The sequence below is a fragment of the Rhipicephalus sanguineus genome, chromosome 8 (assembly GCF_013339695.2).
Source record: "Rhipicephalus sanguineus isolate Rsan-2018 chromosome 8, BIME_Rsan_1.4, whole genome shotgun sequence".
NCBI lineage: Eukaryota > Metazoa > Arthropoda > Arachnida > Ixodida > Ixodidae > Rhipicephalus > Rhipicephalus sanguineus.
Window position 1 is genome coordinate 55,842,367 of NC_051183.1, and position 56,437 is coordinate 55,898,803.

Sequence of the window (56,437 nt, forward strand, 5' to 3'; positions counted from 1 at the left end):
AATTCCAGTGAAGGCACCCCAATACCATAAAGGCCTTTTCAAAAATTACAGTGAGTTGTCACGCCTTGTTGCCTGTCAGCCTTTAACGATGCACCTGTCGATTTGGGGACGCAAAGGAGCTACCGTAGTCCCGTACCGTACGTATTTGCGTCCCGTATTTCCGTAACTTGCTAAAACTCTAATTTCGTTTGATAACGACATCACGTGACGCCATGTAATGTGACGTCATACTAACGTCGTGATTACGTCTCAAATTTTGGCATCCGTGCGTCATAATGATCTAGTAGAACTCGTTGTTGGGCTAGCTGGTGCATTGCATCAAGGAAATATACCCAGCCGAAAACAGACGAACACAGGAAACGGTGAAGTAGCCGCTTTCCTGTCTCCTTCACCGTTTCCATTTGTTCGTAGCTGTTTTCGGCTGGGTATATTTCCTTGATGTCATAATATGATCTCTGATCAAGTAGTTTTTTGCGTCGTTTGCGTTGACGCCAAAGGCGTGCGCAGGTGTTCCCAATTTTCCCATCAGGGGGGGGGGGGCAAACTCATTGGCCCCTATTGGCCCCGCCCCGATTGGCCCTGTCCAAAAGACAACAGGCTTGTGAATGAAAAAACGAAAATGAAGTGATGGCGTGCTTCTCATAATGGCCTGCCTTTGGTCCTTGGCTTTCCGGGAGTATAATTGATGGGAAGTAAACAGCTCTTGGAATGCAACAGCAACTTCGGGTATGCTGCTCTGTGCTGGCGTCGAGAAATGTCAATCATAAATGTGCTGTGAGATGTGTGGTGTGGTGTTTATCTGTTTCTTTTCGTAAACTCTAAAGACACAGAAAAATCTATTTCGCCTGTCAGAATTAATCGGAGGCTCAACGCCAGTCCAGGGCGGCCAATAAGCTCCGCTGAAATTTCTTCAGCTAGACTTCACAGGCGTGCAACTGGCTTTAATTTTCTTTGCATTTTTCCCGCTTTATAGTGTTCCTGTCAGAATTTATCGTTAGAGACTGTGCCACTCCAAATGGCAGAGTAATTCAGAGTAAACCTAAAGAAAAAATGGAGCAGCTACGCACCAGTGGTGCGAAGTCTGAGGAAACGGCGGAGCTTCCCCTCTTCTTCAATTCCCTTTCCCAACCCTCCTCACATCACTCCTCCTGCCCCTTGCATCAGACCGTCTCACCTTCACTTCCCTTACCGTTGCTAAACTATACTATAGAATACTATGCTTTACCCTCTCCCCTTCTCTTGTCTTTCCTCCTCTCCTTCACATACACCACTCGATGGCGGAACTTCATTCGATTGCAACATGTCACGAGTAGTTTTCAGACCTTTACTGCAGCAGATATATGGCTCACCCTGTTACGAATATTTACTCCGATACCTTTCTGTTCTGCGACGCGTGATTGAACACTATCCATGGACATTTATCATGCTTTAACCGCTATTTACAAAACCGAAACCAGAACTGCGGCGTTACGCATCCTTCAGTTTCATGCGTTTACTTTCGGCAAACATTAACTTTTTCTGTGTCCTTTAAAGTTTTGACTAGATTAGACATAATTTTCACATACAGATGCACTTCGCACGCGCAAATGTATCGATTCAGTTGCATCGACGATAGCGTCAACCATAGCGGGGGTGAGCTAGACAACTGACAACTACAACAATGGCGGTGTCCACAAGGGTGGATTGTTCCTGTCACGGTGCGAGTTTGTCGTAAACTTTTCCGCAAACTCGTATTCAGAAGCAGCCGCGGCGAATGAGGCCAAGTGCGAACGCTTCCTCAGCCACGCCCACGAGCTCCTACACGCCAGACGTAAGATGCCAATCCGCGACTGCGTGAGAATTCGCTGGATGCTAGGCGCCGCGGTGCGACCGCACCACTGCGCGCTTCGCTTCTCGGCGACTTCGAGCACTTCCGCGTCGTCGCAACCAGCACTGGACGACGCTTTCGCACGTCCCAAGCTCCAGTCCTGCCTCGAGAGCATCAAGAAGCTCAAACTGGGCACCGTGCAACCGGCGAGGCCGGACTCCGAAATCCGGCGCTCCTCCATTCTCATCCCGCTGTGCACGAGCAAAGGAGGCAAGCCGTCCCTGCTGTTCACGCTGCGCTCGAACCGGCTGCCTCGCCACAGGGGTTACGTTTGCTTCCCGGGCGGCATGGAACACGCCGAAGACATCGACCCCGTGGACACGGCCCTGAGGGAGACGGAAGAAGAGCTGGGCGTGAGCAGGGGCAAGGTGGAGATCTTCGGCACCTTCCCGACGTTCTACAACCCTCGCGACAAACTGTCCATGACCGTCGTACTGGGAATGCTGGGCGAAACTGGTCGGGACATCGACCTCAAGGCCGACCTGAACGTTAACGACGCCGAGGTTCAGCTAGCGTTCGTGCGGACGCTTGAAGAGCTGTGCGACAAGTCGAACCTGCGCTACACGCAGTTCAGGAGTCGCCATGGTGGTGGAGATTATTCGATGCCCGTCTTTCTGGCGGGTCAGTTCAAGGTGTGGGGCCTTACGGCCATGGTGCTGAACGCTTTCCTCAGAACGCTTCTGCCGGACGCTTACCATCACGAAGTGAGGTGCTCGGTGCTCAAGAAAAGCTTGTACATCAAGAATTAATCCTGCGAAGCGTTGTCGTTTCGTGGGATGTTTCCTGTCCGCACAGAGAGGTGATGTGATATTTAGTTTTCAATATGACGTTTAGTTTCGTTTGATGTCATCTCAGAACACCGGTGACGAAGAGATACGCTTGATGCAGTACGTGTTGATGTTTGTAATCTGTTCTTTGTGGCCTTACCAATAAACGCTGCTACGCATTGTGTCTTTTGTCAAATACGGTTCATGAGTGTAGATAGATTTGAACTTTCGTCTTATGCATCTTCTTTTGCATGGTACGCGCTTTTTTCCTACTCAAAGAAGCGAATGTAGCCCGTAAGTTCTGGCATAGAAAAATACAAAATTGCGGTGCCTGAATCAGGTTTGTCGAGTGATTTTTGTTTTTCATGCATTTGGAAAGGACAGGACCGTTGGTTTGTAGAGATTTAGCATTACTGCATGTCTTGGTTTAAAGGACGACAGAAAGTCAATGATACACGATTCAACTCGCCACGACGAGGGAACCAATATGTTGCACTACACAACAATACACAGACACTGCTCGGCACTCTCGGTAGGTCACTCTACTCTCGGTGTGAACGCGCAGTGAATGGATGGATGGATGCTATGAGTGTCCCCTTTATAATGGGGCTGAGACGTGCACCACCAGGCTCGACAAAAAGAACAAAAAAATAACTTTTTTTAAGTTGGCCTAATGCCTTGACTACTTTGATGAATTCGATCTTACCATAGAGAAAAAACATGAATTCACAGCCTAGCATTCTGCCCCTTGTGGCAGAATGACCTTAATTTTCCCACTATATATTTTTGTCCTTTAGCGGTAGCTGCATTTTCGATGGAGGCGAGAATGCTTGAGGCCCGTGTACTTCGATTTAGGTGCACGTTAAAGAACCCCAGGTTGTCGAAATTTCCGGAGACCTCCACTACGGCGTCCCCCATAATCATACCGTGGTTTTGGGACGTTGAACCCCAAGAATTATTATTAATGTTTTTGTCTTTTGTCTCTACTTTTCTGCCACCAATACTCTAACCGTCTCTACTTATTTCTATCGTTGACATGTTCAGCTTTCCATTGTCCCGAAAACCCACAGCTTTACGTAGGCTCATGCCCATACGCACACCCGGGTGGATATCTCCACATTAAATCAGAACATGTTCCGTCGTTTCCTTAGCTTCCCCACAGCATGAAAATTTTTCTTCTTTACTGAATCTCACTTTATAATTGCGCGTTCCAAGGCAACCCGACCTCGCTTCAAGCGGTAAAGCGCTTTCCCTTCAATTATTATTAAATGCCTCCCTCCTTATTTCGTTTTTGCCCTTTCGGTAGTTACTCAGAGCTGGTGTTTTTTTCCATTTCTGCTAACCAATAAATCCTCTCTGCCTCTCTGACTTTTCGCTTAACACTCTTTGTTGCCTTATTGGTTACACTACAAGCCGTATATTTACTAGTGAGCCTCCTAGTTCTTTTTCTCCACTGTGTGTCGACGCTCTTCCTATACAAATAACGGAACACCTTCTCTGCCCATCTACTCTCTTTCATATTCCTTAGCCTCTCTTCGAACCTCATTTTGCTCTAAGTTTCCCCCACCTCAAAACTTGCCCATCCCATATCTCGCTTTACAGCCTCATCTGTCGTCTTCCCATGAGTGCCCATCGCAAGGCATCCCACTGTCCTTTGATTTACATCCATTCCTGATTGCACCTCTGCCCTCATGCACACCACTGAGTTCCCAAAAGTAAGCCCCGGAAACATTACACCTTTCCACAGACCTCAAAGCATCTCGTACCTATTGTATCCCCACAACACTCTGTGCTTCATTATTGCAACATTCCTTTATCCTTTTGCTGCCGAGGCTTTTTTTTGTATCCCCATGTATCTATCACTCTCATTCACCCACACTCCGAGGTGCCTGTATTCACTTACCATCGGTATTTCTTGGTCCTGTATTGACTCCGCCTGATCATTGGGATCATTGAATACCATCAATCCACACTTTGTTACACTAAATCCTAGTCCTAGAGCTTCACGTTCCCTTCCGCATATATCCGCCAGCCGCTGTATATCATCTGGGCTGTCCGCAAGTAAGACAATATTTTTAGCATAAAATAAACCTGGGAGCTGCTGCTCAATCATCACGCCGGCCTGTTTGTGTGACCGATTAAAACCAATGTTGCTACCTTCTAGCTCTTTTTCCATTCTCACAATGTACAGCATGAATAACAGCGGGTAGAGAGAACATCCCTGCCTCAGCTAATATCAATGTTCTCTTTGCTACTTATTCCTTCCCATTATATGCAAACTATTTCTCAGTACATTTCCCTCAAAAGCTGTAAACTTAAATGCAGCCAGCGCCTCTGACGGTGCCGTCATGAAAGACTCATCTTGAGGCCACACAAATGGTGCGAAAATGGCTTACAAAATGGTGTACGTTCAAATATGTACGCGCAAAAATGGCGTACGTTCGGTGAAGGTCATTCGCCAGCTTTGACCTTGGCTGAGCTTGAAGGTCAAACGCATGCACAAAGGCGTTTTCTCAGTTTCTAACTGCGGAAGTAGAGCTATCGCTCTAAAAAAAAAAGAAGGTGTACGTTTGTCACTTACCCGACAGTTGGGCAGGACACACGGCTTAGCTTATTTTTACGATAAATTGAACCTAAATTTTTTTTTTCGTTCGATGTCGGCAAGTGTGCGAACAGCACAAAATGTTATAATACGGGTGTCGCCAACTTTTTCAAACGAAGACGTCGTGTCGGGTATCAAACGGCGCGCTTTCAATCGCGATCAAGCACGATCTGTATCGAATTTCTCAATCGCTATTGGTTTATTCGCGCTACGCGCGGGAGAGAGCAAATCGTGGTCGAGAAAAGTCGATTCCCCATTGGTGGGTTCGATCGCGATCGAAACACCCCGTGACACCCATATTAGAAAACTGTCCGCTAGCGCCATCACGCGTCTCGACTACGATTAAGGAAGCCCCGCCATCAAACAGGCCTTAGCGAAAAGACCCAATAGACATCGACTCGTAGACGGCTGCAATGTGCTCTTACTTTACGTGGCATCGCACGAATCGTCGCGTTACCCGAGCCCCGCAGGTTTGAGCACCGAACTCCAGTGTTGGTACGACCCACAAAGAATCAAGTCGCGCATCAAATGGCGCGGTGCGAAGGTCCGGTATGATGCGCTCGGGCAGCTGGCGGCATCAGCGGACGACATCAGACCAAGCCCCCCCCTCCACACCTTGCGAGCTCACCACACAGCGAGCTCAAGTGAGAGGAATCGATCAGGTGAGAATTCTAGCGACAGTCGCTTTCGGTTTAGCCGATTTCGACGTCTTTCTGCGTCGTCGGCTATTAAGACAGTCAGTACCGCTGCCGCCGCGTTCTCTCGCACCTGTTTTACGCCCTGTTAAGAGAAGCGAAGTTTTGTGTGTCGCATCGACGTTCTGGTTTTTGCGCCCCTGCGTCACTACGAGGTCAAGAGGCCGGTTTGTAGTTTCTTATAGCGCTGATGTTTTAGAAGATGCGCCGATCGACCCGTCATCGAAGCGCGTTGTTTACTAAGAAACACGGGCCGGACAGTTTTGTTTACGTGACCGGCAAAGCGTCCGCACACCTAAAGCCACGTAGTTATTGAGTGACGTGTTGTTAGAGACCTTCGGTCGACCTGGAGCGCAGCTTTTCGTGTGTTTACAAAAGCCTTTTCGCTTGCGGCTCTGCTGCAAACACTTGGCATACACAACGTGAAACCTTCGGCGCATCCAAATCGGTGATGCAATAATCCATCATTCCTCCGAGACCAAAACCACGATTGTTTTGGCAGCGTTTAACCAGTTGTCGCGCTTTTGTTTTTATTTCCTAACCCAACTGTGTACTAACGTTGTCTTTGACGACGTAGCTCGCTTTGAAAAGAGGCCGGGACTGATGACTTTGGCTTGCCGGGAATATCAGAAGGGCGGTACTCCGCGACAGATTGGACGTGGTAGATAAAGTTGAGAAGATCCGAACGTTTCGTGCGTTGTTTCCGCGCTTTGCGGAGTAAATACGGATATTGCGACTTCGTGTCGGGCCTGATCACGTTCCGGCCTTCATCGTTTTAGCCGGATAGCGTGTGCCGAAACTTGCATGCCAGATCGTCCGGATTGAGACGGTGATTGCGTTTTAGCTTCCGTACCAAGCTTGTTTCTTTGTTGCCGTCTTATATCTTCCTTTTCATTGTTCAAGGGACGCTAAAGCAAATGCCATTTTATGTCAGAGTGAAAGGTCAATGCTTGAGAACATCTAAAACGTCAATATTTTACGCAACAGCACTTTAGTGATCGAGAAGTTAAGGTAGGATGCCCATTTGCACCACCAGTGGCACATTCTGTAACTCAAGCCCGATGATGTTGTAGAGTCTCAGTAAAATATTCAGGAGTGCTCAAACTAGACAAAAAAAAAAAAAAAAAAAACACTTCATTGCGTCACAAGACTGAATAAAATGCAACTAATGCACATAGGCGTGCGCAGGGGGGGGGGGGGGGGGGTGCAAAGTCAGCCCTATACATTGTAGGGGGGGCGAGAAGAGGGGCGCAAAGGCAGCCGCATACATTGACATAATAGGGAGGGGGGGGGCGCTGCGACGAACCTTCGCCCCCCCCTGAAGGGGAACCCTGCGCACGCTTATGCTAATGCATATCAGTCTGGTTCATGCAAAAAAGAACTCAATGTTACTCTTGAGAAGGACGCAAGTTCTGTTTTCGCTGGGCTCTGCTCCACTAAAACGCCTTGCTCTGCAACACTGGCTGTTGGGCAATGCGGGCATGATGAATGCTATATCATGAGGTCGTTCTCGGAGGCGGGGAGTTTTAATTGCGCTAACTGTATGTGAACCACTAAAACACTATTTTCTTTCAAACTAAGCATTTCCTCGGCATGAAACAAGCACCACGAGGATACTGGAAAACTATTTTATCAATCCACATCGACTTTAGTGTCCCATTAAAGGAAATGGCTTCTCACTTGGTGATACAATATGTGTCGATGTTCAAAGCATTTACCCGAGGATCTGTTGTCGTTGAGACAAATCTGGGGACCTGCCATGTTTGGGCACCACTAGACGTAACTGTCTTCTAGTTGCAAGCTCTAACATGAAATTAAATGCTGGAGTATTTATGTGCAAAAACCACGATATGATTATGTGGCAAGGCATGGTGAGGGACTCCGTGCTAATTTTGACCGTCCGGGGTTCTTGGAACTTCCAGCGAAAACTAAGTACACCGCTGTTCATGCATTTTGCCTCCATTAAAATGTGGCCGAGAAGCAAACCTGTGCCCTCTTCCTTAACAGTGGGACGCTACAGCTACTAAATCTCTATGCTGGAGGCTCTAGCTTGCCGTGCCTTGTACCTTTCATTGCATTGCTTTGACGTTGAAGCTCTTAACTGCTCATTATCGAAAAGATAAAGCACATAAAAGCGTGAAGAACACTTGAGCTTCCTGTCAAGAGTGGAACACGATAGCGTAATGGGGCCTTGTTTGTGCCGTTGTCTCTTTCGCTTGCCACGCTTCGCCTCCCGATGGACACCTCAACTGTGCCCCAAGGAAAAGAACATCTGTGCACGTAATGTTGGCTGTTTTAAACTATCCTGGAATGCCTACTGCAAGTACAGTTGTGAAGTGCCCACTACGACATATTTCATCATTTCGTGAATTAGCGAAGTACCCAATACATGTCTGCAAGGCATTTCGCGCACCTACGCAGCTGCACACTTTGTTGATGCTGTGGTTGATGATGATAATCAGTTATGCCCGAGTGCCTTGTAATGGGTGGGCCTTTAAACAACCCACTCGTGCGATTGACGTGGTGCGATGCCTGGCATGATTCTACGCTTCCTCCATGCAATATTGAATTTTTTTAATGTGGCTCCTCGCACTAATCCACGTCTGCTTTCAAAAGGCAGTTTCAAGCACTGGCGTGGGTCTGTGGTAGAACAGCTGACTGCCACGCTGAAGACTTGGTTCGATTCCAGCTTGGACCCCTGATTTTTATCATTTGCATCAATTGTAATTCTTCGCTCACAACTAACACTACCAATGCGGGAATTCCTGCAAAGTGAGCTCCTTAAAGGGGCACTAAAGAGGAAAATGGTTTTCCTCTTATTCGTCAATAAGTCTTTCACGATTCCAAAAACACCGAGCTTTCTGTGAGAGGACGATCAGTAAGCGAGAAAATGCACAAAAAGAAAACGGTGGAAATGCCACCTTGTGAAATTTCCACACTAGTCACCATGACGTCATAGATTTTGACGGTGTCTACGCTCTTAAGAAAAAAATCGAGTATTTTTGGAGTATTTCTGCCACACAACAATAATCATCATCTGGCTTGCTCGCGTTTCCTATCTTGAAAACCCAGCCCTCGTCACTTTCCTATCAAGAATCATACCTATGTCACGCTGATATCATGCGCCCCGTTCGTGACCGGGAAGTGCCGGCACCGCGATGATAACTCGAGGTGGATGATGATTATAGTTGTGTGGCAGAAGTACTCAAATACTTTATTTTTTTCTTAGAATTTACTAGGGCATACATAGGTGCCAATCGGCAAAACGACGTACATTGCCTCTTGAGGGAGCCGCAGACTTAACATGCCCAGTTTCAGGAAATTTCATTGAGCCAATATGGCCAAAATACAAAAGCATACTTTGAAGAGTTCGTGAACACGGGGTGTCGCAGGAGCTGACATTCAACAGGCGGACTTTCTTCTTCAAGGCTGCAGGTGTCAACGTCAAGTGGAACTTGAGGACAAACCTGCCTGTCAAAATGTCGGTTCCTGTGACAGCCCGTGTTCACGAATATTTTGTCCCTTCAAGGTTCCATCTTCCCCTGAACTTCTGCCCTTTTTTGAAAAACACACTTTGAAATTCATGTCGTCACCATCAGACATTTTGGCGGCAAATTTAGAAGTGAGACCTTCGACACTAATTTTCTCATCTATTAATAAACCTATGGTGGTGAAATTAACAACACTGGAGTTTTCAGAGTATAATTTGTCAGTCTAAACTAACTTATTGTTTCACTTTAGTGTCTCCCTTTGATGCTATTGTGTTAAAACGTGAAAGCAAGTTGGACAGAAGGTGCTGACTCACACGGCCATGTCATTGGTTACAATCGCAACAATATAAATTAAATGAATTCCCTTTGTTTGCACATATTACAAATGTCATTGCTTGACAGATTGTTGCTTCATGCTCCTTTTTTTTCTACGTACAACATCAGTCATTTCTTGGCTTATTCACCTGTAATCTTTACTCTGTTTTTATTTTCTTCCCTTTCACTTTGTGTGTGTGCCTTGATGCGTGTGTGACCTCTGATATGTTTTGCTTGACCGTATTTAGCCTATGTGTCTTGTATTTCTGCTACCACTCCTGCCCAAGGCCTCTAAAGTAGGCTGGCAGTATGTAACGAATAATTAAATGCATCATAAATATGGAAGCGGTTCATGCAAACATCACTATTGGCTCTCTTTTCGCACCACTTTCAGAGAGCCTTCAGATGAGGAATGTTTCTTCATGTAGGTCATACAGAAATGTGCTGAATATAACTCTTCTTCCGGATAGATAATGCCATTGATTGGCGAATTCATCTTCAGCTTCTTTATTGTGCTGTCACGGGCAACGCCTCCTTGGTCCAGTCAAGTTGCTTACGAGAGCTTTTAGCCCCTTGAAGACGCTTCTGGTGTTCACTAGAAGGATAAATAAAGCAGTGGAAGTTGATTGGTCGAATTATAAAAGGGGGGCCATCCAAGACTAATGAAGAAACGGCCAGCAGTACTTCAGATGCCGAGCATATTGCAAAGCTTTTTAAAGGTGCACAGTGCTTATAGGCGCGCTTACCCTTGCATTGGTCTGGTCTGAAAGAGAACAATCTTTGCAATGGATGCAAAGTTGAAAATGAGGCAATGACTTACTTCTCACAATATCCTGCCTTTGGTCCCCTGCTTTACGGGACTAAACGTGCAAAGTAAACAGATCTTGGAATGCAACATCAGGGGTTTTCGGCCGCCATTGTTGTAAGAAACCTGTGTGGCCATAACCCTGCACATTAAACAATGACAGGACAGGTCTGGCCGAGTAAAAGCAGGGCAGATGTCGTATCCCACTTGGATGATAGGAGGGGTGGCTGCCCCCCCCCCTCATTTATTTGAGTGAGGTGCCACACAGTGTGTTGTGCAGTGCAAGAATGCCTAAGGTTAATTGTATGTGAACATGCTTGTCTCAACTTCTGAAGTATTCTTTACTAGCTCTCCTGCTTTTTCGCACTCCCCAGCTGCAACATCAAATATGTCAGTTCAGAGTTGCTGCTTTCTGCAGCAAAATGCTGTGCAGATCAAGTTCGTCATTTTTCAAAAAGGATATGCACTTTCACTGTTGTATCAACACCCAATGTCTCGGTTGTCCCAACTACATAGGCATGCATACAAAGGGGGCAGAGGGGCCGGCCACCCCCCCTAATCATCTGAAGGGGGGGTGCCAATTCTGCCGCATATCTTTACTCAGTCAGATGTCTCACGTCATTTTTAATGCACAAGGTTATGGCCACTCACGTTTTTTGACGACAACGGCGACCAGGAACCCCTGACATTACATTAAAAAAAGATTGTTTCCTTCCCACCTTTATCCTGGAAAGCCGGCACCAAATGGCACGCCTTTGTGAGATGCACATCATCGCTTCATTTTCATTTTTACGTCTATTGTGGAGCTCATTTTCTTTCGGACTCTACCAAAGAGTGTGGGGGGGGCTGCGGTGAAACGTAACCCCCCCCCCCCTAAACGAGAACCCAGCGCACTCCTATCTATGCCCCACTCCCCAAGCTTAGCAGCACACAGTGCACATGTGTGTATCCACACTGCTAGTGCATGCTCATCGGAGCACAAGCAGTGCTCCGACGAGCATGGAAGCTTGGAAAACACCCAAAGTTTCACACTTCTTATGTCACTGACGTCGCATGAGTTAGCTTGGGAGGTGCAAGACAAGATGAGGATCAAGAATAGACGTGAAGGAGCCGTGCGTAGACACAGCAGTTGTGTGCTCGTTGGTGTCTAATCTTGGCCCTCGTCTTATTCTACTCCTCAAGCCCTGGTCTCATTATCTACCAGCTTGGCAGTAAGCATTACTGCTCTATGCACTTCACAACAAAATTTTGGTTTTTCTGAGCTGTGTTTTGCTTAAAGGAAAGCAGGTCATCTTGTCACGATATTTCAAAGGCGAGAAAACTTGAGATAGATGTGTGTGAACACACATCATCTACGCAATATCAACGGCAGACACAGCCTAGAATATAATTAAAACCAATATTAAAGTGCATGACACGCAACTGAGCACAAAACAGTGCATCGCGTGACATTGACAACAAATTGGTCTTAAAGCAAACAAACGCCTACATCGTGAGTTTGTGTTGGCTGCCATGCTCTTTGCGTGTGCTTTCGGCCGCAGCTGTTCATGCGGTGCTCGTGTGCACGCGTTTCCATGAGCGGCACGTGGCACTGTTTAGTGCAATCACATGGGTGGCTGTGTTTACAATAAAGCCAACCTCTGTGGTCCCGCCTCTCTCGACGCTCCCTGAAGCTGAAACTGCGACAGGGCACTATAACAACATCTCCACATAATTAACCATCATATGCATGAGCAAACAATGTTTCCAGCCATGATAAGTGGGCCATTAGCTACTTATTGCAACAGAAAAAACGTGATGTAATATTTTGGTATCATTGTTCGTTTTAAGTGACTCCTTATGTTTTCCTTTTGTATTAATTTATAAAGCAACTTGGCATTATTAAATAAATAAATAAAAATTGAAGCATCTAGTGTTTTCACAGGGTGCACGTGAAAACATACAGCTGTTCCTCTGAAAGTACAACATGATGAGCTGTGGTCAGAAAAGTGATAGTAGCCTTCTCATAAAAACATGTGTGCCACAGTTATGCAAATATCTGTACATTTTCTTTTTGCGGTTTAGTCCCGTGGTTCTCTTTATTGTGTTTCCATCCGTACGTCTCTGACACTTGCTGCTCTGCTCTCGCAGATGTACTACTAGCCTTACAAGCCAGGCACAATGCAGCTTGGCTTGAGAAGGCGGATGTGGTACCGGGCGTGGTGGCTCACGTGGTGCCTCCTGGCGCTTGTGGCCCTTGCCGGTCTCGTCTGTGGTGAAGGCGCTGGCGGAGATGGCCCCGCTCCGGCAAAGCGTCGCTCCGACGACTCTGGCGAGAGCGCCGACGACAAAAAGATCAAGCTGCAGGTGCGTACTTCTTAGTGATGGGTAAAAATTGACATCCACCTGTTCGTAGTGCAAGGCGGTAAGGAACTATGGATGGATTACTACTCTGAAATAAAGCTTCCTAGATGACAAAAAAATTTTTCCTTGTTCGGGGTTAGAACCCCGGACTAATGCTTTTCTGAGGCAATCGATTTACTAACCGAGCTAGTCAGCAGGCAAGCTGGTAGTGTGAAGGCAAATTAGACAACAACTTGAAGCAGGGCAGTGAATGTGGCAGATCAGTTGCATTGTAGCCATTGTACATTCAAAGTGCAAAGCTAAAAGGAAATTCAATCAATTTTCCTTGTATCCACTTGTTTGCAGCGCAATAGTGTCACACTGCAAACAAGTGGATGACAGCCTTTCTCTATCATTAACCTTTCATGGAATGCATCATTTCATGGTTGTAAGGCTGTTTGTCTGCAGCTTGAGAGAGGGTCGCAGACTCTGAGGATAATGCTGCTAGTTCGAAAAAGTGGCAATGCATGTCTGATGGTGGGCGAGTAGTACTGCCGCTGCAAAAATGAGTGTGTTCCGGTGATCTTTGTTAACGGGTCACCCTATAATACCACTTGACTTGTAGTCCAACTCGTGAGATTTAAAATTAAATGGCTTTGCCATGCAACACTTTTCCAGGAACCCGTTTCTGAAGTCCGCCTTCCAGCGCTACCAAGGACGAGCACCGATGATGACGAGGAGAAGGAACAACCGTCGAGACAACAAGCTGCGGAAGCGCCCGAATCGGGAAGCACAAAGAACCGGTTCGAGCCCAAGCCTGTCGAAGAGACCGTGCGGCCACCCAGCAAAGACACATCCGAGGAACAGATGCGAAAGTCAGAGGTATGTGCCTGAGTTTTTCAACCAAGAGAGGCGGAATTGCAAGGCAGGGTTTTTGTTAGTCGCCACCATACTGTTGTCTAGTTGTGATGGCAAAGAATTTCACAGTACCCAAACTGTGAATCACTAATCGTAACCTTTTATCGGATGCGCTTGTGCCCGACAAAAAAAACAAGCACTACTCGAAGCACGACGTGCGTGGTGAGCCCTTTCATTGATCATCGAAATGTGGCCTGTGGTTCATGCGCTTTGACTATTTATACCTGATTCATCGTCCATTCCAGCATAATCACTGGGGCTCGCACACTTTCTAGAATGTGCACCACTTTCACGTCTTGCATGTTGTTCAATTAGAGACTAGATCATTTTGCTTTAGTTTCGAAGATAACATTCAAGAAAGTTCCGCTACATGAATGCCACGTGTCTTGTGCTGAGCGATAACATTAACATTTCGTAGCTAGTGAGAAATGGTCACATGAATAAGACAATGAAGTATGCACGTCAATATGAAGCCAGCAGATATGCAGCTGAGGAAAGTGTGGGAGGGAAATACATATGTTGTTTTTAAGTGGAAGTGTTTGAATGATAGGGTAAAGGTTAATGAAAAAAGATTAAAAAAGGATTAGCAGTTGGTAGGATCTACACCCTCTCTGTTACACATGCATTGCTTTTTGATTGAGCTATGGTGGCAGCAGTCGTTTCCATGTTCACATTCATGAGTATTTACGACTGTGTGCAAGATCTAACCTTGGGTGTAGATTTTGTACAGTTGCAGTTTCACATTCGTGAATTATATTGGAAAAGGGAGACATTGAGCAGAATTTGTGACACTTATAAACTTGGTACTGCAAGGAATATGCGGAGGTGTTGAGACAAGTTGACTGGGACATAGCACTTATATTATGTTCAAAGAACTGCGGGCAATTTGCCACGTATCGTAACCGTGCCTTGGTTGAAAGTTCCTAAGTTGCCTAGCAGCACACGTCATGTGGTGTCACGTGATCTTCGCAGAGAAAGGATGGAGAGATGACGCCCACTACAGACGACATTGCTGCGAAGCAGAAAGCGGAGGAAGGGCCTGAGGATGACCACACCGTTCCTCCAGCTAAAGGGGATGCAGAACCAGATGCTGCCGCTGCTGACACGCTTTCTGCAAAAACCACTGGTGCGACGAAAACGCCACCTGAACCAGTGCCTAAAGAACTGACCGAAGAGGAAAAAAGAGGTGAGCCTGAGTTCCGGTTGTTGCTTAGGCTTAAAGGAACCATAAACAACCTCTGAGATTACAAAGAACTATATAGTCGAGTACAACTTCAGAAGTCAGGAGAGGCCCCGCCCAGACGACTGAAGTGCGGCATCCGATCGCCTCCGCGACTGAAGAAATAGTCCCGCTCATGTACGCACCGATGTTCTCCGAAGGCGGAGCCACCGGCCGTCCCGCTCATGACGTCAGTCCCGAGTGCGCGCCCATTGGTGCAGGCTTGTGTTCATCCGCCTTTGAGGAGGAATGCCGCTGACTTCTAAAGTTGTATCCGACTATAGTGCGTTATTTTCTCCTGGCATTTCCTGTCTTTTCGGTACAATTCGTGGCGTCAGCTGTTCATGTGATGTCATGAGGAAATGTGCTCTCTATTGGTCCATATACGAGGGATATCGTTTGTGAATTGTCTCCTACCCTGCTTTTCCATGCAGTCGCACGGCCATTCTGCCTTGTCTTGCGCAACTATTGTGCACAATCAACTGATTTCGGTACGTTTTGTACGTTTTCGACTGTGCAAGCAGAGAGAACAGTGTGTAATCGAAAAGTGCGAAATCCTGATATGCTGAATGCTCAGTGCTGATACTGTCCACGTGTTTTGTGAAGAAATAAGTGGCGAGGAAGAGATAGTGCCCGTAGAGAAGGTAGTGAAGGCGAGAAAGAAACCACTCTCTTGTCTTTGAACTCGGTGTGGTTAGGAGCTTCCTTTAAAGGCCACCTGCAGCAAAGTTTAGCATAGTCTAGAATCGTGAGTGAATTGTATGTATCATGATAGCTAATTTGGCAAAGCCGCAGGCTGGTAATTGTATACAGTTGAATCCCGCCACAACGAACTCTGCTACTATGAATAATTTCAGCCGTCAGCCGCCCATAGAAAACAATGTGAAAAGTGTCTCGTCACAATGAATACTTCTCCTGGGTACTTCCGCTTCAACGTAGTTTTCGCGTGAGTAACCACGTAAGGAAAAGGAGCTTGCCTAGGATTTACGTGAAATTTCGCTAGCCACTCGACAATTTCTTCTTGGTTGAAGAAATTGTCGAGTGGCTAGCGAAATATTGGCTCCCGCTGCACAACTACCGCCGTGGCGGTGGCAGCTTATAGACTGCGATCTTTCTTTCATGGAAGTAACGAAACACGCGCCTATTGCACATATCTGTACATACTTCCTTGAACTACAACACAAATACACTTGTGCAGAATTCTTTACAGACGCCTCAAAGTCCAATACTTCTGTGTCTTACGCAGCCGTCGGGCCATCCTTTACGGATTCCGGTATTCTACACCCTGAATCAAGTATCTTCACGGCAGAAGCTTACGCGATACTTGCGGCCGTTAAACGCATTCAACAATTAAAACTACAAAAGGCAGTGATTTACACAGATTCTCTAAGCGTGGTAAAAGCCTTAAAAACTCTTAAAAGACACAAAAACCCCGTCTTTGTCTCGCTGTATTCTCTTTTAAGCACGATATACGCACTCGAACAACATGTCGTAGTGTGCTGGGTGCCAGGGCACCGCGAGATTCAAGGCAACGTGTTGGCGGACCAGCTTGCAGCATCCGCCCACGAAAACAGTCACAACACATCCTTAGCTATTCCCCCACTAGACCTAAAACACTTCCTGAAAAGAAAGCTCAGAGCCTTTTGGCAGACCACATGGGATATGCATACACGAAATAAGCTACACGTTGTCAAACCGCATCTCGGTAACTGGCCGCCAGTATCAAAATCACGCCACACAGAAGTTACACTCTGCAGACTTAGGATCGGTCACACATACAGTACACACACACACCTTCTGTCCGGTGGCGAGCCACCTTTGTGTGATAGATGTGGTCAGCCACTCACTGTCCTTCACGTCCTCATTCAGTGCAAGGAACTCGATGCTATCAGAAAAAAAGCACTTTTTATTACCCTACCGGCAGCAATTTCCATTTCATCCTTCAATGTTCATCGGTAGGGACCCGCTTTTTACATATCAGTCACTGTCTGCTTTTTTAAACGACGTACGGAGTTTTCATGTCATATATCAAGGTGATCCGTAGCACGGCCTCTAAACAGAGGTCGCTGCTGCGGTGAATACGCTAAAGACAGCACTTGCCTCGCGGCCCTTGGACTCAAGGGCATTGACGAGGCATTCGTGCTGATGTCATATCTTCATAGTCTTATTCTTGCGACCACTTACCATTCATTCCACTACTCATATTTCACGTCACTGTCATGATTTTAATATATATATATATATATATATATATATATATATATATATATATATATGTTTTACCCGCCTTTAGCGCGAGGAATTTTAAGGCCCCTTTACAGCTACTTACCGCAACCATTGCTCACATCCTTTGTCTCATGAACTGGCGCTCTTTGGCCATCAATTGGCCCTTGCGCCATTAAACACCACATATCATCATCATCATCAATTTCTTCTTGGTTCGTGACTTCCAGAGTCGTGCAGCCGCATCGCAATACCCGTGTCTTCATTGGAGACACGCTTTCTGCCACCACTCGCACATCCCGGTAAATTTCTCGCCATTGTGATGCTCGGCGACAGATTGTCCATCTACCGTGATGCTTGCCAGCGGGTTTGATGTGCGTGAGGGCCGCGGTGGAATCGTTCAAGAACTTCTGCCATGTTTTTGACATAGCGCTCAAGACAAAAATACTGCTCGTTGTCACTGGTCCTGCGATCGTGAATGGCAACGACGACGTTATAAATGCACACGCACGGCCAGCGTGCACCTAGTCTAGGCGTAACTACATTCTGCCGCAACCGCTGCGAACACAAATGCGGTCATGTCGACGTGATCATAGGGTACCACGAAAGTATGCGCGCATCCAACGCGCACCGACTCAAAGCAATGCTGCTTGTCGCAGTGCTGCGGACGAAACCGCGGTAGACACGATCACAGATAGCAGCGATGCAGTGCCGAAAACATGCGCAAGGTCAGCGCGCACAGATTGAAAACGGAACTACCGTTTGCCGTAACCGCTGGGCAGGAAACCGCGGTTGCTGTCATCACGATCATCAATAGCGAATAAGCTTTGAAGGTACGCAGCTAACACTGCAGAAGATTAAAGTAAAAAAAGTCTTAAAAACGGCACGAAGCGTTACGGCATTCCTGTCGTTCATTTACGGCTATGGTAGTGCGGAGCTTCGGCGCTTAGCTTTCAGTTGGCCTCTGGCGAAGCTTTGGCACACTCGTTTGTGGCCCTGCGTGCTCAGCACGCTTGGAGGGCACCCTGAATATTGTATTTTCTCGTGTATAACCCGCCCCTGCACATAAACGTCAACCCCCCCGCCCACTACAAACCACGGGAGGAAAAAAAAAAGATACCTGCGTATTGACGCAAAGCCGCCTTCCTTGCATTACAGTGAAAGCATGCTTCGCCAACTTGCACACTGAAATTCGCGTATAACCCACACCCCAAGTTTAGCTCCAAGTTTTCTGTAACTTTTTGCGTGTTTCACGCGAGAAAAGACGTTCATTCGATGTGCGGTTCAGTACGTCTGACTTAGCGAGAGTATGCAAAAGTAGTGCTTGCACTTGCTGGGACCAAAGGACGATTCATAATTACGAGTTCTTCCCAACTTTTGTGGTATACAGTGGAACCTTGTTAATGCGTACCTGCCGGGAACGCCGCATAACTACGCACTAAACGGTAGTACGCATTAACCACCAAGTAAAAATTTGCATCTCCTCGCATACGCCATCGCCGCCAGAAAAGAAATAAATACAGTGCCACAGCAAATATTGCCTAAAGTACCCACTGCAAAGCCTTTTCTTTCTTTTTGCCAAACTGGAGAAAAGATTCTGGTACTCTCGCACAACCGTCCGATAGTGCCGATAGCGCGCGGTGGCGACGCCAAGGAGCATTTCAGAACTATTACAGGGTCCTGTATACGCAGTGACCGACGTAGCGACGGAACGGACAGTGTCGGCTTTCCGCGATATATGTGTGTGCGTGTGTACCGCGCTCTGCTACTAAATGAAATCTGACACAGTTCCAGTGAAACGCGGTACCACTGCATGGAGCCGATCGTCTCCTGGCTAGTTGCGTGCAGCGCGTCGCCTTCTCAGCTCGGGCCGCGGGGCCGCTTGCTGTACCGCATGCGCGCATTTGTCGTGAGAGTGTTCGTCGTACCCACTTCGCTCCAGACTGTGCACAGATGCGGCGATGAGCACAGATGAGCTTGTTCGGTTAACGCGGCGATGACGAACTTCCTGCAAGCGATGCGCACTCCGCGACGCTCTAGTGGTCCTGGCAGCGGACGGAAGCGCGTTTGGGTGGTTGCCCAATAAAAGCGTGCAGTATGGTTACAACAGCGCTACGCTTGCTGAACCGTACGCGTGCGTTTAGCGTGATAGCGTCTATGCAAAGAGGTTTCTCGTCGCCCACGACTAGCAACGCTCGACTCCGCAACAGCGAGCTGCTTTCGTTTCTACAAAGCGGCGCGTGCTTGAACACGGCCCCGCACAACGAGGCGGCAGAGATCGGCGGCCCAGCGCGTTCAGGTTGTCGCCTATTAAAAGCGTGCAGTAGGCTTAAAGCAGTGCTGTGCCGCACGCGTGCCCGAGCAGATATCTGGAAGATACTTATTGTGATAAGGTTGTCGGCGATAAGTCATGCTGGCACGTTCGTCGGTGGCTGCTGCCTCACCTTCGTTCTTTCCCGATGCTTACCCGCAAATGCGTCGCCGCAATCGCGCGGAAGTCGGAATCAGTCATCGACCAATCTACGCACTTCTCGAAAAGACGGAAAACCTTTGGCGGCAAATTGTGGCGTCGGGAAGTTCAGCGGCACAGTAAAATTTTATGGCACAAAACGTTATCGCGGTACGCAGGGTACGCACTAACTGGTAGGCGTAGGGCGAAGCACTACGGCTTAAGCGGTCAGCGAATGCATTAGGCTCTATGAGACTCGGTCGGGGATTCGTCGCAACTACGTTTTAACCGTTAGTACGCTTAAAGCGGGTACGTATTAACGAGGTTCGACTGTATATATATGAAATTCCGCGACAACGAACTTTTTTGCACGTTCCGTCAATTTCGTTGTAGCAGGATTTGACTGCAGTTTTCTTGTTAGCAGCCTTCAAGTAGCATTTATGCAGATGACGTGTCCACCTGGTCGTTGTCGCTATGACTTAGGTCCAGCCACACTGCCTCCGAGAGTTTTAGTGCACCCCCTTATCTAGGAGCTCGTGCAAAGGAGTCGTGTATTCGGTGTAAATTGTGTTGTGTGTCGCTCTCGGCATGCACTAAAGGCAGCATGTATTGTTCTTAAGTTTTGATGTCAGAAATTAACGAGAGGTTACCATAGGACAATGGTGTTTGTAGAAGAGAGGATGTTTGGGCGTGTGTTGGTAGTTCATCGTAAACAGGACAAGCGCTTGTCCTGATTGCTTCTTGTCCCGCGTTTGTTAGTGCACTATGGTTTCTGAAGTACTAGTGTTTGTGGTCTGTCATAGTCTCTAACTTCTGTATATTTTTTGTTGCAGCAATCAGCCTCTATGAAGCAGCCAAGGCATTGCTCAACTCGACAGACTCTGACAGAAAAAAGTATGTGGGCATCGCCAAGGTTCTTGTTCCGAGATATGGTGCGTCTAAAATGCAATGGGACGTTCAGATCGAGCTGCGACTTCGCTTTGAAACAAGAAAGAGTTGTATTCCCACAAGCGTAGCCTTTATGCCTTCTAAGGCGGTACAATTGCACCCGACTATATCAAACTCAAGTAAATCAAATTATCCTTTACATCAAACCGTTTTTTAACACAACAATGCTTTAACGTCAACACATAGGAAAATCTACTGATACGTTTTCATATTTGAGATTCCGGCTATGAGCACCACAAGAAGGAAACTTGAATCTCAGACCTGCAGCCATTTCAAAGCCATTTCGAACTAAAATAATTTGAGAGAGAGGGTATAGCGATTCTTAACATTTGGGCTCTGTTATTTAAGCGTGGCGTTCTTGTTTCGAATTTGTTTGTGAGCCGAATTTCACTCTTTTATTGCATTTTTTACTATTCCTGATGAAAACAGCTTTCCAATTGGCAGTCTTAATGCAGCTGAAGGGTTTTTTGGAAGCAAATTTAATATTTGTCACTGATTGCATGCACATTATAAAATGCCATACATTTCATCAATGCAAGCTGAGGTACACTGCCAGCCTCCATTGGCTTGATAACGTAGGGTTTTACGTCCACATTTAACTTTGTGCTATACACTTGCTGTGAACTAGTCACCAACAATGTAGCATCATTGGCTGCTCTACCAAGTACAAAACATGCTCCTACGCTGCTGCAGAGCGTACGAGCTCTTGGAGGAAGCAGCCGACCTTGGCCACACGGTCTCCCGGGAATCCATCGGCGAGGCGTACCTGTTTGGCGAGGGCGTCCCTCAGAACGTGACCAAGGCACGACTATACTTCGAGGCCCTGGCGTCAGGGGGCTCGCCGACAGGCCAGATGTACCTCGGCTTCATCTACGCCATTGGCTTGGGAGTCAACTCGAGCCAGGCCAAGGCGCTCGTTTACTACACTTTCGGGGCCCTGGGCGGCAACCCGTTTGCCCAGATGGCCCTGGGTTACCGGTACTGGTACGGCAACAGCGTGCTCACGAGCTGCGAGGCGGCACTGACCTACTATCGGAAGGTGGCAAAAGTGGGTAAGTTGTGCGTTCAGTTCATGTACAGGCTGGAATAGTGAAAACAACGGCTTTTTTTGTTTGTTGATATTGTCGTTGTGCTTGTTTGCAATCCTAGAAATAGCAGTAATGAAGTACAATCAAATGTAGATGCAACTTAGAAATGAAAACAAATTTTTTTCCCCTGCGCTTTCTCTTTCATCTAGTGGAGCACGATGTCAACAAGGGCGGCTCGACACTGATTCAGCGAATTCGACTGTTAGATGAAGTTGAAAACCCGGGCTCGTCGTCAGGCCTCATAGACGACGACTTGATCCAGTACTACCAATTCCTTGCCGATAAAGGAGATGTGCAAGCTCAGGTATGTTTGCACATTGATGTCTTAAAAATCTGTAGCCTTAAAATGTTAACACTGAATTGCTTCTGGCACCTGACCTAATCAGGGCTGATCTGTTCTCAAGGTGTGTCGTCCTACATAACTTTGAATGATTTTTCAAACCACTACAACAACTGTGGCACTGTGATCGTTTGATTGAGCTATTAAACTATTTTTCTTAGAGAGCATTAGGATCGTAGCGTATACAATAGAATTCCACTGTTACGCTTCTCAGGAAGTTATGAAAAAGGAATATTTTATCTGGTAAAATGCAGCATCTGATCAGGACTCTTTTCATTGGGAAAGCTTTTTTAGTAAGCGAGATTGTAAAGAAAAGAGGGTGATATCACAGAGCACACACTGCAACGACCATTTCGTTTGTTGGTCAGTTGTAAGGAACGTTAATATACATGGCAAAGGTCTAGGTCAAATGGCGTGTGTGCTTTTGCTCTTTTTAGGAGCACTATGTGCCCGCGCATGTGGATTTGCAAGCGGGTGTTAGCCACTTCATTGAGTTCCACTAACGCACGACAGTCAATTTTGCTCCTCCTTGTAAGGGCGGTGCCTCACGACATGCACACAGCTATATTTAGTGCTGACATGTAGCAGTCAACATAGGTGCCATCACAGTTTTTAGAAGTAACAGCCTTGTAAGGAAAATGGAAAACTAGTACACATGACATCTTATTGAAAATGATACCGGCACTCTGAAATGTAATAGCCAAGAAAATGTGACAAACAAACGTATCAGTGAGGTTTTACTAGAACAAGAAACCCTCTTGGTTGTTGTGAGGCAGATTCATTGACAGTGTTTGAGAAGTTCTGCAGGGTTTGCACTCGCCCAGCTAAGCAGGAAGTGGAGTCTCTGTGCCCGAGCAGTGTGCACTGAGTGTACACCGATTGTACACTGAGTGTACACTGGATGTGTCCGCAGGTGGGCCTGGGCCAGCTCCACTACCAGGGTGGCCGGGGCGTGGAGCAGGACCACTCGCGCGCCCTGGGCTACTTCACCCAGGCGGCCAACACGGGCAACGCCAATGCCATGGCCTTCCTGGGCAAGATGTTCCTCGAGGGGGGCTCGGTGGTGCCCCAGAGCAACGAAACCGCTTTCAAGTACTTCTCCATGGCTGCCGAAAAGGTCAGCAATGTGCCACTTTCTTGTTGACGTCTTAATTAAAGGGCTTCCCTTTCTACAGCGATGCTGTCTTAGTCTACCATGTGCCGTTGCAGTAGTAGTAGTAGTAGTAGGTGTAGTAGTAGTAGTGATGGTGGTGGTGCTTGTGGTGGTAGCAGTAGTCGTCATGCAGTGCATGTCACCGGAGGGGTAAATGAATAAAAAAAAATAAAATGAAATGAAACGACGATGACTTTTGGTACAAACTACCAGTAAAGCAATTCACACTTTCGTTAATTACATTAATGAGAGACATACATAAATTGTAGTAAACAAAGACAAGGAAATGCAATTTGTGCTTTCATGAATTACATTAATTAGATTGAACGAAACAACCTTATTTGCCTAGGCCTCAGCTGCGGCCTAGGCATGGGCCGCGAGCCCTTGGGCTCGGGTGGCTTCCTCAGCTCGCTGGATGGCCCACAGTTGTTCATCTAATGTGTAGTGCTCGAGCTTAGGCGACAAAGTACACTAATTGGAGACTTACATTAGTTGCAATAAATCAAGGCAAGACACCTGGGTGTGAAGAGGCCCTTAGCTAACGGGGAGCGCACACTTGGCAGGATTGCGGCTGCGCTGGTGGAATTCTGCCAGGTGTGATCTTGCTTTGCCCAATCAAGTGTAAGCACGCTTATTTCAAATCTAGCGGCGGATTTACGACACCACATGATCTGGCTAGCCAGTGACATGCACTCGTGCACTTCCAACTTCGCTGTCTGACTGTTTTCATGGCATGGAAGTGGCTGAATTTTTTCAAAAGTAAATTCGTCTTTGTGATAGGAAACAATTCAAAAGTGTGCTAATACGCAGAAATGTGACTGCGAATTTCACACAGGAAAGAATGAACATTTACCATGACATTGCAGCCTTCTTCATTAAGTCGTGGACATTTGATTTATGTACATGTTGTCTTGTAGTACTTTGTACCCACAAGAACGAGGTGCACGTTAGATTATTGGAATTACAGGGCCTGGATGGAGTAGCAATTTTATTCCAATTTCTTTTCTTTTCTGCAGTTTGTCAGTGACTTGAACAGTGCTCTGCCTCTGTTAACATCATGATCAGCGGAGAAGAAAAGCATAGAATGAAATGAACCGTGCTAAACTGACCCATCATTATGGCAAGCTCTTGATTGAATTCCTGGACTGTTGTGTACATGCGTGCTTGGCTATCGCTCTGTTCATTCGTGCGTATATCGCATAACCTCACAAGATCTCTTCTCTTTTTTTTTTCTTCAGGGTAATGCTGTGGGGCAAAGTGGCCTTGGACTTATGTACCTGCATGGCAAAGGCGTAGAAAAGGTGAGTAATGTAATGATTAGTCCCGTGCGAATATTCCAGCACTTCGAATATTCTGACGAATATTGCAGCATTTAAATTGGCTTCGAAATGAACAAATAGACGTATTTTACGGGATGTAACTCTCCTGTAAAGGTGATTTCACTGCAACGAGCAGCCACTATGCTGTGAAACCACCTCTCAGGGGAAATTCACACTGCATTGAAGCCACGCTTCGTAGTTAAGTGTGCATATTATCTGCACTGCAATCAACTATATTTAGGTTTATAAACGTCTTTACAGGCTTATACAAGCGGAGTATGGCAAATTATAAAACTTAACGTATCTTACTGCTTATAACTCACACCCTGTTACGTACTATTCAAATCCTGCCGCCATTCAAGTTGCCTTCGAAGTTGCTCTGTACATAACAGAATTCATCGCTGAGCTATTTCGTTCATAATCTTAAATACTGGATAGCACGGAATCTAGCTGTACTCTACGTAGTGCAGGCTCTGAATACACACGTAGCTGGACTTGTGCAAACATGACTTCTGTGGTTCGTAGCAAAGTCAAAGCGAACGGTAAGTAGTACAGTGTAATCTTAAACACTGGATAGCATGGATTCCGTGCTATCCAGTATTTAAGATTACACTGTACTACTTACCGTTCGCTTTGACATTGCTACGAAACACAGAAGTCATGTTTGCGCAAGCCCAGCTACGTGTGTATTCAGAACCTGCACTGCGTAGAGTACAAACACTACGTTATAACAAGGAACATTTGCAGGATTCAAATAGAAAAGTTGTGGTAGGTTAACAAATGTGCGGCCTTGGTTACCAAATCGCTAGGTGTGCGACAGTGAGAAATTCACCGCAAGGTTAGTGGTGCTGTTGCTGTGCCGCCAACGTTTATGATGTTTTTCTCGTTTCCAGGACTATCAGAAAGCGTTCAAGTACTTCACGCTTGCCGCAAACCAAGGATGGGTCGACGGCCAGCTTCAACTGGGCAACATGTACTACAGTGAGTTGCCGTTGGTGTCCGATAAAAGCTAATGAAGTTCATTGTCCCAAAGCTATGCACGACATTACTAGCCTTGGTTCTGGGCTCTGGGTCTAATCACAGTTTAGCATAATTGTACGACAAAGGTATAATGAAAGAAAAAGCCGCATGGTCCCTCATGCATTTGCCCGAGACATCTGGAAGGCAAAAGCCAACTTCTATTTCTTTTCACCCGGTTGCATTGATTCCCCCCCCCTCCCCTCCTGCTGTCTGAAAGCTTTCCGCTCCTAACGTGGTTTTACATTCACTCCGGGATCGGAGGAATGGGAAGCTTTGTGCACGTCACGTGGTTTTGCAGTGCCTTTGTGATCGGCTCACCTTTGACCAAGTGAAGATGTCGTGATGATGTCATCATGTGACGTCATGATGTCACCATGACATCATACGGTGGCATCACCACATTATGATCTCTTGCATCACTCGTGTTGACTGGGAAGCCAATGGTCGTTTTCGCGTTAATCAACAATGAGTGCAGCTACGTAGGTGCACACGTTGCTTTACAGACGCGTACATGGGGCGTCTAAGGCTTTAACCTTAATAAAGTTGAAGTTAATGCGCAGTGTAGAATATTGTAGTTGAAGGCTACAGAATAAGCTCAACCATCTGGACTTCCTTACAGCGCATTGAATGCTTAGTATACGAAGCTTTAAGAGTGTACAACCTTCAATATTGTGTCACGTAAAATGATAGATGCATTCAACTTAACCAGAAATACAGCTTACATCACCATATTTTTACTCTGTGTATTTTATCTTGTTTCCGTAAACATAAGCCAGGCATACACATGCAAACAGTTGCAACATCTTGTAAATCTTGGCACATATAACATACCTCTATTTCATTTTGTTTTATTCCAAATTCGTCATTAGGACTGATTGGTCAAATCAGTTTGCATTCTCTGCTTTAAAATCATATACACTCAAACCTCATTATAACAGTCGCATCTGCCACGAAAATAACTTCGTTATATCCGAAAATTCGTTATAAACGTTTATTTGTAACACTGAAGCTATGACAAGACTATTCTTCATTTACTTTGTTATAACCGATAATTAGTTATATCCGTATACGTTATGTCCTGCATTAGATCATTGTTGAGATTCTCTTAAACAAAGCCTTTAAACTCGCATACCGTATTTACTCGCATAATAGGCGTACTTTTTTTTCACAAAATCCGGCTCGAAGTTAGGGGTGCGCCAATTACGCGGGGTAAAATTTTCGAAAATTTTTTCGACTCGGTTCTCGCGCTTTAAATCTGCACATTTGTCAAGTAAAAGGCGACTTTATCGTTCACCAATTAATTCAGCATAAAACAAACATACCTACGTACCTTTTAATGAACAAGCGAGAGACGTCAACTGCACACACACACGTAAAATTTATTTACACAAAAGTCGTAGGTGTTCCTCCTTTTCCCTATTCGGAGTCCGAGTCAGAGATCACACATTCATCCTCGCCGAGCGGGGATTCGTTTTCGGTGTCTGAATCATCCGCACCCCACAACATGTCATCCTCACTCGCATCCAGTGCGTTCGAGATAGCCGTCTTCTTGAAGCTTTTCCTGACGACTTCGTCGGAGATCGCCTGCCACGCTTCCACGATCCAAGCGCACAGCATTTTCACAGGCGGCCTCTTAATCTTACCACCTGGAGTCAGCTGATGTTGTCCTCCAGCCATCCAGGTGGTGTACAGCCTTCGAACATTGTCCTTGAAAGGTTTATTCAAGGACACGTCCAAAGGCTGCAGTATCGATGTGAGGCCGCCCGGAATCACTGCCAGATCTGTGCGCAGCTCCTTGAGCTCATCTCGTACGCGGTTTACTAGGTGCCCACGAAAACTGTCCAGGACAAGCATGGACGGCAACAACAGACCACCCGGCTGCCGATCCCAGACTGTTTTCACCCAATCCACCATGAGTTCCGCGCTCATCCAGCCTTTTTCCTGGACTCTGACGTAGATGCCTTGAGGGAAATTTGCCTTTGGGAGCGTCTTACGTTTAAAAATAACGTAAGGCGGTAGCTTGCGCCCATCCGCTGTCACCGCCAGCATTACGGTGCATCGTTGTTTATCAGCGCCAGACGTTCTGACGATGACGCTCCGTGCACCTTTCTCCTCCACTGTTGTGTTCCGCGGCATATCAAAGCAAAGGGGGGTCTGATCAGCGTTGCCGATCTGGGACAAAATGAAGTCTTTCTGCTGTCGGAGCTTTATAACGAAACGGTGGAAGTCCACCACTTTGTCTTCATATGCTGCGGGCAAGCGCTGGCACAAGGTGGTCCGCCTTCACAGTGCGAGGCCATGGCGCTGCATGAAACGAGTTGTCCATCCGGAGCTGGCTTTGAACTCTTTTGCTTCGATGCCCTGCGCTCGGGCTATTCTGCGCACCTCAATCTGCACAATATCCAATGACACAGCACAGCCGTCTTGTCGTAGCTGCCGTATATGCCGGACCAGTTGCTCTTCGACGTTCGGATACCTGCCGGTTTTGGCACCGCGGAAAGCCCGTCGTGTTTTCTTCGTCGCCTTAAGTTTTTCTTCTTGATCCCTCCAGTACCGAATACTGGTTTCTCCAACACCGAAATGCCTGCTTGCAGCCCAGTTGCCGTGCTCCAGCGCATACTGCACTGCCTTCCAGGGGCGTAGCCAAGGGGGGGGGTTGGGGGGGTTCAACCCCCCCCCCCCCCCCGAAATTTTTCAGTTTTGCTTGCGTATATAGGCACGCACACGTACAAACGCACGCACGAACATACAAAAAGTATGGTTGAACCCCCCCCCCCCCAGAAAAAAATTTCTGGCTACGCCCCTGCTGCCTTCAGTTTAAACCCAGCCGTGTAGCTCGCGTACTTCCCCATGGTGGAACCAAAGTTGAATACACGACCACAACATACGCACAACGCTTGCAAAATGGCGTTTCTTTCTTTTTCTCTGATGGTGGTGATGGCGATCGAGCCCCCGGCGTTGTACACATGACCTCCAAAAAGCACGGCGATTTGGGGGGTATCAGTAATTGATGGAACAGCCGTTTTTTTTTTTTCGCTCATGGATGCTTTTTTTTTCAAGTTTTATTTCGACAAACACGTTGGTTAGGTCGTTGCACTTCGAATTTTTTTTATTTGCTCGTCGATTTGCCTTCTTTTTTTCTTCAGGGTACGGGGACCACGTTCCAACAATACTGCTGGGGGGTAGAATCGTTTCTGATCACGGCCAAGTTCGGGGTGCGCCTATTATGCGCGGAATAAAAAAAAATCGAATTTTCCGCGACCAAACTAGGGGTGCGCCTATTATGCGAGTGCGCCGATTATGTGAGTAAATACGGTATTTCAGTGGCAGCGTTGCACACGAAAAACCTGGCACTAGCGAGTGTACAGAAATGTGGTCCTCAGAGGTGCGCTGGTCACACGTTTATTTGTATGCGCCATTTTCCAATAACTGACGCTCTCTCGATTGTGGACTTGTCGGCAATCAGCTGTTTCTGATATTGCAATCCGATCTTTTACCGAGGTTACAAGTATCATTTCACGTTGCCACCTTTCATTGTTGCCTGAATATGAACGCATAGCCGCCGTTGTTGCCTGTAGCAACTGAAGGGTTACGCTGCTGAGCACGTGGATAATGGTCCAATTCCTGGCATGGGGGAAGGGAGCATTGTACAGTGTTACTGAAAGAAAGAGAAAAGTAGTACGTCAGGCACGTGCACACCAAGCTTCACTTGCCCCCATTTTCCCAATAGGCCAGGGGTTTGTGTCATTTTTTTTTTTTTTTTTTCATATGTTACCTGGAAAATGTTCTTTTACGCTGACTCAGAAACTGCATCAGGGACTCAGTTTGGTACCCATAGAATGCTTCGCATGAATAACTGCTCTCCTAGCGTAGTAGTTTTGACGTGTCTTCATCCGTTTCCCGCGATCACCTGCAGATGGACTGGGTGTGCTGCGAGACTTCAAGATGGCCATCAAGTACTACACGCTGGCATCCCAGTCGGGCCATGTGCTCGCCTTCTACAACCTGGCGCAGATGCACGCCACGGGCACAGGCACTATGCGCTCGTGCAGCACTGCCGCTGAGGTGAGTGTGTGTCAAGTGCGACAAATGCGTTTCCCGTGTCAGTCGCATCTGTCGAAGAACGTTGTCGCACAGCGAAATATTGGTGACCACATTCCGATCAGGGCGAAATGTACAAGCACGAGTTTACAGTGCTCATGGATTGAAACACAGCAGTGCAGGGCTAATTAATGTGTGTACTTTAGTTTCCACCATCTTCAGTTTGTGTCGTATCGGCATAATTTCAGCTCAAGCATTTACATCGGAGCCAGCATTAACTTTAGCAGCCAGGGCTGTATCGGGGCTGATGCAGCCCAGACTCGGCCCTGACGTGAGCCCTGCAGATTTCTTCCTGTACCCAAAGCTCAAGAGAAGCAAAGGTCACCGTTTAGACGGTGTTCCTGCCATGCAACGGGCCGTCACAGAGTCTCTGGGAGAGGTCATTCCCACTGACATTCGGGAGCCTTTGCAGCATGAGAATCGCATTGTACTTGGTGTATCGACATCCAAGGAAACTATTTTGAAGAATTTAGATACTCAGACCTCGATATAACAAACTCGGATATAACAAATTATCGGTTATAGCGAAGTAAATGAGGAATAGTCTAGGCATAGATACAGTGTTATAAGCGTTTATAACGAATTTTCGGATATAACGAAGTTATTTTCGTGGTAGATGTGACTGTTATAATGAGGTTTGAGTGTATATACAGACTGAATCAGTAAATTCTTTTTACCAGACACAATCTCATTACTTTGTGGGGAGACCCTGTATGTGTAGTAATACACCAGTAACGATGTGAGCAAGCACACCAAGTGTGTATTGCAGCCACATTAAACCATTCCATGGCCTCGTCTCCTTGTGCAGCTCTTCAAGAACGTGGCAGAGCGCGGCCGGTGGAGCGAGAAGCTGATGCAGGCGTACTCCGACTACCGGGACGGCCGAGTGGACATCGCCCTCGTGAAGTATGCGTTCCTCGCCGAGCTCGGTTACGAGGTGGCCCAGAGCAACTCGGCCTTCATCCTGGACAGAGGTGGGCACTGCTTAATCGCTGACGGTGTAGGCGACCGTACTCGCAAATAGCGTTTTGTGGGGGGTGGAGCTTTAGCACTACATGGTAGGGGTGTGTAGAAGATTCTCAGTCCGTAGTTATGCCAGGTGAAGCAGGTTGTCGTCACATCTGTCCGACAGGTGAGAGCAAGCACTTCCCAAAGAACGAGACCTTCACCTGGGCCCTGCTGTTCTGGAACCGAGCTGCCACGCAGGGTGAGTAAAAAAAAAACAATTTTTCTCAAAGCCGTGCCCACTTTCTGCGCTGGTGTCGATGACAGCAGCAAATTCGCCTCCGACGTTGCCTGCATGCTGTACTCACGGAATGACGTACGTCACTTCGGGACTAACTGAACCGCATGATTTAACTTCTAGTCCAGTGGTTCTCAAATTGGGGTCCGCGAAACCCATCCATGAAAAAAAAATGCATTTTTTGGAGGTGCACTATGTCCCGTGACAGCGGCCCCTTCCGATTTTTGATAGGGTTCGCCGCATGACACGTTTGCATTGCAGCGGAGCTGACTTATGTTTCCCCTTCTTCATGAGATGGCTGTAAAACTCTTGGTGCAGTTTTCTACGACTTTTTCTAGGCTTGCATATTTGGACCATAGCTAGAAACAGGCTGAATGAGACTGCAGACTTACTGACAAGCTGTTGATATCGAATTGGCGTGGCACTTTAGTTCGACCATTCTTTGCCAGGGAGAAATAAAAGGCACCTATTTCATGTTGCATTTTGTGCTAATTTATAACTCCCCCCCCCCCCGTCCCCCTTTTTTCTTACTGCAAGGGGTCCCGCATCACTTCCACCGGTCCACAAGGGTGTCCCCGAAACATCCATGGCTGAGAACCACTGTTCTAGTCTCTAGCTTGCATGAATGTTGCATAATTTTCTTTAATTAATTAGTCATCCTGGTTGACAAGCCTTTGCTTTTCTTGGACTGACTGTGTACCATTGTTCAAAATTCATCCGCAAGTGCTCTCGGTGCCTTCCACTTGATTTTCATCGTCTGCGAATGTTTCGAATCGGTTACGACACGTCGACTGGCCGTGTGCATTCCAGGCTACTCGGTGGCGCGGGTGAAGCTGGGCGACTACCACTACTACGGATACGGCACGAACATCGACTACGAGACGGCCGCCACCCACTACCGCATGGCCTCCGAGCAGCAGCACAACGCGCAGGCCATGTTCAACCTCGGCTACATGCACGAGCAAGGGCTGGGCCTCAAGAAGGTGAGTGCTTGTGGCTACCTTGCGATTGGTCTTGTGTACTGGGCGACATCATCATGAGTCGAGGCAGTCTAACGACAGACCCCGACTGAAAGAAAAACTGAAAACAAATAAAAGATGTTTTGGCTTAACTGCGGAAGCCTTGCTCACTTTAATTATGATTAATCATAATCTATGAATGTGGAAAAACATCTACGAATGTATGAATGTGGAAACATCTATGAATGTGGAAGGTGCAGTCATGACTAATGATTATAGTGAAGAAGGCTTCTGTAGTGAAGCCGAAATGTCTATTATTAGTTTCTTGTTTTGCTTTCGGTCAGGGTCTGTCGTTTTATTGCCTCATGTTTCATCCCGACAAGACAGGCTTCCACCGAACCCTCGACTTCACCATCACGAGTCGCTCATTACTCGGTTAGCTAAATTAGTAGGTGCTCATTCGGATAAATTAAAGAAAAGTCTAGGCACTCTACGTACACACAGTGCATTTAGTGCCCAAGGACAGTTCAGAAAAAAGTTGCGTTAGTTTCATGCGAAGGTGAAGCAGCGTTGAACACATAATCAAGGTTTAGCATTGCAGGTGCCATCGGGAACGGATATCCTTGTCTTTGGCCTTGAACAAACTCAGACATGGTGGGCTCTCACAGGATAATCTGTAAACGAAGTAGTGTTTTTGATGGCAGGGGCCAATGTAACTTGCTCATTATTGTTGCTTGGCGAGTCAAACATCCTCATTTCCGCAACGTGTTACATTGGCTTGCTGTTGGTTGTATGATTTGTGTATGATTTGGCTAGCAGGCTTTACTGGGTTGCAGAAGGTGCAAATAAATGTCCTTTTGCCTTGCACAACAGTCTACTGTGTCCTTTATTCTTTAACCGCAAGAGAACTGAGAAAAGTCCAGCACGACTGGCATATCTGATGCATGTTTATGACACAGCAATGCTGCGTGTACAGTTGCTCCTGTGCTAGAAGTACACATTCTGCGATTGTTTGCACCACTAATAGCTAATAATTTTAGCGTACGATGAGCATCAGCCGTTGGTTGAGGACGGAACGTACGGCACACGCAGGCAGAGCGATAGTTCTCGTTCGCGACGACTGTTCTCTTCCTTTTTTTTTTTTTTTGATGATTAGGCTGCTGGTTTTCTGGTTAGATTGATGTTTATGTTTACAGTGGTATTCTGACACCTGTCGCTCGCAGAAACCACATGGGCCACGCTCGTCTTGTGACTATTACTTCACAGCAATACACGTCTTGTATATTGCAGCAAAGCCAGCATATGACATTCTTTCAAGTGAACAGCCTGATTGACCGTGGTTCTCTGAATGTTCATCTTGTCTACTTGTTTACACTACTGTAGCAGGCGCGGTTTACGCTCTAATACAATATGCACCTAAACCACAATTTGTCTGCTCCAAGACGCAATTCCGGAACATTTTAACAAAGGCAAATTAGCACAAATGAAGATTCACACAAAACCAAGGCAGGCAAGTCCTTGTGTCCGTCTTCATTTGTGCTAGCTTGACTCTATGAAAATGCAAGACCAACTTAGCCCAACAGTCTGTCCTACTGATACGAAACAGCCTGCTCCAAAAAAATTCCTCTAAAACACTAACAAAGTCAAATTAGCACAAATCAAGATAGACACAAAGACAAGGCAGACAAGTCTTTGGTTCCGTCTTCGTTTTGCGCTAATTTGACTGTTAAAAATGCAAGACCAACTAGCCGAACAGTCTGTCCTACTGCTCCAAAGTAGCTGTTCTCCTGCTCCAAAAATTCCTTTAAAACACTTTAACAAAGCCAAAATAGCACAGATAAAGATTGACACACGGGGCAGGCAAGCCTTTGTGTCCGTCTTCGTTTGCGCTAGTAATTTGACTCTGTTAAAATGCAGGACCAACTTAGCCCAACATTCTGTCCTACTGCTCCAATTTTCCTGCTCCAAAAAATTCCTCCAGAACACTTAAACAGAGTCAAATTAGCACAAATGAAGATTGACACAAAGATGGGGCAGGCAAGTATTTGTGTCCGTCTTCGTTTCGCACTAATTTGACTCTGTTAAAGTGCAAGACCAACTAGCCCAGTATGCTTTCCCACTGCTTCGAAATGGCCTTTCTTCCTGCTCCGAGAAGTTGCTCCAAATTGTAAAACTAGCTGGACCACCGCTGTAAAAGGAGCTGAAGCGTGGAGCGCTGTTGCTTCGCAGGACATCCACTTGGCAAAGCGCTACTACGACATGGCCGCCGAGACGAGCGCAGATGCCCAGCTGCCGGTCGCCCTGGCGCTCGTCAAGCTTGGTCTGCTCTATGGGTTTGCTTACCTCCAAGAGGTGAGTGCACTCATTCCTGTTGAACCATATGTTCGAGTCCCATTCAAATAACCCCTCAAAAGGGCAGCTGCGACGAAATTTTGGGCAATATATTTGCAGCGACTTCAAGGGGCCTTGACAGGGTCACCCAAGAATTTGCGGTTTTCAGTGAAAAATAGAAGTAAAGGGTCTATTGTGCCTATACATATAGACTGAAACTTCGATATAACGAACACGCATATAACGAAGTAAACGAAGAACAGTGTTGTCATAGATACAGTGTTGCAGATAAACGTTTATAACGAATTTTCGGATATAACGAAGTTATTTTCGTGGCAGATGTAACTTTGTTATAATGAGGTTTGAGTGCATATGAAATGTGGACTGTAAAAGAGTATTTCAGTGCAAAATAAGCCCTAGAACTTGCCGGCTATAGACCCTTCCCACCGCGGGCAACCGCCAGTTTGCCATGGCGTGTGTGACGTCGGGTGCTGCATGGAGTGGAGCCCTCGTCTGCTATCAGAGTTTCAGCCATTGCAAATCGTTAAATTTGAATGCCAAGCTGAAGAAAGCTAAACACCTTGATTGCACGTGCAGCTGAGCACGGAACAAAATAGTTCGCCATAATGCAGATGCTCACACAGCAAGCAGCTTGTTACGTCACGGCTGGCGAGTGTGCCAGTGTTTCCCAACTCTGAGGACGCTCACGTGTTTATGAAGATATTCAATTGTAAGTTAAGTGCTTGACCAAATGCGCTGAAACTTCGCCAGCTTGTTTGTGAACGCACAATGATTAACCCAGATAACGCAGATTATGACCGAAAATTGGGTGTCATGGCCCTTTTAAGGGAGACGTTGCTGTTTAAAATACTTTTTAAATTCTTCATCAATTTTTATGAAACTTGCTCAGTTTATGTATATTTGTGGGCCAATTTCAAATGTGCAATTAATGTTCTAGCAAAATATGTAGTTCTGAAAATATCAAACATTTTTTGTCCTTTTAGGGAGCAAGATTTTAGGGAGTTTTCCTAAACTGAGAAGCATACAAAGTAAACCAGCATATCACAGTAATCAGGAAGGACCAATGTGTGCAGAAAACAAGAATGGATTGCTCTAAACTCATTTAAATAAAAGTTATAGTATGATGAAAATTCGCCAGTGAGCCAATCTCACACTGGGATTTCACCCATCTGGACTCCTTTTTGTTAAAGAAAAGCGCCGAACTGTTGTAACAGGGTGGCACTACCATTGCCAACTTGCCTCTGCTCTAGCGGCAGTTTCTTTGCGCTGTTTGGACACTTCTTTAAATCTGCTTGGCAAATGGCGGTCTGATTGGCCCACATAAAACAGATGTCCAACTATGGGTCGCCACAGAATGTCATATGCATAAAGTGACCACTGCGTACAGCAGGGCTAGCCTCATTCAAGGGACACTAAAGAGCTAAACGATTTTTCTTGTATTAGTAAATTACTCTTTCGTGATTCCAAGAACACCAAGCTTGCTCCAAGAAGACACTTTGTGAGCGAGAGAATGCGCAAAAAGGAGATGCGGGTGGCAACGCCACCTTAAAGTTTTCGCATCAGTCGCCGTGACGCCATAATGCAGTTCCTAAACGGTAAAAATGAAGTTTATTGTCTTGAGAGGGAGCCAAACACTTAACATACCAAGTGTCAGGAAATTTAGTTGAGCCTGTGCGGCCAAAATACAAAAGAACACTTTGAAATCCGTGATGCCACTGTTGGAGATTTCAGCGAGAAATTTATAAGTGAAACTTTTGACATTTATTGCCTACTCTATTCATAAACCTGTGGTGGTGAAATTAACGACACTAGTGTTTTCAAAGTACCGTATTTTCCGGTGTATAAGACGCACCTTTTTTCCTAGATTTTCGCTGGTGCGTCTTATACAACGGTGCGTCTTATATACGCAAAAAGTCACGTGATTCTGCGAGACCAATTTGTTTATATTTAATTTATGAGTACGATAAACTGAGCTCGAGAGCATTCGTAAAAATATATCTAATTTTGTTGTAACAATGAAGCGGCTGCGATCTTAGATGTCAGCTACTTGCTGTTCAAGCAGCGCAGCGACCACGGAGATTACGGCCGCAATAAAAGCCACCACTGTCGCGTGCCTCATTGTACTGTTTGAATTGTTTGTTCTTAAACGAAGAATTAAACCCACAGAACTGAGGCAATAAATAAAAAAGAGCACCAAAACGGTCCATTGTAACGTTGTAGCGCCCACAATATCAGTTACAAAAGCGAAAGTACCACTTCATTATCATCATCATCAGTTTCCGTGTGAGACGTCGCTGCAGTCCAGCAGTAGTCGCAGCTTCCGGCTTCCGGTCGCCATTTACGTTTTGTATGTGTAGGTGGTATCCGACGATCGTGTGATAACCGTGCGGCGCGTTCGTTGTTTATGTGTTCTCGCCAAGTCTGGTAATGCCCTAAAGGTATGGTAGCCACCATAGTACAGGCAGTGCCAACGATGTGCTTCAGGGTGCTTACAATGCTGCGTAAAAGTTACTCAGAGGCTGACGACGGCAACCCAGCGATGCTGCCAACCGAGGCGGAAGAACTTTTGACAGTGCGCCGGAGGATGTGGCTTCAAATCCAGTAGAATAAATAGTGGTTTTCTGCGCCTTAATAAAACTGCTGCTTACAGATATTCAGTGCCGTGCGTGACTACGCATTTCGCAATCAATGTACTCTGCGTGGGTCATTGTGTTTTATCATGTCGACTGAGTTAAAAATAGATGCGTCTTATACAACGGTGCGTCTTATATACGCAAAAAGTCACGTGATTCTGCGAGACCAATTTGTTTATATTTAATTTATGAGTACGATAAACTGAGCTCGAGAGCATTCGTAAAAATATATCTAATTTTGTTGTAACAATGAAGCGGCTGTGATCTTAGATGTCAGCTACTTGCTGTTCAAGCAGCACAGCGACCACGGAGATTACGGCCGCAATAAAAGCCACCACTGTCGCGTGCCTCATTGTACTGTTTGAATTGTTTGTTCTTAAACGAAGAATTAAACCCACAGAACTGAGGCAATAAATAAAAAAGAGCACCAAAACAGTCCATTGTAACGTTGTAGCGCCCACAATATCAGTTACAAAAGCGAAAGTACCACTTCATTATCATCATCATCAGTTTCCGTGTGAGACATCGCTGCAGTCCAGCAGTAGTCGCAGCTTCCGGCTTCCGGTCGCCATTTACGTTTTGTATGTGTAGGTGGTATCCGACGATCGTGTGATAACCGTGCGGCGCGTTCGTTGTTTATGTGTTCTCGCCAAGTCTGGTAATGCCCTAAAGGTATGGTAGCCACCATAGTACAGGCAGTGCCAACGATGTGCTTCAGGGTGCTTACAATGCTGCGTAAAAGTTACTCAGAGGCTGACGACGGCAACCCAGCGATGCTGCCAACCGAGGCGGAAGAACTTTTGACAGTGCGCCGGAGGATGTGGCTTCAAATCCAGTAGAATAAATAGTGGTTTTCTGCGCCTTAATAAAACTGCTGCTTACAGATATTCAGTGCCGTGCGTGACTACGCATTTCGCAATCAATGTACTCTGCGTGGGTCATTGTGTTTTATCATGTCGACTGAGTTAAAAATAGATGCGTCTTATACAAAGGTGCCTCTTATATATCATTTTTTCTTTCGAAAGTCGTAAAAAGTAGGGGGTGCGTCTTATACAAAGGTGCGACTTATACACCGGAAAATACGGTATGCACTCAAACCTGATTATAACGAACACGGATATAACGAATTATTGGTTATAACGAAGTAAATGAAGAATAGTCTTGTCATAGCTACAGTGTTACAAATAAACGTTTATAACAAATTTTTGGATATCACAAAGTTATTTTCGTGGCAGATGCGACTTTGTTATAATGAGCTTTGAGTGTAATTTATTTTTTCAATTTAGTGTCCCTTTAATGTTGCATTCTGCAGCACAGCAACTAGTGCTCCGCGGTTGACAAAAGTTGACTGCTTGTCATTACAGCAACAGTGGGACAAGCTGCTGCCCAAGTTCAGCCCAAGCGACGCACTCGGTCCCGACTGGGACCTCTACGTCATGACCGTGATGGCCATCCTCCTTGGCGTGCTTGTCTACTTCAGGCGGGCGTGAACGACGTTCGCACGATCACGAGATTCCCGGAAGCTTCCGACGGACTCCGTGCGGATGCGCTCGCACAGCAACCAAAACGTGTGTGCACGTGTCACGTGACTTGCAGTGTTCTCTCTCTTTTTTTTCCTCCCCCGAACTGCAAAAGGAAAAAAAAAAAATCAACAAAACTGCTGCTACTAGTCGTCCGGTGTGCCGTTCCCTTCGAAGCTCAAAGCCTGTGTGCGCGTCGCAGAAGAAAAAAAAAGAAGAGCGGGCGTTTGAAGAACTTTTCTTTTGCACGCGATGGCTGAAGATAAGAAGCCCGCGATTGTTGTACATTGTTTTGCACTGAAGCAACGCAGTGGGGAGACTGTCATCGTCTAGGGTGTTGGGACGGGAGGGGGGTGGTAAATATATTTTTTTTTTCAATTATTCCGTCTGTCCTCTCGCAAGGGCAGCCATATTTAGTTGAATGGACAAAATCATCGTGTTGTTTCAAAAGTGGCAATATTAAAAAAAGACCTGTGGGTCGCCAAAAAGAATAGTTTGTTGTTTCATTGCAGTAGGCAATTTATACTGCTACATATATTTAGGAGTACAGTAACCTGGCCTAGTTCATAATCATTCATTATGTAACAGCGTGAAAAAGATGAGAAAAGCTTTCTAAGGCACACATAAGACAGGACGAAAGTTTTTCTCGTCATTTTCGTGCTGCTACATAATGACTGCTATATACTTGCGGTGCGTTTGGCTGCATGGGCTATAATGCGAAAAGAATGCGCTGTCGCATTCTACGCATTCGGCTTCACTGAAAAAGGCATTTATAATGCACATCTATTCTGTTTTGTTTTCTATTCCAAATTCGGCATTCGCGCTCCCTGATTAATCGAAAATTTTTACCCATCAGTCAAGTTGCAACGGAAACCCACTACATCAAAGTGAAAGTTTGCAGATATTGTGCTGAATTATTTCAAACAAACTTGAAAATGTGTGTTAGAGCTGGCAGGTGTGCCTTCTCTGAAATGGAATAGAAAATTGCGGTGAAATACATTCTGATGGAAAACAAACGGCTCAATGGCCGTTATACAGCTACGCAGAATATTGTGATATACAGATAATTTGAATTCATTGCCAGCTTCTGTGTAGTACCCAGTGCCAGAAAATCAGCAGGCAGCCATCTATTCTGTTCTCAACGGGGTTGCCCTCCGGCTGTTCCAGAAAGGGCTGTTTGGTTGGCACATTAAGGTGCTTTAGTGTTTTCGTTGCATCCCATGATAAACCACCACTACAGGCATTACTCGGAATATTTCAATCAAGTGCGGAGTGCTAATGGCAGATACAGAATAGAAGCAAAACGGAATAGTTTTACGTTATCACGCCCCTGGTTTCCGCTGTTGGCATGAGTGTTACAGACATACGCATTAGTGTTCCTGCTGAACTACTGTGCGAGTATCGCAGCGTGGTGATCAAATTCGTCGCAGACGAATGGGTGGAAAGCGAAAATCTCGCTCTTAGGTGCTGACAAATGTAAATGGTTCTTTGCAAAGCCATTTTTGTGCCCCGTCATGTTGCAACACCTGCAACACCGCTGCCAGTGCTACCCATCGCACAGCGTTCCGAGATGCTTGCAGCTTAACACTTAACCTCGCTATTTCAATGCTTCTACTACTGGTAAAAATGCCATTCTGTTGCACACGATGTGCTTCCTCACCACTTGTCGGCCCGCAAGTGGGGAAGCAGCATATCAAGAACTTCCAAACTTGTGCAAGTCACACGCAATACTTATGGAAAATTTGCAGCACCATTCCATCCTTTGAAGGTGGATGGACCAGCGGAGCTGTAAACCCTGCAGCAAAAGCTTTGCGGGACGCGAAATTTAAGAGAAAGCTATACTCCTACTTTGTCTGGGAACATAGCCTTCAAATAAATGTTCCATCCTGTAGTAGCTCTTGCGAACTCTACAGTTACACGCTATATAGAAGCGTTATGTTCCAACAGAACTGCAAGTTCACATTTGCAGTGGAGCCCACACATAAAGTTTTGCTGCAGGGTGTGCAGTCGGCTTCAAAAGTTCGAGACCACTAGGTCTGAGGAAACTTTTGATTTCCCAGCAATTCCAAGCTCCAAGTACAATTTGTGACTGTACTCAGTCAAATACGTTGAGGCTCATTCACACCTATGACTACCACCGGTCGTGCGACCATTTGCGACTGGCAACCAGTGTTCCCACCTGCATGCAACTTATACCCGTCACCACAGAGAATCCACGTCTGCTCGCTTGTGGCTCGCATTGCCGTTGCCCCGTAAAATAAGCTGATGTCCTGTTCCCACGCATGTGATTGGTTTGGAGGTTGTGGAGTCACGCGACTGAAAGATCGAGCAGCGAGCGACTGAGCCAAAACAGTCGCTTTGTGCACAAAGCGGCCATTTGTGACTAACTTCATCGCACGACCGGTGCGAGATGCAGGTGTGGATGAGGATTTAGTGCAATTTAGAACAGGCCAGAAATCAAAATTCGAGGCTGCCTCTCGAAGCAGTGCAAATGTTCAGCTTTTTCTTGTGTCTCGTTGTCTCTAAATTTTTGATGCTGACTGTTCCTTATCACACAAGGTCATGCAAAACGTACCACACCGCTCTGGACTAGTGTTTGCCGGGCGTTGCCTGGCTTTTCACTCGCGCTCAGGTTCTAGAGCAGACTTCATCTCCGCGTCTGTTGTTCAGTCGAGCTTGTCGCGCTCGTTTGATGTTCGCGGACACCGCACGGATTCCCGCTTGCGCTCAACATCTCAAAGATGTTTCACTTCCAGTCTTCGTCGTTCAGTCTGGCTTTTCGCGTGCATTTATTGTACGGTGTTCACCGGCATTGGTCACGCATTGCCACCGTTGACGCTTTCTTGAGACCTTCGTTGCTCTTCAGGAGCCCCATTCATACACGAATGCTACGTATCGTACGCAGGCCCTAACTGGAGTGCACCGTTTGACAACTGCCATCTTAAATGCGTGAAACTCATTACATCACTACAGGCCTTGGAGAGTGTGCATTGCAATGCGTACGGCCACTGCGAAGTGTGTGTGGGTGTTCTCTCATTTCTCCGAACATGACTCCCTACCGTGCCTACCTCGCCCAGGAAAAAAGTATTGTTGATGTTGATGGACACAATTTTTTCCCCAGGCTGCAGCCATAAACACCTTTGCTGTAAAATGTTTTGGCCTGCGAACAATCTTGCTGATAAAAAAATTCAACCAACTCCAGCTTCACGGATGCCGATGAAACAGCGAAGCTAGGTGGCATTCCATCACGCTAACGCATTTCTATGTTTTGCAAGTCTTTCAGATATGTTGTATCACTGTTAAACACTCTCTGTTAAGGCTTTGAGGTGGTAGTATAGTTTTATTGCATTCATGACCATACCACTCTTATACAATAGTTTACAAAAAAAGCCTTCGCTTAAGATGCTCTGATATGTTGTGTCCCTGCTCTTTATTAAACACTCTTTGTTAAGTTTTGAGATGGTAGTATAACCACCACCTTTTATAACCACAAAGTATCACGTGACAGTGGTGTGACTATGGTAACGCGCACACCATTTGTTGGGCTAGCTGTTGCCTTCTTCCTATTTAGTGGAAGTTGTGTGTAGTGGGATTTACCTAATTTCTGTGGCACATATGCGTTTATGATGATGATATTTTTCTGATAGGCCGCAGATTTCTGTGGCTTATATCCGTTTGTTGGGCTAACGTGTTTCTTTCATATTTAGTGGACCAGTGGCGAGTAGTGGGATTTATCCAATTTCTGTGGCGCATACCGTTTATGATGCCCACAAGCGTTACCACGGATCCCAGACATGAAAGGCTCGACCAAGAACAGCTTCGCTGTTAATATTCCAGTAATGTCAATGCAGTGTTGAGCACGGTGGAAAAATAAGGCAGGTGTGTGAACTGGCAAATGTGGTAGACGATTCACCAACGTTGCACACTTTGTGCGGTGAACTGGCAAATGTGGTAGACGATTCACCAACGTTGCACACTTTGTGCGGTGAACTGGCAAATGTGGTAGACGATTCACCAACGTTGCACACATTGTGCGGTGAACTGGCAATTGTGGCAGACGATTCACCAACGTTGAACACTTTGTGCGGTGAACTAGCAAATCTGGTAGACGATTCACCAACGTTGCACACACTGTGCGGTGAACTGGCAAATGTGGTAGACGATTCACCAATGTTGAACACTTTGTGCGATGAATTGGCAAATGTGATAGACGATTCACCAACGTTCCACACTTTGTGCGGTGAACTGGCAAATGTGGTAGACGATTCCCCAACATTGCACACTTTGTGCGACAGATGACGCTATGTCGGGGGCCATGTGTTGTGGTCTCGCCAGCCTGCCGTATGCGTATATATATTTTTGAGCATTTCCCCTTGTTTTCAAATACCAGATATCGACTGCGTGTGACATTGAAAGATGTTAAAGCCAATGTAGGCTCGTATAAATTTCTAATGCTGGTGCACAACATGCGTTCTCATGCAAACCTGTCAAAAACAAAGATCCAAACACAATGAAGCTGGACTGTTCAAAATCAACCAGATTTTGCTAGGAGCTCAACTGGTATTTTTTAATTTTTTTATTTAGACGATACTGCAGACCCTATTTGGGTCGAAGCAGGAGGGCAAATACATGAATATATATATATATATATATATATATATATATATATATATATATATATATATATATATATATATATACATGAATAGCAATAAGAAAAAAAAGAACGAAAGAAGAAGGTCACAACTAAATAAGATGTACAGTGAAGAATTAAGAATAACATAATCAATAAAATGACGTCAGAAGGAAATAACAGTGGTAAGAACACATTGCATGCGTTATGATGACTACTAATCAATTTCGGTCTGTGGCTTCAACAAAGCACTGCTTCAATGTTTATTGTTCTTACTGACTTGTTCACTGTAATGCTCCAAAATTACTCTCTGACACTATCTGTTCTACATAGATTATATACAGGCACACTGAATTAAAAGTAACTTATTTGCAACTTACCTGTTGCTTGGAAGACCAAGCAAGAAAGGAAAGAACTGTGCTCTTATTTCTGTTTCGGTTTTTCAAAATGATATTTATTGTTCAACAAAAACTCTAGTCAATACCATTTCTATTCTATTTGACTACAATTTTGGAAATAAAATTCAACGGCATGGCTACCTTAAGCTTTCAGTTCCGACTCCTTTTTCAATTACTCAACAGCAACCTTGAGGGATCTTCAATTTGGCCTCCTATTCGCCTGATAATTACAAGCACTCCAGCACATCTTAGTAAAATTGGCAGTCAGCATGTATTTAAATCCATGTTCTTTCAAGAGGTATCTGCACAGTTCTAAAGCCGACAACAGTGACACGAAAGCTCTCTGCTTTGTCACATAATTGACACAGAAAATCTTTAGGGACATTAAAGATTGAATCAGTTCAGATTGATAAAACGTACTCTGAGAGTTCTACTGTCATTAATTTCACCATCATATGTTGATTAATAGGCGAAAATCAAGGTCAGTTTCATTTTTAAATTTTGTGCCTAAATCTCCGTGTGTGACGTTGCGGATTTCGAAGTGTATTTTTCGTATTTTGGCGACATTGCCTCAACGAGATTTTCTGAAGCTTGATGCGTTAAGTCTATCGCCCCCTCAGAGGACCATGTACATCACTTTTGCCAATTAGGAACAACGTATGACCTAGTAGACACCATCAAAATCTACAACATCCGAGCGTTTGTTGCGGGAATTTCAATGCGGTGTTGCCACCCACATTTTTTGTTCGCGTGTTTTCTCGCTTTCCAAGCGTGTTCTAGCAGTTAGAGTGCTGTTTTCGGTATTGTGAAATTGTAATTTACCAATCCGTGAAAAATCGTTTTTCTTTCTAGTGTCCCTATAAGCCAATGCGAAATGGATGCGACACTGTGCAGGTCCTTTGCTTCTTGCAGTCACACCCTGCTGTGGAGTACTGCGATTCGTAGCATCAAAGACATTGTTGAATCTAATTGTAAATTCTCTTGTGCATTTAATGTTACAAAGTCTCTGTGTGCTCCTTTATGAGTATAAATCAAAGCCTTGTGCTAGACTTTGGCCTAACAGCTGGGTTGCAAGTCTAACCCACATTTTTTCAGTGTTGGACATTCTGATGTGCGAATGAGTAATCTTCAGGCAAACATGCAGGTGTCCAGCTTGTCCCAAGTCCATGAAAAAAATGCGGTCGTAGTGTGGCCACTGAACGCGCTTACCATTTACTGGACAAAACCTTTCGCGCATACAGCCAGGTCTGTGCGTATTTTATTTGGTGAAATGCATTAGAAAAAAACTAACTTTGCGTGCATCATCAGTTGGGTGAAAAAACGAGTGACTAGCTTTGTGTAGTGCCCCACTTAGGCTCAGCTCTTCCACATGAGGTGGCTGGCTGGGGCACCATCATATACTATCGTGCCGGCCTCCTCAAGCAGATATATTGCCTTCAACACGAGCAGCACAAGTATGACACTCTTACTAGGCCCTTTACTGGTGTATACTGCAACTGGTTGTCAATAATTCTCACTGAAAGCACTAACAGTGAAGAATAGACCACAATCTGCAAGGTCATCACCTGTGGTGATGCCATCACCAAAGTCACTGAACCCACAGTAAGTCGTCGATTTGGAGTGCACCCTCGTTTCCTCCCCGACTCGAGTTTCTTTGAACACCAGAATCCTGTGGCACTGAAACATGCCCTTGCATGCCATTTTATTTTTAAAGGAAGCACAAAACCTGGAATCAAATTCCCATTTCACTCTCGCAGTGCTCAAACACTTCCGCACGGTTGTCAGGCTCGGCAGCGAAAGCGCATTGTTGTCACGGAGGAACTTGTACACAGATAGGTTTCGTATGTGTAGTAGACGGCACATTGGTAGCCACTGTTCCGTGTAGTGTCATCCTTTCTTGTTAGCCAGCATAGCAGTCACTAGGCACTCTTTCACTACTGTGATGTGTGTTCTGGCTAAGTCATCGTTTTTCAGTTTTGTTTTGGTGTATTCATCAGCCATTTTTTAATGCCATAGCATTAAAGAACTCGTTTCACAGAAATTCTGGTGTTGGCATCAGCGTCTTTGGTTGTGAGTGAAAAATCGACGTTGTCCATGAGCAAAAAAATTGAGATGCAAAGAAATAAATAATAAAAATCATCTCTGGTTCAAGTGGGATTCAAACCCAGGCCGTCTGCGTGGCAGTCAGGTGTTATACCACAGAGCCACGCCAATGCGTGAAACTGCTTCGGACAATAAAAACCCTGCACAGGTGTCACGTAGCGCAAGGACTACCGTTAACACATGTAATGATGCGTGGCAGAATCGTAGAATCATTCCAAGCGTCACACCATGCGAGTAGCGCAATGAGTGGGTGGTTTAAAGGTCCACACACTCATTGCAAAGCACTCAGGCACACTTTCTCATTATCAGCAGCAACAGCATCAACAAACTATGCAGCTGTGGAAGCTGTGCATGTTGCCTTACGGACGCGTAGTGGGTACTTTGCTGGTTCGCAGTATGAAAAATTATGCCGTTGTAGGCAATTCACAACTGCACCTGAGACTACCAATGTTACGCACAGAGACATTCCTTTCCTCAAGGCAAGGTTGAGGGGTCCACTGGGAAGCGAAGGCTGGCAAACGAATGAGATGACTATGCGAACGAGGCCCAACCAGGCGATTGCAGCTCAACTCTCGAAGGCGAAGCGCAAGCGTCCAAGTTTTTTTAAGCTGTTTGCGAGCTTTCTTTACCTCAGAAGCTATCGGTTTAAATTGCTTAAGCAGCCTGTTTTTCAACATTCTGAGTGCGTAATTAGCTCAGCACAATGTATCAACCACATCCTTCAATGCTAGCATCCAAACTACCGACGCCGTGATCTGGCTGTTTGCAACAACCGTTTTCCCTTCGGCATCCTCTTCTGGCGAATCTGCAATGTGGCAGGCAGGCTAAGGCACATTAGGCAAGATGACGCTTCCGAAGTGTACGATCAAGGAGCAGCTATTGTGGCGCCACCTGTGGCTCGTGTCAACGTACGCACTCTCAGGTTCAACTTGCGGGTGCTCCAGAGCACTCGGCCCTCCGGCACAAATTTTAATTTGGTCCACGTACTGTAAAAACGACTGTACATCTTCAAGAGTCGACAGCTGGCCTGCATAGTTCAGTTGCTCCATGTCGACGCACTTTCCCATGAAGACCGCGCGCACTTGCATTTTCTCGTCGATTTGCACGATCTTGGGAGAGCTGAAGGGAGCAAACGAACTCGCGCCTCCTGATGACGGGTCGATGGAAAGTCCTTGCGTGGGCTTCAGCTCCGAAAAAACGACGCTTCTCTCGTCACCGAGTTCCAGCCTATGTACCCCCCATGACTTTGTGGGAAGAAGATATAGTGAACTATCGTCAAGCAGGCTAGAAAACACGGAACACTCTTCTTTAATTGACGGTCCGGCGCAGCCTTGTTCTTCATCTGGCCCGAATACGTCTGTAGTGTCCGCAGAGATGCCGGATACGGCAGTCGATGACGCGCACGAAGACCGATGGTCACTGGGAGATTGACGGTTACTGGAAGCTTGACGGTCACTGGGTGATTGACGGTTACTGGCGCTTCCTTCGCAAGAATCTCGAATAGCTGGAGCGCGTTTCTTCGATGGGACAGATGATGTCTTTTGGGCCGGTCTCTTCCTGCTCTTTGGGGTCTTGGAGGGGTGTGGCGTGCAATCAGGAAACCGCGTCGGCACGGCGTCCTTCAATAATATCGCCCGTCGTGGCACGTTCATCAGAACGCGTCCCTGGTAGTGGGCCGTCCATTCCTTGCTCACTAGTTCAGGCTCGAAATGTTTTTCGCAGACGTAGTCTACCGCCTGAAGCACTCGATCCTTTCTCGGGATTGCACGCCTCCACTTGTCCAGGAGCTCGTCGTCCTTCGGCGCGGAGAAAAGCGAAAACTTTTCCTTGCAAGTCTTGTACCCCGTGTTACAGCGGGGGACAAAACATTTCCTCCCCATTACTGACACACTAATGATCTCTTCGTTTCAGTGGTCTCAGCCGAAAGGATTGCGCATGTTGCGCATTGCTGCAAAAACGCGCGCAAAACGATGATGATGATGGTAAAGCCATACCCATTGTGGCGCTCGCGCGGGCGGGCGGGCGGGCGCATTTCTGCACTCTTGCCGATAATAAAATAAAAACGCGAATAATAAATTAAAAAGCCCTCCAACAACCAACATTAAATAATGGCGAGAGCGTCTGCACCTATCTTCGGGATCAAATTTTCTCAACATTGATTGGTTCCCTTGTGCATCAGGTCCGGTCGAGACAAAAAGAGAACCTTTTGTGAAGTGACCGTGTGCCACTAGTAAAGCCTTAGATGCTTCATCAAACGGCGTCGGCGGCTTCAACACGAGTGATGCGAAAAATTATCACGTGATGACGTCACAGATCATTTGTGACGTCACAGGTTCACGTCATCACATGTGATCGTTGCTTAGTAAAAGTGGGCCGCTCCCGGAGGCAGTGCAAAACCAGCTGAGGCGCAGTAAGCTTGCGGGAGAGGGCAGGGAAGGATCAATGCATTGACCAAGAAGAAAAAGAAGATGGCTTTCACCTTTTGATTCGTTTGAGGTGAATGCATAGGAACCCTGTGAGTTTTATTCTACTGTGGCATTGAGTTTCTTATTTTTTATCTACTTTGAGTTTCTTTTTTTTATCTACTTTACTACCACCTGTAGGTCACAAGTTAAACAAGCATTGGCATTTCTTGCAACAAATGTTTGTGCAATGCTTTGTAGCACTGCCATGCTGAAAAATTGTGGCCACATGTTTAACACGAATAGCATTATTTCACTTTTTCGTCAAGTTTTCAGCACATCTATGTATAATGGAGTCCGCTCAGATGGCAAAACTGCTTAGTTTAAAAAATTGCTAATGGCATTTTCATCAAATCGCACTGGGTTGCCCCGTGCGCCAGTTTGTCCAATCATCCTAACGCCTAGGTGCCCCGGTGTCATATGTCGAAGATGGCATAAGTTGAACAGCAAAAGTGGCATTGAAACACTCGCATGTTGCAGGAGCTGCTTCGTGCCTCGTAGCCCTGCCCCCTAAAAAAGAGAGAACTTTTTGAAGAAACAAAATCAACACGGAATCTCTTTTCCAAGTTTTCCAAGTGATGCGTGAGCATACAGCAAGGTAGAGCTTTATTGTCGTGGCCTAGCCGAGAACATTACTGGGTGACATATCTCATCTTTCTAGCTTTCGTTAACGTCTAGAATTAAGGCGCATACCATGACTACTGAAACACTAGTTCAGTATTAAATTTCTGCACTCTAAATTTTCCTGATGTGTGCAATCTACCATAGCGGCTTTATTGCCACAGAGGGGGCTTTTATACAACACCATGAAATATTCCAATGAATTCCTTAAAAAAAAAGTGTTCAACCTTTACATCTGTTTCTTGCCTCATGCAACTGCATTCATGTGGTTCAGATATATTCATTATTCTGCAAGCATGGTATCATCCATTATTCTGGCTGTTCTTCGAGACCATCCTTCCTACCACCTCCCATTTTCATTTTGTCATGACAAGCATTGCTGATCAAGAATTGCAGTTAAAAGAAACTGTGGCACTATGTTCCTGAAAGCCAGATTCACATTAGGGCTAGTATTCACACAGTATTGACAGAACAGGGGCGTAGCCAGAAATCTTTTTCGGGGGGGGGGGGGGGTTTCAACCATACTTTATGTATGTTCGTGCGTGCATTTGTATGTGCGCATGTATATATACGCAAGCAAAACTGAAAATTTCGGGGGGGGGGGGGGGTTGAACCCCCCAACCACCCCCACCTGGCTATGCCCCTGTGACAGAACAATGCTGCGATTGCAAATATCCTTTCCCTGAACCTGTTTACCAACAGATGAAAAAAAGTTCCATTTCCAGCATGGATTGCTGAACTGGAAATCTTTACAGCTGGAAAGACTTTCAGTTCGATAATTCCGCTCAATCCAGCTGTAATATATGGCAGAATTACAGCCTGAAACTGATAAAGTTCCAGCTGGATATTCATCCACTTCGAGCTAAACTTTTTTCAGCTGACTGCCATACTTGTCTCTATATGGTCATGATCTGCTTTTCCGTATACCTAGAATGCATCATGGTTTACACAGTTGTTGCGTTCTCATTGCAATAAAATTATGAAGCAGATATACACCATGACTTCTGTGTGCTGGACATGGGAAGGGGAATGAATGCATATCCAGCATATTTTTCAATGTCAGTTCATAGGCATACCTATCTGTAGTGCTGCTGCTGAAAAATCTCACTTCAGCTGCTTGTAGCAAAAAAAGTTTGCCGTGGTTGAACACGGTTAAAAGGTTTGTTGAGCGAAATAAACGAATAATAATTTATTCATTTATTTGCGACTTACCTGGTGCTTGCAAAGCCCAAGCAAGAAGAAAAAAAAACTGTGCTCTTATTCCTGTGTTTTTGCTGCTTCAAAATACTATTTTTGTTTAATAATAAAAATGATCACAGTATCATTTCTATTTTATTTGACTGCAAGTTTTCAGATAAAATTCAATGGCACAGCTACTTATGGCTACTTTTAAAATCTACCCGACAGCAACCTCGACAGATGTTCATTTTGACTCCCCAACTTAGCTTGACGATTAAAAAAAAAGCACTTCAGCATATCTTAGTTAAATTTCACCGGTCAGCACGTATTCAAATTCACATTCTTTCAAAAGCTATCTGCTGAGTTCTAAGGTCGACAAAACAGTAACATGAAGGCTCTCTGCAGTGTGCCCTGTCAGATAATTGGCACTGGGAAATCTTTCTGGCAACTACTACATTTTTTCTGTGTTGAGCTAATGCAGAAAGGACGCGAGAATGTGCATGTCCCTTGCTTCCTGCTGTTGCGTCTTGCTGGGGAGTGCTGTGATTCATAACACCAAAGACATCGCTGAATCTAATTGTAAATTTTGTTGTGCCTTTAAAGGGGTCATGAACCACTTTTCCAAGTACTAATCACCGAACGACCTCAGTACTGGAGTTTATTGCCTAAAGAATCGATTGCCACAAAAATTTCTCGAATCCGTCAAGAACGAGCGGAGTTACAGGGACTTGTCGCATGCTTTAAGCACTTTCCTGACGAGCGTGCTGGAAGCTAAGCAAGGAAGGGTAGCACAGGGTAAAGAAGTTACGTCAGCACGCATTGCGACTTTGAGCATGCATGATGAAACGTGATCGCTCTCTTTCGTTGCAATTTTTTGCGCAAGTGTGGCTTACTGTGCAATTCTAGAAGACTATGGAGCAATGCACAGGCACATAGCAGCAAACTAGGGGTGTGCGAATATTCTAAAGTTTCGAATATTCGTCGAATATTACATTGGAAAGCGCCTGCTGCCTGATCACGTGGAGCAACTCATATTTCTTCACGATAACATGTAGTCATTACTTTCATTGTACCGTAATATTTGCTTGTGTTGTGATGTGCATTGTGCTAGCCTGGACATTGTGTTCTGGAGATAGCAGTGTATGTTGTGTTGCCAGTCAGGCTGTTAATGTTTTTTTTTTAAATAGCTACATGTTAAATAAAATATTGTTACTGTGGAGGCATTTTTCCTTTGATATTCGATATTCGATTCGATATTCGAAGGTGGATATTCGTATTCGATTCGTATTCGAAAAATTTCATATTCGCACACCCCTACAGCAAACCCATGGCAAGAAGTGCATCTGATCCAAGCGCCGCACTTATGTCGGGTATTGGCCAATAGCATGCTACCTGCTGTTCGATGTCAACCAGCAGGCGCCGGCAGCTCAAAAGTGAGGATGGGCCTCTGTATGAAAAGAGCGCACCGTAGAAAGAGTGCACCGTAGAGCGCTCCGCTTTTAAGCTCTCCTCGCTGCGCACGAGTGCAAAATTTTGGCTGAGATGTTCATAGCAGTGTCTGCTATCTGCAGGATGTGTTTTCTCACCAAGCCCGAGGGGTGGTTAACGGGCCCCTTAAAGTTATGGAGCCCGTGTGCCTCTTTTTGAGCAGAAACTCAAGCGTTGCATTACACTTGGGCTGTACTAGTGGGTGGCAAGTCTAGCCTGCACTTTTTTTCAGTCATAATAAACTTGAACAGCGTGAGTGACTGTGGACGAAGAACACACATACACGTAGTGCTGATGTATGCTCTCCGTGTTCAGTAGAGCTGTTCAAATTTGTTATGATTGCCAACCAACTGGCCAGCCAATGTACTATGGCCAATTTTTTCAGCGTTGGACGTATATTGATGTGTGAATGAGTAATCTTCGGGCAAACACACGTCCAGTTTGTTTGGGTTCTCGACGAAAAGGCCTCAATCCCCTCCCCTATACAGAGTAGCATGTAGGCGCCTTTATATACGCCGGCAGAATTCTCTGCGTTTCATTAAAGAGCTTTCTCTCCCTTTTATGTACAAAAAAGGAAGTTTGAGCTTTGCCTTCAAGAGTAGAACGCGAAAGCGTAATCGGGCCCCGTTTGCATCGCCTGGCTTCGCTTCCCGGTGGACACTGTGTCGCAAGGAAAGGAACATCTGTACGCGTAACATTGGCCATTTCAAACTATCTTAGAATGCCTATGGCAAGTACAGTGGTGAAGGGCACGCTACACCACAATTCTTCCTTTTGCGAATTGGCAAAGTGCCCACTACGCATCCATAAGGCAACATGCACACCTGTACACTTCGTTGATGCTGTCGCTGATAATGACAATTAATTATGCCTGAACGCTTTTGTAATTGGTGGGTCCTTAAGCCAACCAATATTACATGTGTTAAGGAGACGCCTCACATTACACAAAATTCGTAAAGTTTTTTTTTCCCAAAACAGTTTGAAGCACTGACATGGCTCTGTGGTAAAACACCTGCTTGCCACACAGAAGTCCTGGATTTGATCACCATTCTAACCAAAAGTTTTTATTATTTTCCTTTGAGTCTATTTCGAAGTTTTGCTCATGGACAACGCTGAATTCTCGCTCCCCCCCCCCCCCCCCACAACCAACAACTGACAACACCAGAATTTCTGCGGAAAGAGCTCTTTAATGCTATCGCATTAAGCGCTTTGCACATACAGCCGCGTCCACACACCTTTCATTAGGTGATGTGTATCAGAAAAAAAAAAAACTTTGCGCACATCAATTGGGTGAATAAAAGAGTGACTAGTTTCGTGTAGCACCCCATAAATTCTCAGCTCCTTCTGCAAGAGGCGGTTGGTTGCGTCACCATCATACGCTATTGCAATGACTGTTGCGCCGGCCTCCTCAAGCAGATATAATGCCTTCAACACGAGCTACGCGAGTATAACATCTTCAGTAGACTCTTTACTGGCATTGGAATACTGTAACCAGTTGCGCATAGATGTCACCACAAGCACGAAGAGTCAAAACTGGACCATGATCTGCAAGGTCATCACATATGGCGACACAATCTCCAAAACCGCTGAACCCATAGTAAGTCACAGATTTAGAATACACGCTCATTTCTTTCCTGACTTGAATTTCTGCGAAGACCAGGATCTTGTGGCACTGAAACACAGTCCTTGCATGTCGTTTTATTTTTAAAGGCAGCACAAAACCTGCAATCAAATTCGCATTTCACTTTCGAAATGCTCAAATACTTCTGCATGATTATCAAGCGTGGCAGCGAAAGCACATTGTTGCAATTAGAGCACTGCACGGGCCCAGGCCGGCCCGAAAACCCGGGCCCGACCCGGCCCGCGGGCCGGGTAAGGGGTTCTTGGATCGGGCCCGGGCCGGGCCCTTGATCTTCGGGCTCGGGTCCGGCTCGGGCCTGAGCCAGGCCCGTATTAGGCCCGGGTCTCATACGTATAGGTATAATTGCGTGTGTACGTTGTGTGGCTTTGTTTTTGTTGTTTTGTGGGGCTTAACTTCCCGAAGCGACCCAGGCTATCTATATGAGACGCCATCGTTGAGGGCTCCGGGTAATTTAAACCACCTCGAGTGCACAAGACGTCTACAATTTTGCTCCATCGGTATGCTACTTGGGATTTCAAGAAACGCCTAATATAAGCTTCCGCCATTATAGTGAGTGAAAGACGTTCTTGGGTGCCGTGTAAGGAAAGCAACGGTAAACTGCCTAGATTAGTGTATATAAGATGTGCGCGTTGGTATCTAGGGAAACATTCCGAGTATGCAGCTACGCTCGCATGCCCGTAGACTGGCCAACACGACTTGTGAGTCATTAATATCTCAGGAGCTGTTTTTCATGGATTTTAAGTGCAAGATGAGGACCGACTCTTAACCCAGGGCAAACGCCGTTGTTGATTTTCCCATTACTAGTGGTGATGCGCCAGACCACAGAGACACTCGTTTCCCCGAGTGGCGGTGGCGGTGACTCGGGGAAGAAGGGTGGGACAAAGAACCTTGTTGTTTTGAACACGAAAACGTAGTGTAGGTTGGGTGCAGTTGCCTGCCGAGGCGCCAACACGATAGCTTTAATTTATGTAACGCTGCCCAGCCTGGCGTATTCCTCCAGAAGCAGCTAGAGCACGTTTTTTTTTTTTCATTGCATTGTGCAATAGATGACGTTTGCAGGAGACTTGCTACTTTTACTCAACAGCCCTAGCTCGTATATATGCAGTTGATGTAGACTCAACCTAAAAATTTCTGCCATGCGTTTTTCTCCACTTTATACAGGTATTATATTTTGTAGTTGTTCTTTGAAATGCAAAAATGAGATTGCGTGGTTAGCACTGCGTGCGTACATGAAATAGCCAGCTATGACTAATTATATTTTATATTGCCCTGCAATCATTTCGCAAGAGTGTTACGCGCGTAATTCACCGAAAGTATGCACAGTACCAGTGAAAGTCGTGACACTGAAAGAAGTTCCTAAAACAATCTCTAGAAAATATCTTGTGTGCGGCAGGTATCTTCACAATAACCAAAGGTTGGACAGTGCCTCCTTTATGCTCAAGGCGTAACTAGCTGAAACTTTAGCTGAAACGGGCCGAGCCGGGCCGGGCCGGGCCCAAACCTTTCGGGCCCGGGCCGGGTACAGGCCACATTTAAGAACACCGGGCCGGGCTCGGGCGGGCATTTTCGGGCCGGCCCGGGCCGGAAAAATCGGCCCGTGCAGTGCTCTAGTTGCAATGGACTTGTACGCAGAAGGGTTTCGCATGTGTAGCAGAAAGCACATTAGCAGCCACTGAGCGTCTTCCTTTCTTGTTAGCCAACCTAATGGCCACTATGCACTTCTTTCGCTACTGCGACGTGCACCCTGTTGGTGTCATTCAGTTTTGTTTTGACGTCTTCATCAGCTATGCTTTCAAGCTGTGCGTGAGGCTTTTAGCTTGACAGGTAGTTGCGTTAAATGGATAGGCAGCCTGTTCAACATTTTGGGCACATAATTACCTCGGTGCGATGTATCAACTGCATCCTTCAACGCTGGCATCTAGACTAATTAAGGTGAGATCTGGCCGTTTCCTCTCCAGCATCTCCTGCTGGCAAATCTGCAAAGTGGCGCGCAGGCTAAGGCACATTTGGCAAGACGACGCTTCCGAATGTACGACCATGGAGCAGTTATTGTGGCGCCACCTGTGGTTCGTGTCAATGTACGCGCTTCCAGGTTCAACTTGGGGTTGCCCCAGAGCAATCGGCCCTCCGGCACAAATCTTAATTTGGTCCACGTATTGTAAGAACGACTGTACGTCATCAAGAGTCGACAGCTGGCCTGCATAGTTCAGTTGCTCCAAGGGGACGCACTTTCCCATGAAGACCGCGCGAACTCGCATTTTCTCGTCGATTTGCACGATCTTGGGAGCGCCGAAGGGAGTAAACGAACTCGCGCTTCCCGATGACGGGTCGCTGAAAAGTCCTTGGGAAGGCTTCAGCTGCGAAAAAACAACGCTCTTCTCGTCACCCAGTTCAAGCCTGTGTACCCCCCACGACATTGCGGGAAGAAAAGATATCGGAATGTCGTACAACAGGCTTGAAAACACGGAAGACTCTTTTTTAACGGAGGTGCCGGTGCAGTCTTGTTCTTCACCTGGCCCGAAGACTGCAGTGCCCACAGGGTTGCCGGACACGGCAGTTGGCGACTCGCATGAACACTGACAGTCACTGGCGCTTCCCTCGCAAGGAGCTCGAATGGATGACTTGCTTTTCTTCGACAAGACGAGAGATGCCCTTACGAGAGGTTTCGTCGAGCGCCTCGGGGTTTTGGGGAGGTTCGCCGTGCAGTCGGGGAACCTGGTCGGCACGGCGTCCCTCGAAAGTATGACCCTTTTCCGGGGGACGTTCACCAAAACGTGCCCCTTGTAGTGCGCCGTCCATTCTTTGCACACGAGTTCGGGCTCGAAGTGTTTCTCGCAGACGTAATCGTTCGTCTGAAGCGCTCGACGCCTCTTGGGTATCGCTGGTATCGCGCGCCTCCACTTCTCCAAAAGTTCGTCGTCTTTAGGTGCGGCGAACATCGAAAACTTTTCTTTGCACGATCTGTACCCCGAGTTGCAGAAGGGTACAAAGCATCGTCTAACCATTATGCGCTACCGAGCATTGTTGCAAAAGCTCGGCTACACAGTAGAACTCCAGCTTGCCTGGAAGAATCGCTCGAATTTGCCCACTAGCACGGTGGTTTAATTGGTTTAATCAATTAAATGCAAACGTTGGCGTTGGTTCAATGCAGATGGCGATGATGGTGAATTGGTGATGACTACAGTGTTCTATAGTGCGCTCACTGAGCGGCGGAGCGTGACGCACTTCATGTCGCCGCCGACAGGCGGCGCGGCTCACAGCGTCACCTGAAACTTTCCGGCGGGTTGCAGGGCGCGGATAGCGCGCGTTGTTGTTTTGCACGCAAGAAAAGCCAATCTTACGGTGCGCAACTCACGGAAGTTCTTTTGATGCAAGTTTTCTGTGTGTTGTGAAATAAGTCACTGTCGTTGTGACTGATTTACGGAGGGCGAGCGATGTTTTAAGCGGCTATTGCATAAATGAATGCTCCTCCACGCAGCCGCTGCAATAACAGGGTGTGTAGTTGGGGGCGTTCGGTTTTTTTTTGTCCTGCTGATCGATACGATTTTCAATGTACTTTCGC

At 46.1% G+C, this 56,437-nt stretch overlaps 3 protein-coding genes across 3 annotated transcripts; 2 read left to right on the plus strand and 1 right to left on the minus strand.

Moving 5' to 3' along the window:
- The first annotated feature begins 1,645 nt into the window (after positions 1-1,645).
- On the plus strand, positions 1,646-2,816 carry LOC119401939 (mitochondrial coenzyme A diphosphatase NUDT8). Its single transcript, XM_037668972.2, has one exon. It carries the CDS (start codon positions 1,816-1,818, stop codon positions 2,614-2,616), a length of 801 nt encoding a protein of 266 aa, XP_037524900.1. The 5' UTR covers positions 1,646-1,815; the 3' UTR covers positions 2,617-2,816.
- A 2,793-nt stretch (positions 2,817-5,609) lies between these two features.
- On the plus strand, positions 5,610-38,442 carry LOC119401940 (protein sel-1 homolog 1). The gene is made up of 16 exons (XM_037668973.2): positions 5,610-5,898; positions 12,673-12,888; positions 13,543-13,746; positions 14,755-14,968; positions 20,507-20,567; positions 21,315-21,673; positions 21,859-22,013; positions 22,963-23,166; positions 24,441-24,503; positions 25,415-25,502; positions 29,458-29,606; positions 30,451-30,616; positions 30,775-30,849; positions 31,696-31,868; positions 34,074-34,196; positions 38,194-38,442. The coding sequence occupies exons 2-16, from the start codon at positions 12,703-12,705 to the stop codon at positions 38,317-38,319; spliced, it is 2,346 nt and encodes a 781-aa protein (XP_037524901.1). The 5' UTR covers positions 5,610-5,898; positions 12,673-12,702; the 3' UTR covers positions 38,320-38,442.
- Positions 38,443-43,431: 4,989 nt separating this feature from the next.
- On the minus strand, positions 43,432-56,041 carry LOC119401942 (uncharacterized). Its single transcript, XM_049418458.1, has 2 exons — positions 54,937-56,041; positions 43,432-46,374 (listed from the first exon to the last, which is right to left on the minus strand). The coding sequence occupies exons 1-2, from the start codon at positions 55,878-55,880 to the stop codon at positions 46,308-46,310; spliced, it is 1,011 nt and encodes a 336-aa protein (XP_049274415.1). The 5' UTR covers positions 55,881-56,041; the 3' UTR covers positions 43,432-46,307.
- Positions 56,042-56,437: the final 396 nt, after the last annotated feature.

Coding starts and splice junctions, on each gene's coding strand:
- LOC119401939 (XM_037668972.2), top strand. CDS start 1,816: ATGCCAATCCGCGACTGCGTGAGAATTCGCTGGATGCTAGGCGCCGCG.
- LOC119401940 (XM_037668973.2), top strand. CDS start 12,703: ATGCAGCTTGGCTTGAGAAGGCGGATGTGGTACCGGGCGTGGTGGCTC. Junction 12,889..13,542: donor ACAAAAAGATCAAGCTGCAG/GTGCGTACTTCT, acceptor ACACTTTTCCAG/GAACCCGTTTCTGAAGTCCG. Junction 34,197..38,193: donor GGTTTGCTTACCTCCAAGAG/GTGAGTGCACTC, acceptor TTGTCATTACAG/CAACAGTGGGACAAGCTGCT.
- LOC119401942 (XM_049418458.1), bottom strand. CDS start 55,880: ATGGTTAGACGATGCTTTGTACCCTTCTGCAACTCGGGGTACAGATCG. Junction 46,375..54,936: donor TACATTGACACGAACCACAG/GTGGCGCCACAA, acceptor CACGAGCCACAG/GTGGCGCCACAATAGCTGCT.